Source organism: Primulina tabacum, chromosome 4 (assembly GCF_025594145.1).
Source record: "Primulina tabacum isolate GXHZ01 chromosome 4, ASM2559414v2, whole genome shotgun sequence".
NCBI lineage: Eukaryota > Viridiplantae > Streptophyta > Magnoliopsida > Lamiales > Gesneriaceae > Primulina > Primulina tabacum.
Window position 1 is genome coordinate 44,663,323 of NC_134553.1, and position 60,719 is coordinate 44,724,041.

The window sequence follows — 60,719 nt, forward strand, 5'->3', positions numbered from 1 at the left end:
TTGTGGACCAATTCATCCACCATGTGGACCATTCAGATACTTTATGGTATTGATTGATGCCTCCAGCAGATGGTCACATGTATGTTTATTGTCAACTCGAAATGTTGCATTTGCAAGATTACTTGCTCAAATAATAAAATTGAGGAATCAATTTCCCGATTATACAATCAAGAAAATTAAACTTGATAATGCTGGTGAATTTACTTCCCAGACTTTCAATGATTATTGTATGTCTATAGGAATCATTGTTGAGCATCATGTTGCTCATGTACATACACAAAATGGATTGGCCTGAATCATTGATTAAACGTCTGCAAATGATTGCTAGACCAATGATTATGAAAACAAAGCTTCCTATTTCTATATGGGGACATGCAATTTTACATACTGCTTCATTAATTTGCATCAGACCAAGTGCATATCATAAATACTCCCCATTGCAGCTTGCATTTGGTAAAGAACCAGACATTTCTCATCTGAGAATTTTTGGATGTATGGTGTATGTGCCTATTGCACCACCGCAACGAAAGAAAATGGGATCTCAAAGAAAGATTGGAATTTATATCGGTTATGATAGTCCATCAATCATTCGATATCTTGAACCTCAGACAGGCGACGTGTTCACAGCACGTTTTGCTGATTGTCATTTTAATGAGGAAATCTTCTCAATGTTAGGGGAGAACAGAAACATACCGAAAAGAAAATTACATGGTATGTATCATCATTGTTACATCTGGATCCAAGAACAAAACAATGTGAAAAAGATGTACATCAAATTGTGCACTTGCAAAGAATAGCAAATCAAATACCAGATGCATTTGCAGACACAAAAGGGGTGACTAAATCATATATACATGCTGCAAATGCCCCTGCTCGAATTGAAATTTCGAATAAACAAATTGAAGATACTCATGATGTCATAAAACGCCTGAAGCGTGGAAGGCCAGTCGGTTCCAAGGATAAAAATCCTCGAAAAAGAAAATTCATTGGGAAACACGATGATCACAAAATAGAGAATGATGTTCCTGAAGAAACACATGGTGATGAAAATGTTCTGTCAGAACCACAAACTAACGAGAATTGTGAAATCTCTATCAATTATATTAATACTGGAAAAATATGGAACCGAAAAGATATAGAAGAAATTGATGATATATTTTCTTATAATGTGGCAATCGACATCATAAATGATAATGAAGATCATGACGCAAAATCTTTTGGTGAATGTAAAAATCGGCATGATTGGATAAAATAGAAAGATGACATCCAGGTTGAATTGGATTCGCTAAATAAACGTAATGTTTTTGGACCTATAGTCCTTACACCTGAAGGTGTAAAACCTGTTGGATACAAATGGGTTTTTATTCGAAAGCGAAATGAGAAAAATGAAATTGTAAGATATAAAGCTCGACTTGTTGCACAAAGGTTTTTCTCAAAGACCTGAAATTGATTATGAAGAAATGTATTCTCCCGTGATGGATGCAATTACGTTTCGGTATTTGATTAACTTGGCGGTATCTGAAAATTTAGAAATACGTCTTATGGATATTGTTACAGCTTACTTATATGGATCACTTGATAGTAATATACATATGAAAATCCCTGAAGGATTTAAGATGCCTGAAGCACAAAGTTCAAAACCCAGAGAATGTTATTCTGTGAAATTACAAAGATCATTATATGGGTTAAAACAATCCAGTCGAATGTGGTATAATCGGCTAAGTGATCACTTGATGAAAAAGGGATATGTAAATAATTCAATATGCCCTTGTGTTTTCATTAAGGAAACAACATCCGGATGCGTAATTATTGCTGTATATGTTGATGATTTCAAACATCATTGGAACGAATAAGGAAATTCAAGAAGTTGTGTCATACTTGAAGGAAGAATTTGAAATGAAGGATCTTGGAAAAACCAAGTATTGTCTAGGTTTACAAATTGAACAAAAAGAATGTGGAATATTTGTTCACCAGACAAATTATACAGAAAAGATCCTTAAACGTTTTAATATGGATAAATCAAATCCTTTAAGTACTCCAATGGTTGTTAGATCATTAAACATAGAAAATGATCCATTTCGTCCATGTGAAGATGATGAAGATATTCTTGGTCCAGAAGTACCATATCTAAGCGCTATCGGTGCCCTTATGTATCTTACAAATTGTACAAGGCCTGATATATCTTTTGCCGTAAATTTATTGGCAAAATTTAGCACATATCCAACAAAGAGACACTGGAACGGAATTAAACATATATTCCGTTATCTACGAGGAACAACAGCTTTGGGACTTTTGTATTTAAAAGATGTTAATCCAAGTATAATTAGTTATGCTGATGCTGGATACTTATCTGATCCACACAATGCACGTTCTCAAACTGGATATGTATTTACTCGTGGAGGCACTGCAATTTCTTGACGTTCACAGAAACAAACGCTCGTAACAACTTCATCAAATCATGCCGAGATTATTGCACTACATGAAGCAAGCCGTGAATGTGTGTGGTTAAAATCCATGACCCAACATATCCAAATCTCATGCGGATTATCATTCGACGAGAAGCCTGTGATACTATATGAAGATAATGCTGCATGTGTTGCTCAAATGAAAGAATGATACATAAAAAGCGACAGAACTAAACATATTCCTCCTAAGTTCTTCGCATTCACCAAGGAGCTTGAGAAGAATAAATGTATTAATGTTCGTCACATTCAATCAAGTGAAAACTCATCAGATCTCTTCACAAAGGCACTTCCTACGACGATATTTAGAAAGCACATATATAATATTGGGATGCGCAATCTACGAAATTTGTGAAGAATTGTTCGTGTCAACATGAGGGAGAGTTTACGTGACTGCACTCTTTTTCTCTTACTATGGTTTTTATCCCAATGGGTTTTTCCTATTAAGGTTTTTAACGAGCCAGTATAAAAACACGTAATAAAGACAATCATTATGATCATCATCACAAGGGGGAGTGTTAAAAATTAATATTTAAAATGTGTGTATTGAATATTTGAATATTGAATATTTGAATGTTGAAAATTAGGTGTTGAATATTGAAAATTAGTGTGTGATGATGTATGTAATGATGAATTTATTTTTTTGATTATTTGTAAAGAAATTCTATAAATAGGCTCACCATTTGTGAAGAAATTCACAATTGAGTAGAGAGAAAAATATTATAAAGTGTGTTGTTTAGTAAATTTTGAGAGTTTGAGATTTTTTACTTTTTCATAACAGTATATAATATTATCCATTAATATTTTAAAACTTGAAAAATGTGTAATAAAAATTTAAATAATATAATAAAATAGTCAATATCATATATTAATAAATGGAGGCCTCTGTTCAACTGAAGTCAAATAGAGTGGGAAAGCTAATTATTATACAAAGCAATGAGACAGCTTATAGGGCAACACAGTCACCTGAGAGAATCATGTGTACTTTGAAGATTCATTGTGGAGATTTACAGAACCGCCCTTTTTCATGTGCCACTTTATGTATAAACAATAGCTTCCAGCAAGTAATCAGCAAAGTATGACAAATTTTACTCAACTGCAAAGGAGAACACCCTTTTTTTTCCTTTTGGCTTTGTGCAAACTTTTAAAAACCCAGCCTCCATCTTCACAACAATTTTACCACCTTGCTGAAATACTACTTACAATACACGAGAGTACAAAGGTTATTAAGTTTTAATATCAAGTAAGAAAGCAGAGAAAATCAAGAAATTCAAGCTGTCAATCTTGAACTCAATGTATTTCAACAAAACTTACTCCACATTGTAGCAATATCACTCACATGATTATATACTCTAAAAATGTATGCATAACACTATAAGATAAAATGGATGTTCAGAAAAATGATGTATTACTCATATCATGAAAATCAGAAATGATGCAAAAGCCAAGCAACTATAAAAATATTTAGCTACACTTTGAGACACCGAAGAAGAATCTTGCAATGGACTGGACAGCGCAAAGGCCGAACCGGGGACTTTGGAGCCTGTTGTATCTGGATTCAAACTTCGAGTGGAGAGAATTGTTGGCATGGATGATTTAGCCGGAGAATGGGCCGAGCCGCCAGGAGAAGGTAAAAGAGGGGTAATGTCTGGAGGCAATTCCGCATATGGAGAAACTGGTGGAGGATATGGCAGAACAGCTGGTGCAGATGAAATAGTCGGTGTCTCTAAGTTTACCAGACTAGAGTGTGCCAGTGTAGATGACGAGGACATGATGAACATTGTAATGGATGCTGCAAGAAAGTGAAAACAAGCCATTTTCTAATGATTGTGGAATAAGATGAATCACTATCCAAAACATACGAGTAAGTTATGGGAAATGTGCAATGTATTTGACGGATGTTTTTGCTAGGATTTTGGGGAAAGGAAAAGGGTGTGAAATCACTTTGGGATAAAATGCCACAAAAAGTTGTGATTATTGAATAGTGATGAATATTATATGTAATGGATTGTAAGTGGTGTGCATGTGGGGAGAGGTAAAGGTTGTTTGCTAGTGTCATGCTAATTATTGAGTATTCGAGTCACCGATGTTTTTTTACCTCCAATCATTTCTACCGAAACAAGGCTCTAAAACTAATATACTTCCTACTTTTATAAGAATGCCCCTATTCAAGCTTTTACTTCCCATTTGCGATTACCGAGAACAAAAGTGGTTTTAACAGCAAGGAATTTCGAGATAAAACATATTTTCATAAATTTATCAAAAGCAAACAAATCAGGACAATTCGGATTCGTTTTATTAGCACAAAGCAACACTTTTAATACAGGTTCAGTTCAGAAGTATCGACACTGAATAAATAACAAGTTGGATTGCAAATTTTGAGTCCATGAATGATGCATGGAACAGTTAAGGATTCCTCATTTGATACAAATATAGGTACAGTAACACAAAGAAAACATGGACAGACTTGAAGGCAGATGATTGATGCACATCCAGGGGCGTCATTCCTATTTATTTCCTTGTTTCAGTTCCTATAAAGAAAGGAAATCAGGTATATCAGCCACAAAATGTGCAATGGAAAGTTCCTTCTGATTTGGAGCCAAAGATGAAGATTTGTCAAAACAGCAACATGTGTGAACGTTACCGATGAGAACTCCTAGCTAGCGAGGTATCCTCTGCAACTCCAAGGCCACCTGAAAAGCGGCATCAACAATATTATGTATGCTCGAACTTCTTAACTGTGATACAAGAGCTTCGATCTTTGCTAACTCCGATGTACTGACAGAAAGTATCATTGAATGTGTCAGATGCAGTCGAATGGCAAAACCAAGACTGTGTAAAGTTCGTTCTACCACCAAATGGGCAATGCCATTGCTCCTGGGGTCAAGGACCATGGAGACCTTGGAGAGATTCATCATCAAATTCATGGTAGCTTCTCTTGGTGCTGCCTGGAACAATAAAGTGACACATTCGGAAGCCAAATCTGAAATATTCGCTTCACTGGACTTGCTCAACTCTAGCAAGACTCCTACATTGCCACTAAAGTCCATTATATCTTTTACGCATTGCTGCTGGTCTATGGCACATTCACTGGAGTTACCAGATAAGAGTGTGGGATCCCTCGAATAGACAAAGACCTTCGAGCTTAAAGAACGTAAAAGTAATGCCCTACAAAGGCCAAGAGTCGGTTCAATGAAATCTTCCATTTCCTTGGCATGTACGAACTCTAAAAAGTTTCCAATCTTTCGTACCACTTTTAATTGAGAGAGGATCTTGATTTCTAGTTCTGGAGCAGATGCTAAAGCCAGACAGAGCATTACGTTGCTTACATGGATAGTTGAAAAGTCACCAAGCAGAAAATCAAAGCACTGTGAAACCGCTTTCATGTGAAGAATGTCTGAGATTTTAATGTGATTGGACTCAATAAGCATCACGAGAAGTTTCTGAGCGTACATTGGAATGGGATCTTCATCCACAATCAAAGATGGGTAGAGAGGGAGAAAATAACCATTCGATATTGACTTCACATCTTCTGGCCACTTCTTATCCTCTGATGCATCATTCAGTATAAGAACCATGACATCAAAGAAAATTTTCAAGCATAAAAATCTAGCATCTCCATCTTTGTTTCCTTTGTATATAGCAGTCAGACTGGGCAGAACCTGACAGAAGAAAATAACGGGGTAATTATCGAATGCTGATGGCTCTTCTGTGATTGATTCTAGAACTCGCAAAAGAATTATCTGAAAGTCGTCTCTGCCCTGAAATTATATAAGAAATTGGACATTATTTTGCAGAATATAACCTATTCATGTATCAGAAAGCAAAGACAGTCCCGGTCAACAAAAACACAATAAAGTCAACCCCTTTCAAAAATTGCAAATAATAATCACAACAAAAAGCTCATTATGCTTTTCAGAAGGGGTGATGATGCAGTTTAAGATTAACCCCCTCAACTGTCAATAGACAAACATATTAGCTTTTAAGTATCATCGTGTGATATTCTAGAAGAGATGTTCATAAACGCATATTGGCGAGGACAAGTCTGGACAAGAAAGTAGAAGAGTAAATTGAGTTAAACCTAAATGCAATGCAAGGGATTTCCCTTTGATGCAAATGTATTTTGTTGCTAATATCGTGGAAGAAAACATATGACAAAAAAGATATGGGCCGTAAGAATTGTGGACAAAAATATACATATACAAATCTAATGTATAATTAGGATAGACCTACAATTAGAGTTTTTTTATGTATATTTAACTTTATCAAGCTTTGAAATAAAGTTTTAAGCCTTTTCATTAGTTCATAATTGGAAAACATTCAATGATATTCAAAAAACATTATGCTGTGGTATATGGAAAGAAGAATTATGGATTCATAAAAGTTGACATGCATAATATTACAACAGACAACAGCTTCAGTTTGCACTCACGTACCTGGAAAGATGACTCTGTCAGTTTAAGAAGATTTGCCACCTGCTGCAAGACCTGCTGAGTGACCATTGAACGCTTGAATAAAGAACTCCCTAAAAGATGAAGAACCACAGGAAAGAAATGAATACTGTTCTTTGCAGAATTTCGGCTGTTTTGACCAATAACTTGTCCATGACGTCTGCCACCCATAAGTTGCTGAACATCTCCTGTTATTGTTTCTAGCAGACCTGGTACTATAGATGCCACAGCTTGCACAAAAGAATCTAGACAATGCTGCAAGTATTTATCTTTCTCTTTTGAAAGCCTATCTACAGCTGAAAGAATTCTTGCATTGCAAAAAAGATGTGGGAGCCATCTCTTTCCAATTTTACATAGTAAAGCCACAAAAACCAGTGTCTTTCCCTTCAGAACTTCACTTCCCTGCTCAATAAGAGATAACAGATTCGGAAGAAGATTCTTATCTTCCATCAAGGAAAGAAATTGACGTCCAACATTTGTCGCCAAATGATTACTGAGCATCGCCATGTTTAGAAGGTTCAGACCGATTTGCTGTTCTCGTTGATTTCCCTTGAAAAGGCTCGATATGATGTCCTTAATGGGGAGTTTCTCTAGAACTTGTTGTATGCTGGAAGGGCTAAAGCGAACCAAACGAACCAAACATGATCCTGCTGTGAGCTTCATGTTTTCTTGTTTCCCGGGAGCCCTAAATATGTAGCAGAGATTGTTAATTACATCCTGGCTGGTGAAACGAATCGCCCAGTAGCCACCGTGACTAGAGATGTTCTCTATTGTTCTTAAAGCATAAAGCTGGGTTAGATCATCCTCTCCTTTCCGTAAAACCGATGAAATCAGAGAGATCAAAGAACTTGGAACCTGCCAAAGATTGTGAAAACTACCATAAAAAAACATAATATACCCACATGCAAATAAGTAAACAAGAACATTATGGAAATTTGCATTCCTATGCATAAAGAACAGTAAATATCTTATTATCACAATTATATGACGGAAAAATAATAAAATATCCATATTTGATTGACAATTTCCAAGGTCATGGCTGCTTGAGAAAAGCTAACCTGCCATCCAGAAGAGGGCCGGTTGTCTCTAGATGGAGATTCCTGGGGCTTGTTATCCAGAGCATTATCATTAAGAGTAGATATGTAAAAAAGCAATTCACCCAAAGCTGCCATAGAGAATCCTTCTTACTTTTTCCTGACTGTCTCGAAGGCCATCAGTTAAAGCACCTAGAATTCCAGAATTTGACAAATCATCGCCAATAAAAGTTGAATGGCGGATTAAAAGACCTATAAGGGATGAGAGTTGTAAACGCAAAGCCGAAGCTTTGGACTGCCTAAGCATTTTGACAAGAACTAGCATTATCGGACCATTTGTCAAAACATTGGCAGCATCAACATTGCTGCTTAACCAATCGAGGTACCTGATAACACCTTGCTTCTCACCTAAAGCCGAATTACCATTCAATATGCTCACAATTCCATTACACAAAGAATCCAGTTTCTCTTTAGGCATTTTTGTAAAATCAGATGCTGGAAATACATCAAATGGAAGGGAAGGAATTGCATCTGATCCTTTATCAAGTTTTCTGCTTGGCATAACTGGTCTTACTGATAGATCAGATGGGTGCCAGAATGCCTCTGATAAATCTGTAGATGATTTTGTAGCATTAAAATCTAGAGCATTCCCTGAAACATCTTTGATACGTGAAGCCTTCCGCTGAGTATTAGCACTGGGTGGGGTAGCTGCCACATGACTCACTTCAATTTGCTCAGAAGACAATTCCCGTTCTTGTGTTTTTGAATCTTCTGAGAGAAAGGTGTCTACCACATTTGCCGTATCTGACTGACTAATTAGGTTATCCATCTCTTCTGGTTTCTCCTCATGCTTGCTTGGAGTCGACAAGTTATCATCAACAGTGCATGATGTGCTCTCAGATCCCTCTATTTCATCATGCCCCTCATATTCAACGTTCTCATTAAAATCGAGTTCCATGTCATTGTCTTCAATTTTGACTTCTGCGTCATTCTTACAGCTACTAGGTAATGGCCTCCTATAATTCTCCTTTTCATTTTCTCTCTGCATATTACATTTAGCAATTCTTGAAAGTCGCAGAAGATTCAAGCCTCCAGTATTATTTGAAAGGTTCTTGTGCTTGCCATCGGGAATCCTGCATGAAGGATTTGTATGAGTTTTACGACTGCTAGTTACGCCTTTGACTGGTGTTTCTTCTCCCTTTGCCCTAAGATTTAAATTTTCATCTTGTTTACTTGAGCCTCTTGAAATTTTCCTTTTAGGTGGAGTCTTGTTCTGAATTGGTCTATCACCATTGCGCTCTTTAAGATGTGGCTCAGAAGACACCTCAATCATATTAGCAAAAGCTGGTTGAGAAGGTAATGCCAATGGAGAAAATATTGTCCTCCAAAAAGCATGACTGCAAAGTTCGGGCCACTGCATCCTTTCAGCTGGATCTTTTGTCAACAAAGAATTTATCAAATTTTCAAATGCACGGGTTGGAGTTCCAGGAAGAGCAGGAGTTGCATCCAAAAGGATTGACTTTGCCAACTGTGTGAATTCTTTGACAACAAATGGAGGCCTTCCAGTATAGCATTCATACAGCACACAGCCAAGAGCCCAGAAATCAGAAGCATATGAGTGAACCCCTCCATCTTGGAATAATTCAGGAGCCATGTAACATGGGGTTCCACGTTTTGTTTGGGGTAACTACACGTGCAAAAACATGAACAAAAGATTAATTTACTGAGATAAACTAATGGCATTTTCAGTATACCTACACGGTTAGCCATATCAGTCGGTCATACTTCAAATATAGAGAAAATACTAACGAAAAATCCCACCTGAGAAGCCGGTGTCGATGATATATCACTCAGTTTTTTAGCCAATCCAAAATCACACAACTGCATCACAGAATATTTAAGTGATAACATTGTCAGATTATCAAAAGACTACCAAAATCCTCTGTGGAGGACGATGAAGATAATACCTTTGTGTGTCCATTTTCATCCAGAAGTATGTTTGATGGTTTTAAGTCGCAATAAATGATTCCCTTCGAATGTAAGTACCTTATGTATGAGGCCATTAGAAAAATATAAACATTTAGTACAAATTACTAAGCAGTAAGATTCGGTAAAGGGGACTCTTACTGTAGAGCTAGAACAAGGTCATGAGCCAGGTCACATATAGAATCTTCTGGAAGCTTACCATCCTGCTCGTCAGCAATTATATAATTGTTTAATAGACAAAAGATAGAAAGAAATTCAAATAAAATAGTTTCATATTGGCAATAAAAGTTATTAGGGTTCAACAGTCCAATTAATTTCAATAGGTAACCATAAAATTCAATTGTTACTAATGATATATTGAAAAATATAATTTTGATTTCGGGTTTGTATTCAAGCATATTAAAACATAATAGGCTTGAGGTCGTAAAAACCGACAAAGTGATATATGATCATGCCATGAATAAAACTACAAAATTAATGCTCAATAATGAAATTGTGCCATGAGAGAAGATACATGTAGTAAGCCATTATGTTTCTCAGATTTTACTATCAATTTGTACGCAGATAAACCAATCTGTACGCAGATAAACTTGATATACCTATTTCATCAAGTATTGCAAGCTTGTAAGCTTCATGACCAACTTTTTGAGTTTAGTCATTGAATATTTCAACCTGCTTTTTGCAAAATATACAAAAAAGCAGCTTGACTGGCACACATCACAATACCTCCTTAGGTTGTGAATAGGACAAAATTCAAGTCGTTTAAGAGAACAACTCAAAAAACAAATTCAGTAAACTAAGAGTAATAGAACCCATTTCCTATTTATAGGTTGTGTTAGAAACAAATTGCATGATTAAGATTCGTAACTAGAAACCACTGTCTAAGCATAGTGGTGTTCAATTAATGTCATCTATGAGTTGTTAAAACTAAATCACCTGTTGCAATAAAGTCATCAGATCTCCTCCCACACAATACTCCAGAACTAACCACAAATGAGCTGATGTTTCATACCTACATTATCATTTAGAGAGAAAATGATGTAAGAAAAATTGTTCTCATATAAGAATATAGGCTCTAACTGCATATTATAGTGGTGCATGAAAGTCAGCTTTGTGTTTGCTCTTGAAAATGAAAGACTATTGTATACCTTGATTGTCTTCAGATAACTGCAAAACTTACCATGAATAGAACTTCAGCACATTGGAGTGATCCAGTGTGTGTAGAATTCGAACCTGTCCCCAAGGAAAAAATGCGTGATCTGAAAATATATAAATCCAATAGTGGATAAAAACATAGGTGCAACTTTTGATCTTGAGTTCTTCTAATTAAATGTCTTCATACTGGATTCATTATCCTTGCTAAGAAGTGGGCAGAGTGATCCTAGTTAAAAAATGTGCATACATTCTGCCATTTAGGTTACAAGGTGCTCCGATAAGCAAGTAGGATGAGGTTCAGAAACTTCAAAAAGGAATATTTTGACAGTGGCATGCAGAAATTGGTAGCCGGTCACTTGCTCCGCACTGAAAACTTACAGCACTGGTAGAGATGTGGCACCCACTGAAGTCAATCTAAATTAAATTATCGAGGAATTTCACACTGCGTCCCATTTTCTTATTCGGGCTACACAAAACTGGAAATTAACATCAACATTTTGGGAGGAAATGCGTAGTTTGGATATAGTGGGGAAATTAATTATATTTTTTTCCATTGGCTGCTCCAATGCAGCAGCAAAATTACATCGAAATACTAAAAATCAACTCTTTCTCTGAAGTGTAGAAACAGTTTTCAAGTGTGCTTACTTCTTGAAGAACCTTCGTTCTGTGCGTTTTGTCCACGCTTTTAATTGCAAAATAGTCGATCGTCTTCTTCTTCCTCCCTTTATATACCGTCTGACACCACACACAGATAAATCAGACACGTGAAACGAACACCTGACAATTGGGGATATTTCAACGAGATCGAGCATAAATCGAACTGCGGTTACCGAAAATTTCCCACGGCCAATCGCCTCGTAAATGTGATAATGATTCATTCTACCACTTCTTTTCTCCAAATCCTGAAGAAAAAAAAATGTATTCTTGAGCTACCCTTGAGAGAGATGGAGACGGAGAAATGTGCGAGCGGGAAGAAGGAGGGCTAAATTGATATTCAAATATGCTTGAAATGAAAACGGATCGTGGCCAAAGGGTCATACGGCTGGGTAGATCTCTCATATCGGTAGTCTCGGTTTTCTGTCCATCTAATACATGACACACTTATTAAATGATGAATTATAATCATATATCTACAGACCATAGTTGAATTAATGGTCATGATTTATCAAATCAGCACAAGTATCATGTGTTGGATGAATAAGAATATTATACATATAGTAACATTAACAAAACTCGAGTCTTACTGTTTTGTTGGCGACGCTTGAAATAATCGGTTCAGTGAGATGATGAGATTTCGAGGTAATTATTATTAAATAATTAAGTTTTGATTGAAAAAATCAATAGGTGATAATTAGTATTATATTAATCGTGTATACTAGTGCACCGACGCACGCGTTGTATAATATTCATTTTGAAAAATAAAAGGAAAAAATTGACCTCGGTAAGAATTGAACATATAACTTAAACCCTAAGAAACAATGACTCTATTCACTGAACTACGTATAACTTTCATTAAAATTTGAACATTTTAATAATATATATAATTAATAAAACAGACCATGAGACCAAAGTTAGTTATTCTAAATGTCTCAAACTTAATAAAATAATATAGATGAGAAGTGATCACGATACGATTTGGACAATTTTTTTACTAAATTAAAATCATCTTACATTTTTGTAAGTTGTGGTTTTTTAATTCAAACTTAATGCACTGTTTTGGTTTTTAATTAAAACTTAAATTAATTTAATTTGATATCTATAAATATAAAAGTTGTGAATTGTGAATTTTTTGTTGTGACATTTTTTTCTGGGAGTTATTATTAGCAGTTAATATTTCATGAATGCATTATTTCTCACCAATTAATTGTCATTGGCTTGACACGTTGCTATCAATTTTCAGTGATTCAATGTCAAATTTTTCATGGTTGGTCCGATTGGGTTTCATTTTTTAGCATTATTCCTCCTTCGCTAGGCCCCTCCTTTGAGGCATTTGCGAAGTGTTAAAGCGCATCTTCTCCCTTGTTATTTGAGAATTTTTTTCGCAATTTTTAAGACGTAAACGTTTTTGTTCGATCGAGTTTTCTTTGTTATTATTTTTACTTATATTTTATTAATTAAGGTCGAACATTCCAATATATAGTATATCATGAAGGTCCTTCGGAGCCTAATACGTAGCAGTAGTACTAAAAGATCTATCGATGATTTCATTGATTAGTGTTCGGCGTTAATTGTTAAGTTCACGTTGGAACTGAGTCTTTTCTACTAATTTTATGGTTAGATGGTACCAAATTTCCATTTGGAGCTCACAAATACTATCAATATGGAAGTTTAACGTGATTAATGTGTTGTTTTTATCCGGTTGTCTTTCGGTGATTTGGCTTTCAGCATAAGCATGCAATAATAGTATCGGTTTGATATTTTAAAGCGTTATTTGATTCGTGAGATGAGATGACGAATGATACATAACATGAGGATGCTAAATTAAATATATATTAAAAACATGATAATTCATAAATTAAATAATTTGTAAAATTTGAGCTAACATTATATGGAATAAATATATATAATCAACTAATATATCATCTTCAGTACAAAATGGTGCCTAATAAATGCATGTGTGTGTGTGACAAAGGTTTATGTCCATAAACTGTACCTTGCATTCTTCTATTAGCAACAAACACAAGTATGTTAGCATTTAAGGTAGTGATTGTTAGAGTAAGTGTCCATCGAGCCAACTTGTGGTTTGTAATTTATTGACTCTAATGTAAAAATTAATAATATTTTACGGTTTTATCTTAGTGAGATTTACTTTATCTGTGTATATGTGCAAGCTGTATAGATAAAGCTAATGAATATACAATAGGTACCAGGAGGTCTGTCTCGTAATATAAGATCATGAAACTCATTAAGAAGTGTATTGTATATTCTAAATAGGTTCTAGTCGAACCAGCCGCCTAAAATAAAGATTAAAGTCGCTTGAGCTTGAGACTAACATATGTGATGTAAACGTCATGTTTCATTGGTAAGAGCATAACGATGTCTGTTCATACAGATGAGTGATCATTTGATGATGCACTGAACTGATCAACCCTCCATCGGACTTTCCAAATGATTATCACTTATCGAGTGTAAAAGTTTGTAGTTATGGTTGTACACCATTAGTCTTTTAATCCGGGACAACATGGAGTCTCTGCATACTAGGACCGCATTTTGACTCGTTTACCAACTCCATTGTGGGTCATCGGGTAGTGATGTTGAGTATAGTTGCGAGAATTTACTGTTTGTCTGTGGATGAAGATATCCTATATGATCTAATGAGTTAACAGTGAAAGAATTTTCTGGTCAGAGTAATGCATGTGCTTTAGATAAAGATGTTTTCCTAGGTACACATACCATGTCACTGTCATTAATCAAATATACATTACATCGTTATTGAATTCATTTACAATTATTGTTATACCAATGATTGCTGATTCGATCAGAATATATGAGATGAAAGAGCCGTACTGTACGCTAATCATAACGTAATGTTCTTTCACGCATTATCAGTGATACCTAGAGGATCATGCGACAATAATACTAGACACTCTTACCATGATCCGATGGTGCAATCAGACATGAGTTCTGATATTCTTGATCAAATGATTGATGAAAATAATGAGGCTAATGAGTATTAGCCCGAATAAGAATAAATTTTATTCAAAATCACAATGAAGTTGCGAACCCACGATTAATTGTATCTTTGAACCATCGAGGGTCGAACATTTATCCGATTTTGTGTTCCCGTCGAGATACTCAAGTTCAAGGAGTTGGATAGTTTGCTGAAAACCAAACAGATTGCTGATAAATGAGTTTATAAATGGATTCTATGTATTGAAAGTTGTGAAAATTAACTTAACTGCTAATTAAGTGATGAGAGTGAAACTGTCTATTTTGGTGAAGTATTTCACAAAACTGATAGCTGCAAAAAATAGATTGTTGGAAATTTTTTATGTTTGTAATTTCCAACTTTCATTATATGAACAATGTTTTTATCATCGAATTTGTCTGCGTGCACAATTATTTATTTAATAAATTTAGAATCTACTAATTAAATAATAATATTGATAATGGTGACTACTGTAAATGCAAGATTTCCATAGAATATGATAGATGAGTGTATAATTAATTAATTAACTATTAATTAATTAAGAAATTAAATAAGAGTTTAATTTTATATATGTTTATATATATGTATATACACGTGTGTGTTTATATATTATATATATATATATATATATATATATGTGTGTGTGTGTGTATGTGTGTGTATTATCAATAGTTGATTTGATATGATATTTTCAAGAAAAAATATTACATGATAATTTTAACTAATGAAAATAAAGAATCCTAATTCAAGTAAAACTTCAGATGTGATCATGAATTAATATATAAATATTCAATTAAGAGTTATGAAATAAGACAACTTTTGCTCACTTCATTTTCTCTTCCCTCAAAGTAATTTTCGGTCACTTCAAGTTTTTCACAAGAAAATTATCTTCCACCTTCCACCACAGTGCCGCCGCCAGATTTTTGAAATTGCGGCGATCCAGTATTGACGCAAAATCGTTTAAATCTCTAGTGCGATCTAAACGATGATTGCACTCTCGGATCGTAGACTTGATTAGGCGATCAAAGTAGGAAAATCCGTCTGTAGGAAATTATCAAGAAGGTCCGGAATAGTTTATTATCCAGTGTTTATAACACAAAGTAAATATTCTAAATATCTTATGAATTTTTTGATTCAATACGACGTCAAAGAACGTTATGAACGTCAAAACAATTTTTTTAACTAATGTTGCGTTTTTATAGTTGTTTTTTATAAGAGAGAAAATTACTATTTTCATATTAATTTATTTTTTTAATCAATCATTCAACAAAATACGTTGATAAAAAAACATTATCGTCAATACATAATTAAAAATCAAGCTCAATCGATATTCTTTAAGCTTGCTGAGAACCATATTAAACTACTTGAAAACCATCAGAGTCGGCTTTAGAAAATGAACGGGAAATTAAAGGCTTAAATAAACAACTTAAAATTGTATATATTATCATAGTTAAAAATTTCTTTTTGAGAAAAAAAGTAAAGACAAAAACTTGTGTTAGACGATCTCACGTGTCGTATTTTGTGAGACAGATATCTTATTTGGATAATAATGATAAAATATTACTTTTTATTATGAATATTAGTATGATTGACCCGTCTCACAGATAAAGATTCGTGAGACCGTCTCACAAGAGAACTACTCAAAAGTAAAAGCTTTTTAAAAATAATAAAAAAAAGTTGATTGTAGTTTTCTGAGACGGTCTAACATATTTATATTTATGACATCTCGATTTAATCCATACACAGAGTAAAATTAACCGTGAAATGATGTCATAATAATTTTTCTTTAAAAAAATGTTTACATATGCCAAATGGACTCGATGAACCTTCTAGAAAGCTGGCGGGCTGGACTCGATGAGGTCGCGACACGCACCTCATGCGGTCAACCAAAAAATAATGTTCCATAAAAGACCGCTACCGGTTTTTTATTTTTCAAATTTAAGGGAAAAATAAACAATAAATAAATAAAGTTGAATTTCCTATAAATCGCCACCTACCAGTACAGCTTATTCATTCCATCAATTTGGGGGAATTTGAGCTACAATCTTCAACCTACTCTGCGATCTATCTACTCTCTGTTGCAGAAGGGGTGTTCTGAGGTAAAATTTATTAAGAGTGAAGAAGTGCAATTCACTTGTTTAACGTTCACTTTTCTCGATTTGATTTCCACTATCGTTTCTGAGATAAATCTGTTTCTGTTGTTTTTTGTTCCTTTTATCGCGATTTGCTTATTTTCCCCCCTTTAATTTTAGGTTCGATGGATTATGTTTCCGGTCCTGGTTGTCTTAGTTTGACTCTCGGATTCACACGAGCTTGATCTCCAAGCTCGTCGATCTGTTGTGTCTGATTGTGTTATTTATGATTTGTGTTGTTTGACATTTCATTTGGGTAGGATCAGTTTCGGGGGATAGTTTTCTGAGCAAGAGTTTCTCATTTCCTGTTATTTTGACCTAATTAGTTTTTGTATGGTTTTTGGTTAATTAACCTTAGTTTGAGCTCATCATCAGCTTTATTGTTATTGATCTGATGGTACGTTTGTTTCGCTTAGTCGTGTTAATCGGGTTTGGCTTGTTTGAATTAAGATTAAGTGTTGCCCATGTTATTTTGAGAATTGTATTTCTCTTGAAAAGAGAATCGAGTTTTATGGTAGAATTCAATAAGGGATCACGGCCTGAAGGATGCACTTAACTTTCTGGAACTGTTGTTTCATGGGAAATATGGTTTGTTATTGTAATACTCGCAAATTATAGCCAGATAACGAACTCAAGATTTCATGTGCAGTGTGAATGGCTATAAAACGATTGTAATTTTTCTACTTTTTAGAAGTTGATCACTATTTTCTTCCTCATTTTAGTGTAAAATTTTCAGCTGGCATGGTTTTCATTTGACAGTGGTTACACAACTTACACTATCAAAGTCTTCCTGTGAAGTTTTTATGCAATAACCGAGCTTGAGAAATCATGTTCTAATGGATCCTTGAAAGTTCACTTGTCGCATAGTCTCTGTTGGTTTTCCACATATGACAATCTAGGAAAACTTATTTTGATTGTTTCAGATCACATACAACCATGGTGAAGGCAGTCGTAGTTCTCAACAGCAGCGAGGGTGTTAGTGGCACCGTCCATTTTTTGCAGGAAGGAGATGGTAGCTTTCATTTTTTGCAAATAACTGTCTGTTCCATTATGTATTTATCTTCAATAGTACGAAACTTATAGTGTTTGTGTCTCGTACTTTAGGTCCTACTACTGTGACTGGACACCTTTCTGGCCTTAAACCTGGACATCACGGCTTTCACGTGCACGCCCTTGGTGACACCACAAATGGCTGTATGTCGACTGGTAATTACTCTTGCAGTCTTCATAGTTACTGTATTTATGTGATACGAATTTGTCGGCTTCACTTTATATTATTCTTGTTTTACATATTCCTTTTGTTGGAATATTCATATTTTGTTAATTTAAATTGTAGGACCTCATTTCAATCCAGCTGGCAAAGAGCATGGTGCTCCTGGGGATGAAGTTCGTCATGCTGGTGACCTTGGGAATGTTACAGTTGGAGAAGATGGTGAGTACCTTCACATTCATGATAAATAATTCAATGTTTGCGCATTCATTGTCTTAAAGTGTTGTGGTATGTAATTACTCATAAAGGGAAGATCAGTTGAGATTTTACTAGAAAAAAGGGAAAAATTGTTTTTTACTTTTCCCCTTTAGATTTTTTTCATATTTTCTCCCTGCAATAAATAGTATTTTGATCCATTTGGAACATTCATCGTGACGGTGTGATATCTGAACATCTTACTTATCATGGCATTCTTGCTTGCATTCAGGACTCTGATAGTCTGATTGTATGCTAATCCTCTTTTTTCTTTCTAAAATGTTTCAGGAACTGCTGCTTTCACCATTGTCGACAAGCAGGTCTGTTTTATTTGCTACCAGTTTACACGAATAATTTAATTTATTTTTCTGCATTAAATGTCTCAAGTAGTCTTTTTTTTCATGTTTCAGATTCCACTATCAGGACCACATTCCATAATTGGAAGAGCTGTGGTTGTCCATGCTGATCCTGATGATCTTGGAAAAGGTGGTGTTTTGATTTCATTAATTAAAAAAAGTGAGAGGCAAGGAAAAGAGAAAACGGAATGCTATTCTCAAGTTCTCTGTTGTTATGTTGATCAATAATGAGACAACCCACCATTTCCCTGAAAGAACTAATTCAACAATCTGTTTGAATTAGTTGAATTTTTGCAAATGCAATTTCTATTTGGAAGTCTCCATGAAACTTCAGGAATCTCATATTTTTCCCTTTGTCCTTGATTTGAATGGTTTTTGTTTATGTTCCTGACTATATGTTATTATCTCACGAATCCCCCATTGTTGAGTCAGGTGGTCACGAACTTAGCAAAAGCACTGGAAATGCTGGTGGAAGGATTGCTTGCGGTGAGAAAATTTATCCTCGCCTCCATTTGAAATATACATAATCTACCAAATTGTCAGCATAAACAATCAGAAAAGAGGAATTTGAAATTGCTTATCATGTGATGTTATGTACTTATGCTCCAAACAAGTTAGTGGCATTAGTTTGATGTCTACCATAATGTGAGCTAAACCGAAGATGGATACCTAACGTGGTTGATCCTAATTAATTTGAAACTAATTCTTGTTTGTTGGTATATCCTTAATAACACACGAGGTTGTCTCGCAGGTATCATTGGACTTCAGGGCTGAAAGCAGCTGGTGATGCTTTATGCTTTCGTTTTAGCTTACCTATAATTGTACCCTTGAGAACCCGCGAGAATCGTCTGTTATCATTTGCTACCTACTCGGTAATTAATAAAGAGTTGTTTTCATGGACAAGTTTCAGTGTGTTATGTAAACTTTGGATCTATTATTTCAATCTAGTTTTCGAACTGAGTATTTTGTTATTTCCGATGTTCTTGTAATGGCATGCCTTGTCTGAAATTAAACCTTTGCGTTGGTGTTCAACCCTGCGTTTTGTTGTTCACTCTACGTATGCATACGAGTTGAGAAGATTTTTGATACCCGAGCTTTACTGTTGGAACCCGAGGTTTTAAAATTTAGTTGTGAATTTGCAATATTGTTTTTATTGGAGAGGATGTAGCCGAAACACAATGAAGATGAAGCACCAACTACGCATGTGATTAACGCAGACAAGCTCGTTCCATAAGTTAATTTTATATTCGATTCGATGTATAAAAAATTATTAGTTTTTATATGAAAATATTTCTTTTGAGTTTTGTATATATAAATATGTAAAATCGATTTAAAAAAAAGAATCCCATTAACGTTTTAATGATAATCTATAACGATATAAAGCGTCACATGATAATGGTTAATGATATCTTTTTTGTTATTTGTCAAAAGAGTATGTCTCTTGTGTGAGACGATTTCACGAATCTTTATCTGTGAGACGTGTCAACTCTACCGATATTCACAATAAAAAGTAATACTCTTAGCGTTAAAAGTAATATTATTTCTTGAATGACTTAAATAAGAGATTCGTCTTACAAAATACGATCCGTGAAATTATCTCACATAAATTTTTGCCTTGTCTCAGAGTTATGTCTGTTGTTTTTTATGTTCACAATTTTCCTTTCACAATTTTTATAATTATCATTTACTATTTGACAATTTTTATAATTACTATATTGCGTTAATATTTTATAGCAGTGTGTTGGTTTATATATAAAAATTGAATAAATCAAATGTAATATTCTCATAAAAAAAACAATGCACAGAGTGTATGCATGATATTTACGGTTGTTAAAATATTTTAAGACGTTGGATCAAGATCGTCTTGTCAAATGCTAGATTGTGAAGGATTGTTGTTCAACTCGTTCCACTCGGCCACTCCGAATAGTATAACTAAAATTGACAGGGTTGACTCGTCTATTCCACCAAATAAGTATGTTGAATCGATAATTTCTCGACTCATCTAAATGACGGTCCAAATAATCGATTTGACACTTATATCAAACATTAGTTATTGATAATATATATCTATGGCGCTCAACGAGAGATTTGACCCGTTTGCATCCTTGGATTTCGGTTGGTCATGGGTTGACCCGTTTGCATCCTTGGATTTCGGTTGGTCATGGGTTGACCCGTTTGAATCCCCTAACATGTGTTGATGGGTTGGGTTTAACCCATTATCTTGTTACCGCCGCAAAGCATGGGTTTTACACCTGTAAACCCTAAAATTACTCTTGTTTTTTCCCTATCGAATACTATAAACAGGATGAATGATTTGACCGAGTGGTCGGCCATGGGTGGAATACTGAATCCCCGATTCTTTTCCGGATAACTTATTTATATTCCATTATTCAGGAAGAGTAATTAAATTATAGCTCGGGTTCTTGGTAAAAAAATCTTGAATAATATTTAATTATTTATTCCAGTTTCTAGTAATTGTGGACTGACGATTGACCTAGTCCCACCACCGCTTACTGTTCATGCTTTGTCCTTTAGCCCTTTTTTAAAACTCTCAGTAGGAAATGCATTCTGCGGTTTGCTGGGTACTGTGCAGTTCTTGTTATAGGATTTTGAGAGGATTTTTCATTTGAGTTGTTTATGAACTGTGCTTTTTGATGGATTGTAACAAGGGAGAGGCTATCAGGGCGAAGGATGTTGCCTTGAGGAAGATGGAAAGTGGGGACTTTCGGGGTGGCATGAAATTTGCAGTTAAAGCACAGAAGCTTTATTCTGATGTGGAAGATGTTGAACAGATGATATTGGTATGTGAAGTGCATTGTTCTGCTGAGAAAACTGGATATAGGAATGAGAGTGATTGGTTCAAGATTCTGAAGTGTGAGTGGACTGCTGATGATGATTTGATCAAGAAACGGTACCGTAGCATGGCTTTGATGCTGCATCCTGATAAAAACAAGTTTCCTGGAGCAGTGGATGCTTTCCAGCTTATCGGGGAGGCTAAAACTGTTCTTCTAAGTCACTGGAGTCGGAGATCTAATGGGAGTAAATTGAACACTAAGTTGTATGATCATGGGGGGTTAGAAGAGTGGGAAAGCTGGATTTCGCAAGAATTTCCGAACAGTACTACTTGGGCTAATGCTGGAAGTTCTTCTAACTGTGTATGGAATGACGTGAAAAGGTCACGCCCAGTTGAGGAAATGACGAATACTAGCAAGAAAAGGATGGGATCTTCAAACGCTAAAGTAGTTGGTGATGATGCAGGTGGAAATGGTTTTTATGATGGTAGAGCTAAGTTGGTCCTAATGTGAAAAGATCAAAGAATGGTGGATCTTTCATTGCTTCTGCTCAGAAGGTTGACACACGAGGCAAAATGAGAGATAATTATGCGTCTAACTTTAAACAGGAGTTGAATGAGGTGAAAAAGAGTAAGAGTTTTGATGAGGTGAGAGTGCTTAATGAAAAAAAGAACAATGGAAAAGGTAAGGAGAAATTTGGTGGATCAGGGAGTAAAGGAGGGAATTCTGCCAAATGTTATGAGTTTTCAGCTAAATCAAGTCCTGGGATTGCACCAGAACAAATAATTCTTGAACATACAAGCCCAGAATTCAGTGATTTCGAAAAGGAAAGGATGAAAAACTGTTTTAGGATTGGACAAGTATGGGCTTCTTATGATACACTGGATGCTATGCCTAGATTCTATGCTCTGGTAAACAAAATCATCTCAGAAGATTTCAAGATACAGATTACTTGGTTGGAACCGTACTCAGATAACGAAAAAGAACTCCAGTGGCTCTATCAAGGCTTGCCGGTTTCTTGTGGGAAATTCCTACTCGGAGAAACTGAGACCATTCAAGATCATGCAGTGTTCTCACATTTAGTAAACTTTCAAACAGGAAGCTTTTACGAGATATTTCCGAGAAAGGGTGAGACTTGGGCAGTTTTCAAGAACTGGGATATCAGCTGGCACTGTGATCCGAACAGACTTGAGAACTTAGAGTTCGAGCTAGTCGAGATCTTATCAGATTATGATGGTGATACTGGCATAAAAGTTGCATTATTGAGCCAGATCAAAGGCTTTATTTCACTTTTTAAACGTGTTACATGGAAGCAAACAGATATAAACTCGATACTGGTGAAGGATATGTTCAGATTTTCTCACAAGGTTCCCTCCATCCAAATGACTGGAAATGAAAGGCCAGATGTTCCCCAAAGATGCTTTGAACTTGATCCAGCCTCATTGCCTCCCAATTACACCAGTACCTCTGTCTTTTCGTCCGATCCAGAAGCAATCACTGTTCTTGACTCGGTATTTCATGACTTCAACGCTGAGAAGTCACCAGAAAACATCAAAATTGGGCAGTTATGGGCAGTATACAGTGATGAAGATTGCCTACCTAAGTATTATGGTCTGGTTAAAAAGGTGAATACATTGCCTGAGCTCACTTTACATGTAATCTGGCTTATCCCCTCACAACCACATGGAAGCATAGGATTTCTTGATAAAAACATGCCCATTTCTTGTGGGAAATTCAGGCTTAATAAATATAGAAAAGGACACAAAATCGATGCTGCTGCCATTTCGCATCAAGTTAAAATAGAACCTAAGAGAAATGAATATTCTATTTTCCCGCGGAAAGGTGAGGTTTGGGCTCTTTACAAGCCATGGACTCCAAAAATCTCACGTTCTGAGCTGCCGGAATGCAAATACGACATTCTCGAAATCTCGGAGGTAAACGAGAAATGGGTAGAGACAGTAGCTCTTGAGGCGGTTGAGGGATACAAATTGGTTTACAAGCCTCAAAATGAAGGGCAAGAAATGACAAGAAGGCAGATAGAATTGCATGAGCTGATCAAATTCTCACATCAGATTCCTGCTTTCCGGTTAACGGGCGAATGGGGTGGCATCTTTCGAGGTTTTTGGGAGCTCGATCCGGCTGCCTTGCCAGCCTACTTGTTGTCTTGATATTCAGTAGGCCTAATGCTTTTTCTTTTGCTGCACAGGACTTGTTTTCTGCGACCGTTTAGGCTACTGACATTTAATTTAGTCAAAATTTTGGTTTGCATTAGCATTACTTCTCATCGATCATTGTATTGATATGCTACGTAACCAGCACACACAATGCACTCGAAACTGCACATGGTATGACAATTGTTAGAAGTTTCACGCATAGCCTGTGATTTCAGTATTCGAGTTCAAGCTCGAATACGTAGATGAATATTTACAAAAATATGCTTCAGATTTCATAAATCACTTGAAAGTATTCTGTTGTGAAAAAACAACAAATTTAGTTAAATAATGTTACTAAATTGTTGAAAATAATACCAAACCTATTAATGAAATGCAGTTTAATGGTGTGCTTAGTTAGTAAAATGGATCACCAATTTGAAGGTGCCAAAATTTTTTTTAAAAAAAGTAATAAATCTCTTTGAGGGAAAAAGTTACAATACTGAAAAATTATTGAATATTACATATATACATATATATACACATATTTGATATACTATTCACCCACCCTACATATTTATATATATATATATATATATACACACTTTTGATATGTTGCACGCTCATCGTACACACTTATGTGAACGCTAATAAGGTGACACTCGTATATTGATATTTAATTTTTATTTGTTTTATCACATCTGATAGGTGAATGTCACTCATGTTTACTTAAATGTATATGGTTGGTGTATATAAATAAAAAATGTATATATATATATATTATCAAAAGAAAGAAACTAAAGAAAATTGTTGAAAAATTTAGAAACAATTTCCAATATAATCCCGACCGTATTTATAGGGATTGCCTTTCCCTCCTAATTCACACGTTTCGCCCTAAAATTTCCCTCCATATCTTATTCCGCCCCACGTACATCGTGGAATCTTCTTTATTCGGAGAATCCCAGTAGTTAAATCAGTAGATCTTCTGTCTTCCCCGCAAGCTCAGTGCACTAAGCCCTCGTAAATTAACAGATTTTTCAATAGTTTTTGGTTAGAAAGATCGGGTCTGCTCTTGTTTTCGCGTGAAATGGGTACTTTAGGGGGTGCAGAAAATGAAAACCATATAAATTCGAGAAAGGATGGTTTGGATAAATATTTGAGCGACGAGGAGACGCAGCAAGTTGAAAGTCAGTTTTCTCCAGGTAATTTTTCAATTCCTCTTGTTTGTAATTTCCATCAGTTTCAATTGATGCATGACTGTCTTGCTATTGTAGATTTAGGTTTATGTTTTCTTTTTAATTGTGAACAGGGTTTATATACCAAATTATTCCAATTTAATCCTTGCACTCCCATCCCAGCCGCGTGAGCTGTGAACCACATTTATATTATTTGTGATTTTGTATAAGAGAAGACTGTGTATACGTGCTTAGGAAAGGATTTTGTCTAATTTCCGGCGCTTACCGAGGGTTGATTGCAAGGGACATACGATGTCCAAATTAGGGTTTATGTTGTCTATAATATATACATACATATATATGTACATGTTTATGCATAAGTTGGATCTACCAACGAGTGCCTACCATTATAACAAAAACTACAGCTCATAGTAGCAATGCAACTCGGATTTTTAAAATTATGTTTTCTGGAAAACTATTTTGGAGTAACTTTTTATCTTAGTGCTATTATTGTGAGTTGAAGGGAGGGACAATGAGTAAATTCATTTTGTTTTCATTCAAGTAAGAGATCCAACTTTGAGGAATTTGGAAAAACTTCCTGCTGTTGCATCGCTTTGAGTTAACCTTTCTTTGTTCCATGTACATTAGGTGGTGATTTAAGAGTTGATGGAGATGATGATTTTCACTATCCCTCTGGGACAATGCCTGTCGATGATAGTTTTTTATTGGAAGATGCATTAGAGACTCGGTTAGTGGATCTTGTTGGGGAAACTCAGTTGGTGGATCTTGCTGAAGAGACTCAGGCGAGTTATCTACCTGGGGAAACACAGTTGATGGATCTTGACTGGGACACTCAAGTTTTGAATGATTTTGGTTATGTTGATCATGCACCTACTCAGTTGCTCGATCAATCTGGTGAAACTCAAGTGTTGGATGATTTTTATTGTGTTGATGATATCCATACCGAGTTGTTTAATGCAAAGAATAATGAAGATTCTGATGTTAATTACAATGACAAAGCAGATAAAATCGAGGTCAGATGTGATACTAAGCAGTTATCTCCAGATGATTCCTTGAAGGGACATGGCAGGGATCTGGCCACACAGGTGAATACGGTGGATGCTACAGGTGACAGTGTTTGTGGAACACCATCTGATTGCTTCACCGCTGAAGAACATCATTCAGGTAATTTCTACTTTGATTGCCGGTCCATTTATTTATATATTTTGGTCTCAGTCCGTAAGTATTTAATGTATTATTTAATTTTTTTCATGTCGTTTTATCATCTCGTTTTACCTGTACTTTTTATTTTGTCAGGACTGTGTCGAACCCCTTTCTGCCCCTTGTATTAAAACCAACTTTATGCTATGGAATTTTCCTGTCCAGAAATCACAAGTTATTTTTCCCTCTTCATTGCTTGATGTATTTCTTACTCTTTTTCTTCAGTTCATTTTTAAGCTAACCATGTTTTGTCTTCCAACTTCTTGTTGTATTATCACTTATTTATGTGTTACACATTCAAATAAACACAAAGGAGTCAATACAAACAGATATGCTCAATAATAGTGCAAGTTTTTTCTTGTAACTTAATCCATTATGTATTTTAACAAACACATGGAAAGTAGAAAAGCTGTGTTGCTCTATGTACTTGTACAGTGAGCTTTCCGCATTTACACAATATTTATCTTCATATTGTTTACGTGCATTTTTAATCCTTTATTCCTTTTCACAATATTTGCTTTGATATTTTAAATTTGTATTTCGGTCCTTCGTTCTTTCTTCATCTGGGAAACAGCCGAATGAAATATGGGCAAGATCTTGTCTGCCTTGTCCCCACTGCTTTGTTCTTTGCATTCAGTTAATTTTTCTAATTGTTATAAACCTAAAGTGTGCTTTTCTCTGGGGGGTGGTGATCTGAAAGGCATGTCACAAATTTTCACTTTCTCTGATATGTGCAGATAAGAAGCTGTTGTTTTTTTTCTCTTGGTTACAATAACATGTTGTTTCAGGATCTTTTCGCAGAGATTTTACCTCAATTCGTGCTGCATCAGTTAGAGCCTCAGGTTTGGCCGCTCTTGCTCGAAGAGGGAGTGGTAATTTGTGTTCCTTTAGTAGTGAAAAATCTTCTTTGGAACAACGGAGGTGTGAGCAAGAAGGTACATTTCTTAGTGGAGATTTGTTTAAGTTTGGCAGGAAGAACAATGAGGAATGTCTTTGGAATGGGAATGATGAAAGCAATGAAAAACTAAGAGATCGAGTTAAACACAAGGTTAGTAATACTATGAGGAAACTTTTTGCTGAGGATAGGGTTGTTGAAGTTGGTCAGTCAGAGCTTAACAACAACCAGACATATCACAATCTTAACGCATCTGAGTTAGATGCATCTGAAAATCACTTGGCTGGGTTAAGCTATGTCAACTCTGAGGAACCTGGAGATTTATCACAAGCTAATGCACTTGACGTTGTGGACAGGTTTCTTGAACTTAATGTCATGGAGCATGATCATAGCAAATGCTACAGAATTCAGATTGCAGAAAAACCAAAGGTAATCAATGGAGTAAAAGGTTCTCTGGATTTGACAAAAAACTCTATTCTCAAAAGCACTGGTGTAGAATACAGAGCTTATGATTGGGATGATACCCGCGAAGATGAAGGTGGGGGAGATTTTTTCCAGAAGAAAAAGGAACTCTTCTTTGACAAGGGGAGTCCACAGGAGAGAAGCTATTTGGAAACTAGGAAGTCTGGTTGTGCGGACCTTATAAAATTCAAGACCGGTGGAGATCATGGAATGGAAAAGAAGCAAGCTTACAATAAGAATAAGTTAGGAGACCCAACCTACCCAGATTCAGGGGTGATGTTGCATAGGAGGAGAAGAGCAAAAAGAAAATCAATCCATTGCAGAGATGAGGTGTTGCCCAAGAATCTTAAGGATTTGGATAATCAGTCAAAAAGGGGATCTGGGCACAAGTCGACCGAAAATGATAGAAGCAGGGATATTTTAGACCTGAAAAATATAGGTCCTGATACTCAAATGGCTGCGGAAGCATTAGGAACTTTTTGTATTGAGTTGCATTCAGTGAACACTGATAACGATGTTCCTGATGAAGGTGTTGGCACAATTAAAAAGGCATCTGCAGAAAATCAGTGTGTTGGAGTTGTCACTAGACAAGCCAAACATGCGATGAGGACCAGAAAGGAGTGCCCGAGCATCATACCTCCTAGAATGAAAGAGCAGAAGGTAGGAAGAGCTAGGAAAAGGAGCACCATTCAAGAGAGTGATCAATATCAGAATGTGGAGTTAATGGGTCAAAAACCTGAAACCAAGCGTTGTTTGGTGGAGCAACTAAATTCTTCTGTGCCTGAGGCTCATCGAACTAGGAGAGGAAAAAAATTGGATGGCTCAACGGCTCCAGGAAATGCATTGCATACGAGGGAGGAGATAAATGATTTGATAAGTGCTCGTGTACTCAGAAAAAGTAGAACTGCCAATGATGAAAATGCTGAAATGGGTACCATGAATAGTGTTAGAAAGGCGAGATCAATTATGGTTAAGAAGTCAAATACAAAATGTGTTGGTATGTCCAGTTCGTCAGAACCAAAAGGATCCGTACTAGAGCTTCGAGATTCAAAAAGAACTCGACAAAAGACATTCTTAGATAAGGAAGAAGATGATGCACAATGTAATGCAAGTTTAAAACGATCAAGAGACAATGGAAGTACAAGGAATAATGTTGATCATAGAGGTTCTCATCATGGGAAGGTGACGACAAGTTTAAATGATGCAGTTGATTCCAGCACATCTATGCAATGTGATGGGATGAGTGGTGGGAAGATCTCAAAGTCTTCTAAAGGTGCAGAAACTGTTGACAGGCTAGATGCATCTCCAAGTGAAAGATTGGAAACATCCATTTCAACTTGTTCTACACCTGCTACTTGTGAGACACCAATAAGCAATGTATCTCCTATCTGTATGGGGGATGAGTATCACAAGCAGTCTTGTAGGAAGAACCTGTCTAGACTGTCTCTTATAAAAGAAATTAATAGCTTAATGACCGACACATCAGTACCATTTATTGAAATGAAAGACTTGAGAAAGAGGAAAGATTCTGCAAATATTAGAGTCTTGTTTAGTCAGCACCTAGATGTGGATGTTGTCAAACAACAGAAAAAGGTATTTAGTAATTTGCAATTTGATTCCTCGATTCGTTCAAGTTGGTGGAAAATTTTTAGTTATTTGGTTACATTTTTCTGTCACAGGTTTTGGCTAGGCTGGGAGCTTCAGACACTTTTTCTATGTCAGATGCTACACATTTTGTAGCTGATGAATTTGTCCGCACTAGAAATATGCTTGAAGCAATTGCTTTTGCAAAACCTGTAGTCACACACTTATGGCTTGAAAGCTGTGGACAAGCCAGCTGTTTTGTTAATGAGAAAAGTTACATTCTCAGAGATGCAAGAAGAGAAAAAGAATTTGGCTTCAGTATGCCTGTTTCTCTGTCAAGAGCTAGTCAACGTTCCCTTCTACAGGTATATATCTGATTGTCGCACGAAATGATATACACTAATTAACGATACGTACTAAATGATTTTGGTGGCAGGGTCAAAAAGTTTTTGTCACCCCAAATACAAAGCCTGGTAAAGACATTATAACAAACTTGGTCAAGGCAGTTCATGGTTTGGTATGCGATCATTCTTGTGATTTTTCTTTTCCGATAATTTTCTGCTTAGTTGTTTCATTACGAGTGTTTTATATTCTCACTTCCTGTGCGTAGTTACCCTTAGTTAACTTACCCCTGTATACTTCTTAGCAATTCTGGGAGTGGGTGTATCACTCCAAGGTGCTAGAAACCGAGCAATCAATTTCCATGACTCATGGTGGGTGGTTATAGTATACATGTACCTTCTGACTAGATCTTAAAACTATTGCCAAGTACATGATTTTAAGCCTCTGGATTTATGTTACAAGCTCCTCTTTGCCTTCTTGATTTTTAGATCTCATAATTTAGCATGTCTCCTGTATTATTAATGGACTATCATTGATTATCGCATGAATGTGTTAGGGTTTAATTTCAGTCGCATTCATGTCATGACAACACATTAAGAAATATGTGCTCTGTGTATTTTCATTCAGTGTATAAGGTTTCATGCACCTTCTTTGACTTGTTACTTTTCTGCTAAGTGCAATGTCAAATGATGAGAGAATGCTCTGCATGGAACCGTTTTAGAACGGATTATGATACTTGGTGCATTTCTTACCAGGCGGTGGAGAGACTTGGAAGATCGGCATTGAAAGATGAAAAACTTCCAGGCGATCTTTTGATTATATCTTGTGAAGAAGACTATGACATCTGTATAGCTTTTCTCGAGAAAGGTTGAATTACGTACCTTCAATAACTATCGCTACTCAATGTAATGTAAAGATGACCACTTAATAACCATTTATATGCAGGTGGCCCTGTTTACAGTTCGGAGTTACTACTGAATGGAATAGTTAAACAGAAGCTGGAATATGAAAGGTTTGTTTCTGTCTTGTTATTGCTGAATGTGCTATTATAATCTTGCTCTTGTAGTAAACCACTTGGATTGGAACTGACCAGAGAATCCGACTTGTCACTTTACTAATGATTCATTTTTTTCCGTTCAAATTTTCTGCTGCATTTAGTGGTATTCTTCTGATGATGGATGTTTGTGACGTGTTCTATCATGAGACGTGGTGACTGGCAAATGTTAATGTGTGAGACATGTGCTAAGTATTTAGTATACGTGTGTAGCAGAGGTTATAACCAAGTATAGCAGAAATTTTAAGTTGCAGTTCTTGTTACTACTCTGCCAGAGATCTGTTTGTGTCTTAATTTTTGTTTATTTCTGTTGCAGGCATCGTCTTTTTGTAGATCAAGTAAAAAAGACTCGCTCCTCAATATGGGTGGGTAAGAGCAAACACAATCTTGTAACAAAACGCAGATGAGACCCCTTTGTTTCATGCAACATAGCATCTTGCACATAGTTTTGGAAATGTGGTAGTGTGTACTAGTCAAGTATTTTTCCTTTCTTAATACTAGTGGTTTCCGTACGTGTTGTGTGCGCACAACATAATACAGTGTATTTCATATGTGCAATAAATATTTATTTGTGAGATACATGGTTTAGCTATAACATTTTGTGAACATGTGTAAACAATTAACTTAAAAAATGAAACACAAGATTAGATAGTATGATATTTATACTTGTAGAATAAATATAGTATTCTAATCTTGTCAAATAAATAGAGGGAAAATAAGTTTTTTGGGCCAGTGATTTGTCTATTTTTTTGTTTTTATCTACCATTTTTTGGTTTTTGGACAATGATTACTGAAAATCGATTATTTTGTTCCATCTATCACATGGATGTTCAATTTTTGCCCAAAAATGTTAATTAGGCGGTGGATAAAGTTGATGTGGCGAAAAAAATTTGAAGTTCTCTTGATTTCCTAGGGAAATTAAAATCAATAGTAACTTAAATTATGTCATTTTCAAAAAAAATTCAATGTCATATTTTTAATACCACAAAATCCAAGTCAAAAAAATCCCCAAATTTTGGTCACATCAACTTCAAACCATCGTTTAATCAGTGTGTTCCAAATAAAATGGAACATCCTTGTCAAAATTGAACATCATGATCACGGTGGTATATGGATCAAAATAGAATAGGTTTCTTGTGAAACGGTCACACAAATATTTATCTGTGAGACGGGTCAATCCTACCGATATTCACAATAAAATATAATACTCTTAGCATAAAAAATAATATTTTTTCATGGATGACCCAAATAAGAGATCTATCTCACAAAATACGACCCGTGACACCGTCTCACACAAATTTTTGTCATCAAAATAATGGATTTTCAGAAGCTATATGTAACAAGATAAAAATGTTAACAAATTACTGAACCCAGATTTATTTTCTAAATTGATTTAATTACGGAGAAATCTATTTCAACAACAATGTTTCTATTAAAAGGATTGGCGATTTCAAAATCTCATAGCCTCGAATTTAATCCAAACTCCAAAACTGAGATACTAGTCAACATAACAAACACTGGAGCAACGAAACAAAAAGTGTTCTTTGAGGCCGAAGACAGGACCTGATCGAGAATCCACATGTCGACTCGCCACCTTCGAGCTCACTTCATCTTCGCCTCAGTGAACAGAACATGGCGGTTCACGCGAGGATCATACTTTCGAAACTCAAGTTTGATGTTACTGGTGTGGAGCCTCTTGGTCTTTTTCACCACATAGAAGAATCCAGTCCCGGCAGCCGAAACCAGCCTCACCAACATGGTGGCCTTCTTCTTCTTGTCACCCATTATCACTTTACTATTTGGCCAAAAACAGATTCATCTTTCGATTCGATATCCAAAATACTCCAAAAAATGAACTTTAAAACGGAGCCAAATGATTAACCAGAAACATAGTTAAGAAGCAGAAAAACTTGAACTGACAGAAACACCTGAGAACTCAAAGGTAACAAATAATATCTTCCCACATGGAGTTCACGTAGCCAGTGTCCGATTGAAGAAAAAACTAATAAAAAATTTTCATCAAATTTCAGCTCAGGTTTTAGCAAGTGGCATCAAAATTCCATGCATCAAATAAAGAGCTCTTGCAGGAATAACATCAAACACGTAATGCACATCATACACAGACACGACTCTAGCACATCATTTCGAATCGGCACATCGTGGGTGCAAGAGTGTGTGTGTGTGAACGCGCGCGCGAATTGAGAGAATTACCCGCTTCAAAGAGATCGCGAGAGAGGAGAGGAGTTGGCGTCAGTCAGCTGGCCAAATACTGGCAGGATCGAAGGATAAGGGGGGATTTAACGCTACAAATTGGGCCGGGAAATATATACTTACTTAAGCCCATTGGATTTGAATTGGGCTATGTAGAAATGAGTTCATAAAATATGGGCTTTCCCCTTAAGTACTTGGGCCTTAGTATGGTTCAACAGCCCACACCCTTCGCCTTCCATGGTAAATAACGGTGACACCCAACCGTTCGCATACTACGTACACAATCTCCCAAATATATTTTATATATATATATATATATATTGTATTTATCTTCCCCTCTAATTTGGTCCAAGAAAATCTGATTTATTCCCCAGAAAGCCGATTTCTTTTATTTTTTGTTTTTGGATCAAACTACGGTAAACTGACGCGGCCTATTTCAAGGTAAGAAATTTATAGGTATGCAAAAATTTATAATTCTTCGAATGCTTGGGTCACTGATTACGTGGTCTGACCAGTTTGTTTGTTTGTGATTGAGAAATCTTTAGCTCATTAATACAAGTTGAAAACTTTGGTTGAAGGTGTAAAAAGGCAGAAATTTGAAGTTTTGGTGGAAGGCATACATACAAGAGAATTGGAGTCAATTTACCTGTTTTATTATTCCGTTTCATTGGATTTTAGTTTATTTTATCACGCTGATGACCTTTTACTGCACAAGGAGTCGATAAATTTGCAATTGGAGACCGAGGAGATGTCTGAAGAATTTAAGTGATCAAGCTCTCACTAGCTGGAACTTGTGTTTTGCAGGAAATATTTGGTGAATTTTCGACGGCTTGTTGGTTCATTTATTTAACAAAGTGCTGATTTTGTAACTCTTCGGTGAAGGAACTGAAAGGGCATTAATTGAGGTTACTGTAGTTGTAGTTCTCTTTATATTTGAAGTGTATATATTTATTTATTTATTTATTTATTATTTGGTCATTGGTTCAGATAGTGGAAGAAAAGATTTAGAAGAGAATGAGTAGGTTTGGGAGGTATTTTGATGGTTCTGAATGTGCGAATGAGGCCGGAGGACCAATTGGAAATCCGTCACGTGGTTGTTGTGATGATGAATTTTTGCAACTCACGAAAATTAAGTCCGCTCCACATGAGCATCTGAGCAGGACATCTCCTGGCAAGGCAAGATTACCCATTTCACCGGTGAAAATGTTGCTGGGCAGGGAATGTAATTACAATGGAAGAGGGAGGTTCTCAACGTCAGATGCATGTCATGTGTTGAGCCGATATTTGCCCGTTAACGGCCCTTCCGTTATTGATAAGATGAGAAGTCGTACATATGTGTCTCAGTTTTCTGCAGATGGGTCCCTTTTCATTGCTGGATTTCAGGTATTCTCAGTGCTTGGGTTGAGCTTTAGAACTTATATATGAAATCCCTCGGTTTGATTATGACCCTTACTTACTGGTCTGAACAGGATAGCCACATTAGAATCTACGATGTTGATTTGGGATGGAAAATTCACAAGGATATTCAGGCTAGGAGTTTGCGATGGACAATTACTGATGCATCTCTTTCCCCGGATCGGAGATTCCTTGTAAGCTTATTAAATTTTAACCAAGAATGTGTGTAGTTGATCTTTGTCTGTGTCTCGTTACTATGATATTATTATGGAAGTTCTTAAAAAGTTTTTTTCTCATGTCAGAAAGGAAAAGGATAATTGTATAGAACAAAAACGATGTGAATTCGTAAATATGCTATTAATGAATTAGTTTTAGATGAACGCATTTAGCCTGCATTGCACCATCATCTATAGGCTCCACTCTACTCTTCTTTTTGTTTTAAGTTCCATATGAAACCAGTTTACTGCTTTTGAGGCCATAATGCCATATGTATCGGATTGATAACTAACACATGATATTGTTTCTGTCGATTAAACCTTTTTACTCAACTTATCAGTTATGAACTGCAATCAGATTACTTTTGGTGAAACTTGTTCCATTTCCAGCCAGAGGTTTCCTATATAAATTATCCGATGCCACTTTCCACAGGTTTATTCCAGTGTTTCACCAATAGCGCATATTGTCAACGTGGAATCTGCTGTAAAAGAGTCCCTCGCAAATGTGACGGTTTGTATTTCTAGCTCTTTTGCTCCTTTCGTCGTATAGAAACCGTTAGCAACTATTCTTGGCCTGCTAAGAGTTAGTATTCCTATATTGCACGTTTTGAACATTCTAGGCCTTTGGTATTGGTGTTTTTAATTAAATTTATTGACCTATGGTATGTATATTTTCTTGGATTCAATGAGACAGAGTTCATCGTTTTTTAGCTGACTAACAGAAAAACGAACATGTTTAACTCCAACCAAGAAACTGGCGTTAATCGACATTTTCGTTTAGATGTACGCTAATGAAATGAATTATGTTACACCATTTGACCTTTACATATGAATAGGATGCACATACCAATTACAAATATTCTAATTCTAGGTCTGTTGCAATTAAATGATGTAACTCTTTGATTATTGTCTAATTCTATGTAGCATTGTCTATATAACATTGCATGGTCTACATATATGTGCCTTGATTGCTGGCTAACACATTGTTTTTACTTTTTCTATCCAGGAAATTCATGAAGGTTTGGAGTTTTCAGCTGACACTGATAATTACGATGAGTATAGTTTAGGCATCTTCTCTGTGAAATTTTCAAATGACGGACGAGAGCTTGTGGCAGCTAGCAGTGATGAGTCAATATATGTTTATGATCTTGCAGCAAAAAGGGTCAACCTTAGAATCCCAGCTCATATGGTAACAACTGCTTTCTTTGATTATGATGTGACGTCTTTCCTTGTTCCAATCCCATCAAATTGATCTTTTACACCTTAACAATGGAATAGATAAGCACTTGACACATTAATTAAGTTGAATATGAGAGATTTTATTGGTGATAGCAGAGATGTAGCTAATATTTTTATTCAAGTTCTATCCTATGAAATATGATCTTTTCTGTTGGTAATGGATTGTGGCAAGCAACGCCGGATGTCGTAAAAGATAGAGATTACGAGATACTATTGAAAATGATGGGTGCTTAAACAGCATAAAAAAATGGGGAAGGATGAAAGAAGATCCCATCCAGTTTGGCTGACCGTCCCCTTTTTATCAGAATAATGAGCCATACATCTGTGTATTCAGTTTTTGTCAAATATTCTTATTCCTTAATGTAGTATCCCACTTTCTAATTTCTAAATTATTTACTTATTGGCTAGTCGTTTAAGGAGAGTGAGGATGCTATGTTTTAGGAGAGGAACCATCATCTTGTTAGGCTAAGGATGTCCCCGTTGTCTTGTTGTTTGTCTATGCGATGGAGTGATATAATGATTGTGTTAAGATTATGGATTTAGTCTTAACTCTACCTCAAAAGCTAGCTCCAGGGAGGAGGATTGTCCGAGTCCATATATAAAATTTCCAAGAACTTAATCCAGCCGTTGTGAGATATCTAACACACCTTATATCTATGAATGAACATCCGGAACGTGATGTTTACAATGGATTGAAACATGACGCTTAGATTATTATACTGTTTAAAAGTTTCCAGTTGAATAGTTATCAATGACTATAGTTTTGGTGCAGTGATGAGCATTTGGCTTTTAAATTGGTATTAATACCAAAATCACATGTTCGATTCCTGTAACTCGTAAATTGAAACGATTATTGGGGAGCAAAAGTTGTCCATGCCTTCTGTGGCTGCGTATGTGGCAAAGTGATTGAAACGTGAGACTTTAAGTTGTTATATGTTCTAAAAAATATGACTTGTGCTTCACCATTACTTATAGTTAATTAGTTATTTAAATGGTGGGTGTCATGTTCTACTATTGTGAACAAGTTTTTTGTGTAATGTTTAAAACTGTCCAGAGTTCAGGTGTTTAGTTTTTCTTTTATCTTTGATCCTTTTTTACCAAAAAAAATAAATAATATTATTACTATTTTTACACATTAAATAGTTGGTCAAGGATAGTGGGATAAAGTAGAATAATTCACTCTGAAAATGAAAATAATTCCAATTTCTAAGTATTCGGACTCGCTGGTTACTTAACTGATCTATATAATTTACCGACATGTCTGAAGTTAATTAAAAACTATAAATCTCTTCTCATATGTATATATTACCACCGTTCTTCATTTTCTGTTCCCCATCACTCTGGCTTTCTCTATCAAATGCTTAAATCTTTTCTCAAAGGTTTGTACTTGGTAGGGTGGAATTATGAAAAGAAATTTAGTTGTCATTCATATGTGATGTAGCTCAATATCCACCCTTCCCCGATGAGAAAAAGGTAAAGTGGATAATAGGAAAAGAAAATGAATTGCTTGAAGTCTTACTTGATCACAACAATTCCATCAACTCGTCATTACTGAGGTTGATACTATTTGGACTAGTTGTTCTATGATTGCTCACTATTTTTACTTTTATAGAGTTAATCCGTGCTGCAATATGTACACTTGTCTGCAATGTGTACACTTGTCTGCAATGTGTACACTTGTCAGTTCCTGTGATGAATATGAGGAGTATTAATTTGACATGCAAATTTTTTTCAGTCGGATGTCAATGCAGTGTGTTTTGCAGATGAAAGTGGTCATATAATCTACTCTGGCAGTGACGATCACCTCTGTAAGGTAATGTTTGTATGGTTATCGAATTTGAAGTTGACTTTCATTTGCCCGTTTCCTCTGTGGTTGAGGAAATTAGTTTCAAATTTTCATCCCCAGCTTAAAAGCATTTTTTATTGACTAGTCGTGTTCTTTGTGTACTACACATCATCATATTTAGAGCAGTATATATATATACCTAAACTCGGGAGAGAAGAAACATGCCTGATTTCATTCTGAATAATTTGTTTCCAATGCAATGTCTTTAAATATTTGTTCCGGGGAAGCTGAATGCTTTTTAAGTCACAATAAAAGGTTACATTAGAGAGCCACACAAGCAATCCACCTCCTATCCCAACTTACTATCATTGGAACCCAATAGATGATATCGAATTAGATACCCAAGACCAAGGGCTTGTTGTTGTATACTCAAATCTTTTGATTCTTACCGTGGCTTCAATGTCACATTGCGATCTGTGTAGTGCAAAACAATATGACATTTATTTTTACCAGACAACATTCACATCCAATGTCAACACCTGTCTGACCAAATATCTACTCACATGTCTGAAACTAAAAAATAAGTCCGTATGTGGCCATTGTGCTGGCCCTAGTAAGGCTGAAACGTGCACGCAGATATTAATGATGAAATTTATATCTGCACAATCAGAATCGTAAGTGTTTCTTACTGAATCCTTGCATTGTAACTCAACTATCAAAGTGTTGATTTTCTAATATATTGATCGTTCAGGTTTGGGACAGACGTTGCTTTATAAACAGAGGACAAGCAGCTGGAGTCCTTATTGGACATTTAGAAGGCATTACGTTTATTGATACCCGTGGAGATGGCCGTTACCTTATCTCAAATGGAAAGGATCAATCCATCAAACTTTGGGATATAAGAAAAATGTCGTCCGATGTCAATTAGTACGCCTAAACTACATATTTTTGCTCGTACTTTTGTTTCTTTTTTAATAATGCTACGGAGAAAGCATTCATTAATATCTCGACTCCTCCATGCTGATACAATATATTTTTTCAGATTATGATATGACTCGGTAATAAGTATTAATTTTTTGTAATATAGCACTTCAAGACGTCACTATGCTGACTGGGATTACCGATGGATGGAATATCCAGAACAGGCAAAAAATCTTAGACATCCAGATGACCTTTCATTGGCAACATACAGAGGTCATTCGGTCTTGTGCACCCTCATACGCTGTTATTTTTCACCAGCATATAGGTAATTAATTTTGCTATGGTCGCTGTTACGAGTTCTTGAAGCAAGATATGAACTTCAGACGTCTGATTTCAGTTGGAAAATTTTGTTAATTAGCTTTTTCAGTGAGTCTTGATAATGTGTTCTGCGCATTGTGTTCAAATCTCAAACTCACCTTCCATATTTCTGTGACTCTGGCAGCACCGGCCAAAAGTATATTTACACAGGATCGACTGATGGTTCGGTGTATATATACGACGTGGTAAGCAGCACCTACTTAATCACAGCTCTTAAAATGTATCGATATTTTTGTGGATGTAATATCATATCTCTCTTTCCTCTGCTACTCTCTGTTTCTTCTTCTTTCAACACCGACTTCTTTTTCCATAGGTAAGTGGGGATCAAGTTGCAAAGCTCGATTTTCACGGTGAACCCGTGAGAGACTGCAACTGGCATCCTTGCTATCCTATGATCGTTAGCTCTTCATGGGATGGGATCATCGCCGGTTGGGAATTTCCTGGTAAAGGCGAAGACTCGATGCTCGTGAAACGAACGAGAAGAAGGCGACGTGTTTTCTACTGAATGTGCACTCTGTGAGGTGTATCTAAGGTTCATAGCCACCATACATATTTGATCAAAGTTGTGTATGGATATGGCATTTTTCAAATATAATAAATGATTTTATAATGTGTGTTTGTTTACTAAATTCGTTGGACAATGCAAACTTGTAGAGTTCAAGACATTTATTTTTATCGCAATTTACAATATTATTTAACTTATCATTTTCGTTTAATTTTTATAGTTACCGGAGATGATAAATTTGAGTTTTGATTTCATATTAGCAACTTACATTTAGATCAAAGCTCGTTGGATTGCAACTGAACCGAACGTTTGGGAGTTATTAGATTTATTTATTTGTTTTAATAAATATATATTTTAATAAGAATAAAGAAAAATTTCCATGTTTGTGTAATAATTTTGTTTTACTTTTATAATTTTAATAATTTTTTTCGAGAAAAACACGTTACCCATATGAGGGGACGTCGCCCCACCATGCTTTGGCCCGTCAACAAACAAGGCGGAGCGAACCAGCCTGCCAACTACTTTCGGTTGTAGTTAGGTGGACTAATCCGTTAAAAATAAAAAACAATATTTGTTAAAAGAATAGTCTCTTGTAAGACGGTCTCGAGAATTTTTATCTGTGAGACGGGTCAATCATACCGATATTCATAATAAAAAACAATATTTTTAACATAAAAAGTAATATTTTTTTATGAATGACTCAAATAAGAGATCTATCCCACAAAATACGACTCGTGAGACCGTCTCACACAAGTTTTCAAAAGCAAGATTCTAGGCAGGCTTAAGTAGGGTCTTCTATGATTGGATATAAAGACTCAACGGACATAACCCGCTTTCACGGCTATAGCCCAAGAAGACTGATGAAGAAAGTATTAATTTTTTAAAAAATATAAGAAAGTTAAATTATTGGAGTAAGAATGAAATTTACTTAAGCAGTAGTTCGATCGAAATTATGCAAAATTAAGGATTAATTTTTTTTTTCCCCAATTTGAAATCTTTGGATGGTTAAAGTCGTTGATCATTATAAAATCCCGATGCCCCTCGCACGTTTTTATTTCTCACTGTTCGATAAAAAGAACCGCTCTAAAGATCTGTCGCACGATCCTACTGTACGCTCATCGGAATTCCAAAAATTGGAAGTGAAGTCCCGGAGCAATGGCTTCTCGATCGGTGAAGCTCACATTCCGGCTTATACTGACGGTGGTGGGGGTAATGGTACTGTATTACGTCGGACGGCCGCTGTACTGGAAAATATCAGCCACCATTTACGATGTTCGTGACAACAAACAAACTGTTTCTGGAGGTTTTACGAGCTCTCTTTCTCTGTGACTTATGAGTATCGAGCACATACGTAATCGAATTTTTGTTTAAAATTACGTTTGGTTGAGTCTTGAATCAAAGATTTGACGTTTCGTAAACATTTTAGTCATTCTTATGTTGGCATCATGTGTATTTGTTTGACCTAAATACTTTCAATTGATTGTGATTCTGGTTGACGAGTTGACTGGAATTTTTCTTTTGGATCAGTTTGATCATAGTGCATGCTAAATTGATCTTGGAACGCGGAAAAAGAGATTTATTTCAGTCGGGTCTCTTTGTAATTTTTACCATTCTTTGTTTTTCGTATTCTTTTCATCTTCTTCACGTTTTATTATATGCAGGGATTTCACAAATTGTGCAAGAAGCTAAAAAATCCGTTGGGTGGTTTCACGATGAGTCAGATTCCGGATTACAGGAGGATAAGAAATCTCTCTCTGCCAGGAGGTTTCTTTTGGGGAAGGTCCTGTGACATGTTCGTTTCTGTTCTTTTTACAATTTTGTCCGAAATGATAATGCAGAATGGTTTGTATCATTATAGTCGTCTTTTTATGTTGCTGAAAAAATCTTTGGTGTTACATTCTAAACAATGTATATCTCGAAAGATTGGTTTGTATAATGATATGGACTTTTATGTTGTACGAGTAGCTAGTGATATTAGTGGTGAAATTATTTCTGTGTTTTTCGTGGTAAAATTACATTTCTTCGCAAGAAAATGTGAAGCTCTTATCGAGCACTCTCAAAGTAGTTGAGCATGTCTGCTAGTAAAAACCGAAACTTAAATTGGATGGTGATGGGAATTAAATGAATTTTTTTGTAGAACTATGAATAGATAATGTTGTTTTCAAGCTAGAAAAAATCCCAAGATTTTGCAAATTTACACAATCCACTTACATCGAGACAAGAAGCTATAAGACATAGGAACACAAGTGACGATGTATATTATTGGATTAGGCACTGTTCTTGGTCTATGTTGTGCACGTTAGCAATATTCTCCTTTGAATACTTATGCATCTTGACTGAATGTATATACATTGTTCTGCAATGACGTTGTTGAGTAACCGGTGGTGGGTGAAAATTTTGGTTTACAAACTATACACAAATGTGAATATTCTTTGAATGACCCGGCCCAAGAAAAAGTAAAAGATAGAGAATTATTGGAGCCTGAAGCCCAACAATTTATCGACTAATGTTCCAGTTACTTTATGCATTCTGAATTTCTTTTATCTCAACTGGTAATCCCAAAATCAGAATTTGACAAAGCTTTAGGGGGTTGGTCATTTTTATTTTTCTTGTGAGAATTAGTAGTTGCAACACTCTTTCATCATTCGCTTTATGAATTTTTTTAGATATAGTGGTTAGATAGGTTCATGGTTTCTGTGCTCCAAGGTCCAGGCTTAGACTTCTTTGATTTCTCTAAAAGCTTTTTTGGAATGCAGAAGGCATATAATAGAGCGTAAAATATGAAACCTAAGTGGTTAGTCTAGAGATCTAGTGGCTTTTAATAAAAGAACTGTAGTATTGTGCAGTTATAATTAAATTATTACGTGAATCTCATTCCTTCATTGGTAATTTGATGGACCAGAAGTTGATATTCCCTATTATTATGTTACTCACTCATTCCTTCATTGGTAATTTGATGGACCAGAAGTTGATATTCCCTATTATTATGTTACTCACTGCTTGTTTGTTATATGCCTTGTTCCTGCTCTGTTTTTTCACCTGGTGATGTTAGATTCTCTAATTAATTGCTAACTAAGGGATACTAGCCAGGTACCTAAGCGGTATCTTGTTGAATGTCCCCTGGTGCGTATATTTGATGGATACATATCATATATTTTTACTGGATTAGATAGAAGTACATGTTAACAAATGAAAAGTAGATCCGTTCCATCAGGGTTAACGATCATATTTCGACAGTATCTTATATGGTCATTGGTCAGTTGTCGTATATTTACTGTTCTGAATACCATGAGAACTTATTGTTTAATTCTTAAATATTTACTGGCTTGTTTTGTTTAAAACAGTAAATATCAATTTTATAAAAAATGAAAATTCTTAATTGATATTTTTGGTTTGCATTTGAATTCATTAATTGTATTATATTAATTTGTATTGCAAATCAAGGTCATATTTCATATATTTTTTATGATTAATATATCTACGTTCATATATAAAACAATCATATCTTTCTTATGTTTTACCATTGTTCTTTGAACATATTCTATCCCGTCTCTGTAGCGTGTTTGTTCTTGTGTCTGTTTCCTTGTAACACAGGCTGCAGATTACCTTTTGCGATAATGTTTTGAAGTTTTTTGGAATTGAATGTTGTATTTAGATTAGTTCTACTTTATAGGTAAAGTTCTTTTAAGCTGTTAGGATATTTCATTTCCTGAAATATAGTTGTGTTAGAAGCTCTGTTGTTTGTACTACCTTTTTAAACTCTCCCCTAATTTTCCATCATCAAATTCGTTTAGTTTCATTTTTCTTCGTTTTTTCCCCCTCTCAATCATCATTACTTCCCCTCCCTCGGTGAAATAATCTTCAGAAATTTAAAGGAATATAGGATTTTCATCGAAGTTATTATTGCACTTGACAGAAAAAGGTTACTCCATTCAATCTAACAGTTGGAGTTGTGGAGCTCTGAAGTGCTTTAGGTACCTAATTATGCTTAGAGTTCTTTCAAAATTCTCCTATTGAACCCACCCACTGCTTGAAATGCTTGTATTTTTTTCCCCCACTTTCCTCTTATTGCTTATGAATAGTGGATCCATGGCAGCTTGACTTAATATGATAGGATCTTCTGGTTAATTGGCTTTTTGACTTTCCTGATTTTTTATTTTATTTTATAACCAAATTGACTTTCATTTTGTCAAAGAATTGGAAAATTATTACCATGATGGATTTAATGCTATAACATTGTTGCATCATGTAGTGGAATATGTCAAAGGTAAGATTTCTCCATATCTCCATGGATGTAACATGAACTTTTATTTTTGTATTGCATAGTTGAGATTATATAAAGATTCTATACATACAAAGTAAGTGATACATGGCTCATGAGATGTTCCAGTTCGTGGAGTATTGTCTCGTAAGTATATTCGAGTTGGTGGAGCAGGTGAACACGTTGTCGATTATCACAATTTTGATTTCTCTTACCAATATTTTCTCGAAAAGTTTGCCTAGTGTAGTTTAGCCAGCCATCTTGATATGTATGTCACTGCATAGTCATAAGGTTTATTTGGGTCCCGTCACGAAAAAAATAAAAAGAGCAAGGTATACTTGTTGGTTCGGTTTAAATTTTTAATAACATACGTATGATCACCAATTGTGTGCACGAAACATTAGATGAAATATTATTTCCTTCCCAAGATCGAAAGTTAATTTTTTTATCAACTTTTTTTAATATAAATTTAACTTTTGCTCTTGTTCGCTCGTGTGTATGTCATTACTTCATTTAACAATTGAATGGACAAGATCAAGAATATATGTGGATAAATGGAGATGTGCATATTTTTCTGTTTGGTTTCTAAACGCGTTAATGGAGGAAAAAGTTAATCTTTGACCAAAACCAAATAATTACACTAGTGGTATAAAGGAAATCTCCTTTTATAGCACCTACCATTAACAAAATCTTTATATTTGGCTTTCCACATTCGCTTTATCCATTTGCTTAAAAATGTGTAAATCTTTGGTATTTTGGAACAAACTAATGGGACTTAATTCTATTCATAAAGTGAGTGCACAAACATTGGCTCTGAAGAAGATACTCTAAGCATGGAATCATTGAGTTTTGAACAATAATTAGACCTAATCCAAGTGTATAGGTAACAATATTTTTTAGTATTAATCATTTTATATTTAGATAGATGACAAATTAAATACATGGAATTTAATTCTGAGGAAAAATGTTGGTCATATTTTGCAGCGTAAAAAATGGAATTAGCATCGTGAATTCAAACGATGAAATTGTGCATAAATTTCTCGTGTTCAGACGAGGAAGAACACTTACAAATAGGTGCATAAATTCACCTCATTCCTCATCTTATTCTCAGTTCTTTTCTCTCATCTCATAGCATTTGAGTGCTTAGTTCTATATCATTCGTGAGGTGTTTGTTCTCTTGTACTAAGAGAATATGTGTTCTCTTTAAAAATACAGTGAGTGGTTGTTGATAAATGCATTTTATGCACTTAAATTATCCTTATACTTCATATAGATTGTTAGTCTTTTTGGGCGGAATTACGCGCTTTTGTTGTTTTTTGGTGTGATTGCAGGAAACTAGGTAAGACTGTCATTCGATCGCGAAGGAAAGTGAAAATGGCACCTAGAAGAGAAACATGCAAGACGCCCCGGTCTGAAGGCAGTGAGGCTCGCACATATGCGCGAGTAAGATCGCGCATATGCGCGAGCGATGCACCGAAGCGAGGTAAAATACAGTGAGCCTCGCGCACATGCGCCCATGCGCGAGAGACGTGAGGCGAGACCAGAGGGCAGCGTGCATATGCGCCAAACTTGGGCGCCCATATGTGCGCGAGAAGAATGCCAACATACAGAAGGACCCGCGCATATGCGCGAGTCTTGGGCGCGCATATGCGCGCGGCGCGATCTCTCAGATTTAAATAGGTTTCGGCGTGGATTTTGAGGGAGTTCGGAAAATATTCTAGAGCAGCCGACATATCATTGGAAAAAGTCAGAGCACGGAGCACGGGACGCGAAGAACAGAGATAGAAGACGCTGAATCCGGACACGGAGACGCACTTTCATCTCTCCTAAACACGTTCCTAATTCGGTTCTTTACTTTTACGTTTTTAATGATTACGAACAGGTTTTGTATTGATTTAAATTCGAGTATGAACTAATTCTATTTTCTAGAGATTGATGTAGTCTTGGGTTACCCTATGTTATTGACGTTTTGACTTTTCATCTAATTAATTTATCGTGTTTATTTGTGATTTCTTGTCATTAATGCTTTTGGATTACTGGCCATAATTCGACTGATCTAATAATTGAGATCTAACACTCGAGAGAGGTGATCGAAATTAGGATAGAGGAAATCGCATCGTCAGATGTTTATAACGTGCAAAAGGCGTATAACTTTGGCGAGTCAATAAGAGAACCTTGTTTGCATTTATTACGTGTTACATGATTTTGAATAGACATATTAAAATAGGTAATAGGTAATACAATTCTATTTATCACTTGAAAAAGATAATAGAAAATATTGTGAGTTCTTGGTTAATAAATATGGTGCAATTTAATTAAATGTTAGTCAATTTTAATTTAGCATAGGGAAAACCAGACGAAATCATATCTCTAGATTTTTTTTACTCGGTGAATTTCTACCGCGTGCTAGAATTACAGGATTTGTTATTTTATTTGAATTGATTATAAACCAACTATTTGATTTGTCTAAATAAAGTTGAGCTATGTCAATTATGGTAATTAATATACAATTTTAAATAATTACTCTTCGTGGGATCGATATCTGTACTCAAACCAGTACTAAAACTTGACACCGTACACTTGCGGTAGTGAAAATTCGCAACAAGTTTTTGGCGCCGTTGCCGGGGAGTAAACTGTTTAATTGCATATTAGTATCGTTAATAAGTAGTCTTGACTTTAATTTAGATTTTATTTTATTTATTTATTTTGTTACGTTAGAATCTTTTCTGTTTTGCAGTGCATGCTAAGATCGCACAGCCCTGATTTGCTTATCTTTGATCCGGAGATCGAAAGAACTGCGAGGAGAATAAGAAAAGCGAGAAGGGAAGAAATCCAAACAATGGCTGAAAACAGAGAGGACGCCAGATATAACCCGCCAGACGCCATACCTATCAGAGACCACTTCAGACCAGTGATCAACACGCATTATTCTGGTATTGCAAGAGGGACCATCAACGCCAATAATTTCGAGTTGAAGCCTGCTCTGATCAATATGGTTCAGCAAATTCAGTTTGCTGGAACTGCCACTTCTGATCCTCATGTTCATTTAAGGACATTCCTGGAGATCACGGATACGGTAAAAATTAATAATGTTTCTGATGATATTATTAGATTGCACTTGTTTCCATTTTCTCTCAGGGACCAGGCAAGAGGATGGCTCCAATCACTTCCCTTGGGAAGTATCAACATGGCAGGAGCTGGCGACGAAATTTCTTTCTAAATATTTTCCCCCAGCGAAGTCTGCGCAATTGAAGATTGAGATCAGTACTTTCAGGCAAACTGACTTTGAGCAGCTTTATGAGGCATGGGAGAGGTACAAGGAGTTGTTGCGGAGGTGCCCTAATCATGGTTTTGAAGACTGGGTACAGATTGAGCTTTTCTATAACGGGTTGAATGGCCAGACACGGACAACGGTGGATGCAGCGGCAAGTGGCACGATCTTTGCAAAATCTCCTGCTCAAGCCTACGACTTGCTTGAGCAGATGACTATTAATAGCTACCAATGGCCGTCTGAGAGGTCAGGAGTACAGAGGGCTGCTGGAGTTTATGCTGTGGATCCTATCACATCATTCACTGCACAAGTATCAGCATTGACTACATAGATAGCAACCATGAATAAAGTGAGTACATCAAATACTGAGGGACCATCGCTTGTCGTTGAAGAACCACATTTTCTTGAAGAAGCTCAGTATATCAACAACAGAAATGTTGAAGGATTTGGCGGATATCGAGGTAACCCTCCCCCTAATACTTATCATCCTGGGTTGAGAAACCATGAAAATTTTTCTTATGCAAACAATAAGAATGTGTTGAATCCTCCACCGGGGTCCAATACATCAAATGGGGAAGGGAAGCCATCATTTGAAGATTTAGTTGGAACATTTGTTGTTGAATCTGGTAAAAGGATGTCTAGAACTGAGTCTAGACTGGACAACCTTGAGACACACATGGCGAGTATTGGTGCGACCTTGAAAATCCTTGAATCGCAAATGGGGCAGATAACAAAGCAACTAACGTCTCAACCGTCAGGCGCAGTTCAAAAGACTGCAGACCCAAACCTAAGAGAAGTGAATGCCATTTTTATACATCATGAAGAGATTTGTGTGGTAGGCAGAGAAGAGAAGGAGGTTGAACTCACACCTGTTCGCGATGAAAAGCTAAGTCCAACCAAAAGAGCCCGAGATAAGAAATCTGAGAGGTATGATTTAAATCAATGCATTGATATTTCTTTACTTCCCTACCCCCAGAGATTTTTACAATTACAAGCTGAATTTCAAAAGAAAAAAGGTCTTGAAGATCTCAAGAACCTGCACACTAATAATGAGTTCGCAGATCAGGTGGAAGGTGAATTTACTGAAGGAACACGAAGGAATCCTCCTCAAAAGTTGCTAGATCCCGGTGAATTTATTATGCCATGTGAAATAGGGGGTCATTTAGTGGAGAAAGCTATCTGTGACTCAGGAGCGAGCATAAATATAATGCCAAGTTCTCTCTACGAAAAACTTGGATTGAGCAGGATGAGGTCCACAGGACTAAGCTTACAAATGGCAGACAAATCGATCAGGACACCGTTGGGTATTGTGGAAGATGTTGAACTTCGGATCGACAAATTGAAGGTTCTGGCAGAGTTCGTGGTACTTGACATGGAGAATAGTCAGAACGTTCACGTCATTCTAGGACGACCATTATTGGCTGCTATTGGAGCTATCATTGACGTGAAACGAGGAAAAATGACCATGGAATTTGAAAGTCAGCTGGTGGAAATAAGGGCATCCAAGAAATCATACAACCCACCATGATCAGAATTTGTGACAGTCGGGTTGATGATAATAAACCAAGCGCTGTGTGGGAGGCAACCCACATTTATTTATTTTTGCAGTCGTTTTGTTTTTATTATTTTATTTCAATTTCTTAAGTTATTACTTTTAATTTTCTCTATTCGAGTATTAATTTGAATCACTTTATTTTTGCAGGTAATTTTAAAAAAAAATAAATAAATAATTCGAGAAGCTTATGGACAGTGTGCCCCGCGCACATGCGCGACGTATTTTCGCGCACATGCGCGAAGCAGGCAGAGGACACGGTGCATATGCGCCACTCAAGGCGCGCACATGCGCGACACTGACAGAGGGCACCGCGCATATGCGCCACTTAGGACGCGCATATGCGCGAGAGGACTGGGCGATAAACTCGAAAGGCAGTAACTTCGGCGCATATGCGCCACATCAGGTCGCACATATGCGCGCGACCAGATTTAAAAAAAAAAAGAGGATCTCGCGAAACATTCTTCAGAAATAACACCAGCAGCCTCCCCTTTCAAAAACTCTCTCCACCTACCTCCGCCGAAAAGCCGCCGCCGCCGCCGCCGCCTATACCACAGCTGTGAACTCCAACCACACTCCGATTTCTGGTAACTTTCTTGTGACATCAAGGGTTTTATTCAGAATAGTTGAAATTAGTGTCGATCTAGTTGAGGGACTTGTGATATTGTGAAGTGGGTGCTTCGATTTGTTCTATAGTAGTTTGTGATTGGGGCGTATATCGTATTGCTAGCCAGATTAAGTGGTATAGTGAGATTGTAATTGCTACGTACATTGGGGTGTGATTACCGGATTTTTGGCTCTTCAGTTGTTGAATTTAGTTGTTGTTGGTGTGAGTTTTGATACATTAATTGATATGGCGCCGAAAAAGAAGTCGAAAAAGGGTTCCTCATCCTCTTCAAGCTTTGATTCTCACAGATTTTGGAACGAGGAGGCCCAGCAAATATATGATAGTTCTATGACACAGCCCATCATACCGGAACGGGGGTTCAATTTGTCCATTCCATGTGGTGTGATCATAGAGGAACTGGAACGTAGGGGATGAGTTTAATTCGCTCAACACCCGTTGGACGCCGTTATCTCGATTGTGCGAGAATTCTACGCCAACCTCCGGATTCGGCATGGCGAGTCCAAAGTATTGGTCCGAGGTAAATTGGTGTCGTTCGACTCTCGAACGATCAACACGCTATATCAGATGCCCAGCTTCGACCAGGACGAATACAGTGAATTCCTCGAAGCTGGTGTTGATTACACAGAGGTCATCCGGACCATATGTCAAGCCGGGGCTGTCTGGAAAATGAGCTCGAGCGGGCCTACTTCTTTAAAAAAAATCGACATGGGCCCTAACGCAAGTGCTTGGGCATCTTTTGTACTGGCCCGAATTCTCCCATCCTCTCACTACTACGATGTCACCAAAGACAAAGCCGCATTGGTTTATGCCATCCTGATGGGAAAATCAATTGACGTGGGGAAAATCATTTATGGCTCGATTATGAGAGCCGGCGAAGGGTTAGCTACGATTGCTCTTCCTTGTCCCCACACTGTTACCGAGCTATGCCGCCAGGCCGGCGTATCATGGGCCCCTGATGAACCCCAGTGCTCAAGCCGAAGGCCCCCATTGTTGTTTTCTTTGGAGCCGCATCTTATGTTCCCCATGAGTTCCCGGATGAATAGGAACTTCCATAGGCACAGCTTCCACCACCACCTGCAGCAGCCAGAGAGCGCATGGGAGACAGATTGAGGCGACTAGAGAATGAGATGCAGGATCAGAGGCAGTTACTCGTCGAGCAGCGCCAGGTGCTAGATTCGCTTCAGTACCGCACCGACCATTTCATGGGATACATGATGGACTTCACCTCCGTGCTTGCTCAGCGGTTCCCACCTTTAGATCTAGAGGATCCCATGTTTCCCCAGCCACCTGTATGGCCACCACAGTATCCGGCACCGCCTCCACAGGCCCCACCCTAGCACATGGACGAAGATGTTGATGATGATGACAGCGGGCACTGACACTCGTCGTGGGAGGTATGATTGTCCCGTTCGTTCTTGTTTATACATTGAGGACAATGCATATTTTAAGTTTCGGGGGGTGATTTGATTTGAGTTGATGTTTTAGTGTTTTATTTTATTTGATGCTTTAGTATTTTAATTTAGTCTTTATGTCTATTTTTAGTCGTTAAGTTTTTTAGAGTTGTGGAATTAACGTGGTAACCAAACAATGATGTTAGTTGACCCGAAACACATGTTGTCCATGATTACGAATCCGAATGCATGCTATCTTTACTTAACCGTTTACACATTAATTCACGATTGCTATGATTGTTGATACATCCGATGTCAATAGAGTGTTCATGTGATTTGTGATTCGGAATGTATGAATGGACTCCAAAACCTGCATGCGATTGCTTGTTGTTGAGTTACATGTTCACTAACACAAAAATGATTCAGGCAGTCTTTGAATTATATTGGGCCTGTTTTTCCTTGAATAATTTGTCAATTGTTAGCCCTTTGAGCCTGAATGAGAATGAGATGTGTGATTGGTTCTGTTAAAATACCCGAAAACATGATCTGTCCGTGTTTGTTGATCGGTAAATTGAAAGTAGTCTAGAACTTGGTTTGGCACTCTTCAAGGCGAAATACGGGTATTGTGTGACTTAGGGATGATTTAGGCGATATTTGGAACGTTCAAGCCTTTCAAGCCTACCCATAACATCATATGATACCCTAGTGTCCCATGTTTGAGCTTAATGAAAATCGAATGGAGTGTGCCAAGGCACACAAAAGCCCCCATTCGTATCAATTCTAAATCCCTACGTCAACTACCAACTTTTGAGCATATACACTAGTACCTACCGAAAACTGAGAGAAAACGAACCTGTGTATCACTACAAAAGTTCTTCTCCCTTGTGCGTACATAAGAATATCATCAAAGAAAAAAAAAGAGATGTTGAGAAAAGGAAGAAAGAAAAAGTTGAATAAAGAATAAAAGAGTATGACGTATTGATGTGACAGAGATGACAAATTGGTGAATATGTTGTGGCAAAGCAAGTGGATATGAAACAAGAGGAAGAAGGAGAAGCGTGTGAAAAATAACTTGGTTTGTTTCTCTCACTTTTGATTCCCTATCTTCATTTATAGCCACTAGCCATAGCCTAACGTTATAAGCTTAAAAGACCTATTAACCGAGTCACACGTACCCAATATACTAGTGGAGAAGAGTTGCCAAAGTTAAGCCCATGGACACTTGAAAAATGCCGTCGATAGACATAGATTTCGATTGTGTACATGTGCGCATCTCATGATATTGGATTTTGTTTGGTTAATTATTGTCTTCATATTACCACTTTGTTTAGCCAAATGTTATCCTATAAGCCCTGTTGATTTGTGAAGGTAAATGTGTGTTTCAATGATTTTGCTAATTACATGTGTGTCGAGGAGTCTAGAATTTTATGATATGAAAAGTTATCAACTTATCTTGGCATTTGGAGTGGGTAAACGAGAATAGCAGAACACACACGCACGTGAACTTTGAGTAATGTGGCATGTGTTTGATTCAATATCATGGAAACTGTAATCTCTGAGGCTAGTGGTTATCCTTTTATTCCACAATTCTTGTTCGTTCAGTTATTTTCTTTAGGATGTGTTTAGTCTAGTCTAGTTAATGTTTTATTTATTTTATTTTGCTCGGGACTAGCAAAAGTTCAAGTTGGGGGGATTTGATAAGTGCATTTTATGCACTTAAATTATCCTTATACTTTATATAGATTGTTAGTCTTTTTGGGCGGAATTACGCGCTTTTGTTGTTTTTTGGTGTGATTGCAGGAACCTAGGTAAGACTGTCATTCGGGCGCGAAGGAAAGTGAAAATGGCACCTAGAAGAGAAACATGCAAGACGCCCCGGTCTGAAGGCAGTGAGGCTCGCGCATATGCGCGAGTAAGATCGCGCATACGGGCGAGCGATGCACCGAAGCGAGGTAAAATACAGTGAGCCTCGCGCATATGCGCCACTCATGGCACGCATATGCGCGAGAGACATGAGGCGAGACCAGAGGGCAGCGTGCATATGCGCCGAACTTGGGCGCGCATATGCGCGCGAGAAGATGCCAACATACAGAAGGACCCGTGCATATGCGCGAGTCTTGGGCGCGCATATGCGCGCGGCGCGATCTCTCAGATTTAAATAGGTTTCGGCGTGGATTTTGAGGGAGTTCGGAAAATATTCTAGAGCAGCCGACATATCATTGGAAAAAGTCAGAGCACGGAGCACGGGACGCGAAGAATAGAGATAGAAGACGCTGAATCCGGACACGGAGACGCACTTTCATCTCTCCTAAACACGTTCCTAATTCGGTTCTTTACTTTTACGTTTTTAATGATTACAAACAGGTTTTGTATTGATTTAAATTCGAGTATGAAACTAATTCTATTTTCTAGAGATTGATGTGGTCTTGGGTTACCCTATGTTATTGACGTTTTGACTTTTCATCTAATTAATTTATCGTGTTTATTTGTGCTTTCTTGTCATTAATGATTTTGGATTACTGGCCATAATTCGACTGATCTAATAATTGAGATCTAACACTCGAGAGAGGTGATCGAAATTAGGACAGGGGAAATTGCATCGTCAGATGTTTATAACGTGCAAAAGACGTATAACTTTGGCGAGTCCATAAGAGAACCTTGTTTGCATTTATTACGTGTTACATGATTTTGAATAGACATATTAAAATTGGTAATAGGTAATACAGTTCTATTTATCACTTGAAAAAGTGAATAGAAAATATTGTGAGTTCTTGGTTAATAAATATGGTGCAATTTAATTAAATGTTAGTCAATTTTAATCTAGCATAGGGAAACCAGACGAAATCATATCTCTAGATTTTTTTTACTCAGTGAATTTCTACTGCGTGCTAAAATTACAGGATTTGTTATTTTATTTGAATTGATTATAAACCAACCATTTGATTTGTCTAAATAAAGTTGAGCTATGTCAATTATGGTAATCAATATACAATTTTAAATAATTACTCTTCGTGGGATCGATATTTGTACTCAAACCAGTACTAAAACTTGACACCGTACACTTGCGGTAGTGAAAATTTGCAACAAGTTTTTGATCGCGCATATGCGCGAGCCTCACTGCCTTCAGACCGGGGCGTCTTGCATGTTTCTCTTCTAGGTGCCATTTTCACTTTCCTTCGCGCCCGAATGATAGTCTTACCTAGGTTCCTGCAATCACACCAAAAAACAACAAAAGCGCGTAATTCTGCCCAAAAAGACTAACAATCTATATGAAGTATAAGGATAATTTAAGTGCATAAAATGCACTTATCAGTTGTATATTATAAAATATTATAATGGAAAAATCTTTCCATCTTGCCCGTTTTTCTAACCATAATAATTTTTAAGGTTTTTTCATGTAAATCTCGGTGTCCAGTTTTATACTTTATTTTCATAATATTATCTCAAGATTCCGCACCTGAGATCAACAAGTGATATCAGAGCTTTGGTTTAATTTTTTTTAAAATTTTGAGTATGCTCTGTGGTTGCAGCCTAGACTGATCTTCCATATCAGAATTTTTTTTATAGGTTTTTTATTAAGTCATGATTATTTCGTCCAGTCTACTAAATTGCATAATGACTAGTAGGTTCAATATATCAAAGTTCAACGTGATCAATTTTATACTGTGAAAATTAAAGATACAAGCAGTTTTAAGAAAAGAAAATTGCTTGGCAGCATTTAGAGAGATCCAGGGAAATGACGGACGATAGAAAGTGGAATGAGATGAATGATAACGATGTTGTAATTAACACTTGACTATAGCAGACGAAGTATTGTCAAGTATATCTGAGATAAAGATGACAAAAAGTATCTGGGATATTCTGACAAAGATGTACGAAATCAAGTCACTACACAATAAGATTTTCCTAAAAAGAAGGTTTTATACTCTTCGGATGACGAAATCCTCATAAATGACTGATCATATCAACAATATAAATATTCTATTTTCTCAACTCACCTCTATGAGTTATAAAATAGAAGAAAAGAAACGTGTAGAGCTTCTATTTCAAATTCTACCAAATTCATATGATCAACTTATCATCAATTTGACCAACAATATCCTCACAGACTTTTTAAACTTTGACGGTGTCTTAACTGCGGTTCTCGGAGAGGAAAGTCAACACAAGAATAAGGAAGATAGGTTGGTAACTCGAAGTAGGCGGAGGCTTTACCAATGATAAGAGGAGGATTTATGGACCACGATTCTAGTGGGAGCCAAAGACAAGGTAGATCAAAGTCAAGAAGTAAGAAAAAAATGTTTACTGCTTTAAATGTGACGATAAAAAGCACTTCAAGAAAGAGTGTACGAGTATCGAGAAAGGTTCTCAAGGAAATGTGGCCAATACTTCAGGCGATGTTGAAATATTATTTAGTGAAGCAACAATAATTGCAAAAGACAAACACAAATTTTGTGACACATGGATTATGAATTCAGGAGCGATGTGACAAATGATGTCTCAGAGAGAATAGTCCAATCAATATGAACCAGTCTCTGGAGGATTTGTATTATGGGAAATGATCATGCCTTGAAAATAGTTGGGTCGATATTATCAAAATAAAAATATTTGATGACATCATTCGCACCATACAAGGAGGTGCAATATCGAGTTCAAAAACCCCTATGGAAATGAGATCATGAAAATTGTAAAGGGAGAACTTGTGGCTATGAGTGATGAAAAAATTGTTGCAAATATGTATGTAATTTTGGGTAAAATACACAAAAAAAATAGAACTTGTGGTTACATCAATTGATACAGGAGAAGAATTAACAGTGTGTGTATGAACGAGGGTTGAAAAATCTTTTAGAACAGAAGTTGCTGTCGGGACTTACAAAAGTATCACTACCCTTTTGCGAGTATTGTATTACTAGTAAACAACACAAATTAAAATTTGACACTTCTACTACCAAAAGCAAAAGCATATTGGAGTTGATTCATTCGGATGTTTAGCAAGCACCGGTTGTATCCCTAGGTGGAGTGAGATACTTTGTCTCGTTCATTGATGATTTCTCTAAGAGAAGTTGAGTGTATCCATTCAAGAAGAAATCATATATTTTTTAAGTCTTCAAAGATTTCAAAGCGAGGGTTGAACTTGATTTGGAAAAGAAAATAAAGTATCTGAGGACTAACAATAGAGAATAATATACATTGACGAATTTGATACATTTTGTCAACATGAGAACACCAAAAGACAGTTTACGACGGCTTACACATCTCAATAGAATGAATTAATAGAGCGGGTGAATATAATCTTGTTGGACAAAACAAGATCTATGTTTAGGACCATGGGTCTAGACAAGTCATTTTGGACAAAAGCAGTCAAAACCGCTTGTTATAGTATTAACAGTTCTCCTTCAGTAGCGATTGATCTGAAGACTCCGATGGAGATGTTGACTGGGAAGTCGATTGATTATTCTCATCTGCGTACATTTATAAGTCATGTATACGTTCTGTACAATAAGTAAGAAAGATCAAAATTGGATTCAAAATCCAGAAAATGTATCTTCTTGGGTATGCTGATGGATTAAAGAGGTTTCGCTTGTGGGATTCTACAGTGTACAAGCTTGTCGTCACCAAGGATGTTATCTTCGAGGAAGATAAATTAAAAAAAGATAAGGGACATTGAATTCAGAAAATACTATATTTCAAGTGGAAAATAAGACGGAAGAAGATCAAATTTCTTGTGAAGCAATACCCGAGCACAAAGAACAAGAACATATTGAGTCTGAGGTTTCCGAGGTGAGGCAGTCAACTCAAGACAGAGGACCACCAGGTTGGCTTTCAGATTATGTTACTGAAAGCAATGTTGCATATTATCTATTAACAGAGGATGCTGAGCCATCAACTTTTCATGAGGCTACTCAAAGCTCGGATGTATCTCTGTGGGTGACAACAATGCATGAAGAGTTGGAGGTCTTAGACAACTAAAGACAAGAATAAAACTCGGGAACTTATTACACTAGCACGAGGAAGAAAATCTATTGGTGACAAATTAGTCTATAAGATCAAGCGTGATGACAATAACCAAGTGGAGAAGTATCATGCTAGATTGGTGGTAAAAAGGTACGCTTAGAAAGAAGGCATTGATTCGATGAGATATTTTCTCCCGTGGTTCGACTTACAACGGTCAGAATAATGTTGATATTGTGTGCAATGTTTGACCTACATCTAGAACAGCTAGATGTGAAAACTGAATTCTTCATGGAGATCTTGAAGAATAAATATATATGCTCCAACCAGTAGGTTTTGTGAAAAAAGACATAGAGAACTTGGTTTGCAGGTTGAACAAATCTCTATACGATCTCTAAAAAGCTCCGAGACATTGGTACACGAGATTTGATTCCTATATCATCAGATTGGATACAAGAGACTGAGTAGTAGACCCTTGTACATATTTTTAGAGGTTTGGTGATGATTATATTATTTTGTTGTTGTATGTGGACGACATGTTGGTAGTAGACTCCAATAAAGATCAGGTCCAAGAATTGAAGGCACATTTGGCTAGGGAATTTGAAATGAAGGACTTGAGACCGGTAAACAAGATTCTAGGATGCAAGTTCATCGCAACATACAAGATAGTAAGCCAATTTCGATCCCTCTTCTTGTTAACTTCAAGTTATCCTCTGAGATGTGTTCTAGCAGTGAAGCGGAGAGGATGGAGATGTCTCGAGTACTATATGCATCAGCAGTTGGAAGTTTGATGTTCATCATGTATAAGACTGGACATTGCGCAAGCAGTGGGAGCAGCTAGTCGGTATATGGAGAATCATGGATGAGAGCATTGATATACGGTTAAGAGGATTCTTAGATATATTAAGGGTACCTCAAACAGTGCATTATGTTTTGAAGGATTTTACACTCAAGGGCTATGTCGATTCCGATTATACAAGTGATCATGATAAGAGAAAATCTACTACTGTTTATGTTATTATACTTGCAGAGGAGCGTTAAGTTGGGTTTCAAAACTTCAAACAGTTGTGACATTATCTATAATAGAGACAAAATACATGACATCTATTCAAGCTTGCAAGGAGACAATATGAATTAAAAATGTTATTGAAGGAGATCTTGCACAAACAAGAGAATGTTAATTTGTTTTGTGACAGTCAGAATGCATTGCACATCGCAAAAAATTCAGTTTTCATTCCAGGATGAAACACATTAGCGTTCAATTTCACTTTGTGCGAGAAGTAGTAGATGAATGAAGTGTGGATATGCAGAAAATTCGTACAAATGACAATGTATCTTATTTTCTGACCAAGCCAGTGAATATGGATAAGTTTAAGTGGCGTAGATCCTCAAGTGACATTGCAGAAACGTAAGTAGCAAAAAATGACAAGATTGAAAAGATGTGTGGAGATATGTTTGATTCTCAATCAAATCTTCAAGTTGGAGAAACATCATGAAATGTGGATGATGGAATGATGAACGGTAGGTATGCATTAATTGTGAGGAAAAAGGTTGGTCATATTTTGCATCAGAAAAAACGAAATGGCATCGTGAATTCAGACGATGAAATTGTGTATAAATTTCTCTCGTTCAGATGAGGAAGAACACCTATAAACAGGTGCATAAATTCACCTCATTACTAATATCATTCTCAGTTCTTTTCTCTCATCTCATAGCATTTGAGTGCTTAGTTCTGTAATAATTATGAGGTGTTTGTTCTCTTATATTAAGAGAGTATGCGTTTTTTTTTAAAACACAGTGAGTGGTTGTACATCATGAAAATATTATAGTGAAATTATTTTCATCTTTATCGTAGTTTTTATGCTAATAAATTTTAGGTTTTTTTCCACATAAATATCAATATATAGTTTTATAATTTATTTTTATATTATTATATCAATATATCGTAAGCAAGACCAAAATATTGGAGTGCCTAATAGTGAAACACTCGTTGGATTATGGTGTCTTTTTTGCTTTTTTCGAAATAGATTATGGTGTCTTTTGCTGACCCCTAGTATATTTTTTCTGCACACGTCACCAAGAAAACACTTAATTACTTTTTGAAAATAAAAAAAAGTAGTGTTTATTCCTCACTAAAAGAAATAATTGTATTATGCTTTCAAAAATATCAAATTCTACGCTAAATTTTACTGGAGAAAATTACGTTTCATCCCCAAATTAATTCTACTTCCCTGTTGACCAAACATGTAAATATTGGTGATGGTACCAAAATTTAGCGAAGTACCATGAACGAAATGACTAATAGCACAATAATGGCGTGAATACCAAACATTCTCAGAGTTAAATTATCGAACATCTCAACACACGCATGCACTTGTTCATTAATTAATTAATTAATTTTTATCACGTAATTTTGATTTAAAGAACGATCAGTTCAATGTTACCTCTGGGTTATTGGTAAAAACTTGTGTGAGACGGTCTCACAAGTCGTATTTTGTGAGATTGATCTCTGATGATATTACTTCTTATGATATACTTTTTATTGTGAATATCGGTAGGATTGACCCGTCTCACAGATAAATATTCGTGAGATCCGTCTCACAAAAGACCTTCTCAAGATTATTACCCCAAATATTAATCTAAGATTCATTTTTTATGTGATGCACACATTGAAAAAACACGTGGCTCTTACAACTATTAAATAAACCCTTGAAAACGTGTAAGAACTCTATTATTCATGTTCCAAATTCTTGACATTTACATGGATAGTGCCCATATAGGTAGAATCTCATTAACCAAATATTCATGCGATTCTTGTCGCGTAACTAGAAACCACGCCCACTATATTTCGTTTTCCTCACATTTTTTTTCTTCTTCTTCATATTATTCTTCTTTTGTCAATTTGATGTATGTCCAGTTGTCCACACACACAAATATATATATATATATGCATACGATGACTTTTACTAACTTCTAGAAATAAACATGTGTACTTATATTTTGGGTTAATGAGATCCTATCTATATGGGCACTACCCTTACTTCATTTCAACGGGTAAGATCTTGCCACACATACAATTTCAAAAAAAAAGTGGGTCATATATATGCATGGGCAAATCTTGGTCATCCATCCTATCATGGAGACAATACCCACATGGGTAGGATGAAATAAACCTAAATGTTTCATTATTGGATCGCGCTAAGATTTTGTTTTCTTTCGAAAAAGGAGAATCGAGTTAAAGATTCTAGTGACCAAAGCTATTAAATAAAAATGAGAAATTTGTGTTTTAGTTTGTAACGTTTGTTTACGATTTAAATTATATTTATATTTTTTGGGGGGTATTTTTGGTTCGATTTTGGCCCTAAAACACATTCTTCTTTCTTGGAGACAACGAGAATGGAACAAAAATTTTTGGGGCGGTTATAAAAAAACACTTAAAAAATCTTTTCTTAAAAGTTAGAATATATGGTTTCTGGAGTTCTACTTTTATTTTTATTTTTTTAATTTTTTTTCAATATTTATTCAAAAGTCAAAATTGTTTTTTTTAAAAGATAAAAATATTTAAAAAACTGAACTTATTTAAGTTTTCTTTAAGCTACAAACTTATATATCCAAACTCACATGTTTTGCTTTGCTTTAGTTTTTTTTATATTTAGAGTATTTGATGATTTGAAAAATAGTAATTTATAAAAATAAATAGGTGGAAATAATTTTTGTGTCATGTAGGACAATTTTTCATCTATTTTGAAATATCCACAATTTTATGCGATGTAGGCAACCTCCAATGTCAAATCATCGCATTTTGACGATGGGGTTTTTTCTGCCAAAACTGGGCCAAAAATTCCAAACAATTAAAACTACATAATTAAGACTGCAATTTGACTAGATAACATATTAAAATCGCAACAGGGAAAACATACCAAGCTGAAAAACAATTTTCCCAATAAAAATAGGCAAATTTGTGTGAGACGATATCATGAGTCGTATTTTGTGAGACAGATATTTTGTTTTGGTCATCCATGAAACAATATTACTTTTTATGCTAAAAGCATTACTTTTTATTGTGAATATCGATAGGGTTGACCCGTCTCACATGTAAAGATTCGTGAGACCGCCTCACAAGAGAACTACTAATAAAAATATTTAAATCCAAGAATTGGCGCAAAGCTATTACTTCTAAAGGGGCAAATAGTGTGTATGTAATATCTTATAAAAATCTAAAAAAAATAAAATAAAACCTCACAATAAAATTAATGTTCTTATTAAACTATTGTGTTTTTAAAAGTTAGACATGAACCACACGTCTTATTTTTAAAAGCTGGTCATAGAAGAAGTTTAACCTTTTTTGATTTTTCACAGGGATTGACTTATCGAGCCTACAAATTCAACTATTGAAATTAATATTTTGAAAAATCCAAAATATTTGGTCCATTATTGAATATCAAATCTTCCTCTCACCATTTGGTTTGGCCCTAGGATAGCAACTTTCTCCACATATTTAGGATCCTGCAGAGAAAATTCGAACGAAGACGTATATTTTCGATTTTTTTCGAGTTTGGGTTCAGGGATTTTTTAAAATCCCCGAAATAATTCGGGGTGAGTATGATATTACTATCTCCATCTCCGAACCCACCCTTAGTATTAATAATATA

At 36.1% G+C, this 60,719-nt stretch overlaps 6 protein-coding genes and 1 long non-coding RNA gene across 12 annotated transcripts; 5 read left to right on the top strand and 2 right to left on the bottom strand.

Moving 5' to 3' along the window:
* Positions 1-4,742: 4,742 nt before the first annotated feature.
* LOC142543376 (serine/threonine-protein kinase RUNKEL-like) lies at positions 4,743-12,133 on the bottom strand. The gene is given in 11 exon segments (XM_075650596.1): positions 4,743-6,223; positions 6,899-7,768; positions 7,972-8,091; positions 8,093-9,634; positions 9,769-9,828; positions 9,915-9,993; positions 10,075-10,136; positions 10,870-10,945; positions 11,114-11,166; positions 11,734-11,823; positions 11,919-12,133. Coding segments are annotated over 11 exon segments (4,101 nt in total). The 5' UTR covers positions 11,967-12,133; the 3' UTR covers positions 4,743-5,122.
* Positions 12,134-16,668: 4,535 nt separating this feature from the next.
* LOC142543377 (superoxide dismutase [Cu-Zn] 2) lies at positions 16,669-19,661 on the top strand. Its single transcript, XM_075650597.1, has 8 exons — positions 16,669-16,836; positions 17,793-17,881; positions 17,974-18,075; positions 18,206-18,301; positions 18,623-18,654; positions 18,745-18,820; positions 19,123-19,176; positions 19,442-19,661. Exons 2-8 carry the CDS (start codon positions 17,806-17,808, stop codon positions 19,462-19,464), a joined length of 459 nt encoding a protein of 152 aa, XP_075506712.1. The 5' UTR covers positions 16,669-16,836; positions 17,793-17,805; the 3' UTR covers positions 19,465-19,661.
* A 1,334-nt stretch (positions 19,662-20,995) lies between these two features.
* LOC142543378 (uncharacterized) lies at positions 20,996-23,750 on the top strand. The gene is given in 2 exon segments (XM_075650598.1): positions 20,996-21,992; positions 21,995-23,750. Coding segments are annotated over 2 exon segments (2,304 nt in total). The 5' UTR covers positions 20,996-21,344; the 3' UTR covers positions 23,651-23,750.
* A 725-nt stretch (positions 23,751-24,475) lies between these two features.
* LOC142543379 (uncharacterized) lies at positions 24,476-30,971 on the top strand. The gene is made up of 8 exons (XM_075650599.1): positions 24,476-24,834; positions 25,456-25,992; positions 26,817-28,978; positions 29,065-29,334; positions 29,406-29,486; positions 30,067-30,178; positions 30,257-30,323; positions 30,682-30,971. Exons 1-8 carry the CDS (start codon positions 24,720-24,722, stop codon positions 30,770-30,772), a joined length of 3,435 nt encoding a protein of 1,144 aa, XP_075506714.1. The 5' UTR covers positions 24,476-24,719; the 3' UTR covers positions 30,773-30,971.
* Positions 30,972-31,775: 804 nt separating this feature from the next.
* Positions 31,776-32,689, bottom strand: LOC142541687 (uncharacterized). 3 transcript variants are annotated; one of them, XR_012819447.1, is made up of 2 exons: positions 32,577-32,689; positions 31,776-32,160 (listed from the first exon to the last, which is right to left on the bottom strand). XR_012819447.1 is itself a non-coding variant. In XM_075648159.1 (2 exons), exon 2 carries the CDS (start codon positions 32,148-32,150, stop codon positions 31,968-31,970), a length of 183 nt encoding a protein of 60 aa, XP_075504274.1. In that variant the 5' UTR covers positions 32,151-32,184; positions 32,577-32,627; the 3' UTR covers positions 31,776-31,967. The 3 variants fall into 3 exon arrangements, 2 of the variants coding, with proteins under 2 accessions (XP_075504274.1, XP_075504275.1); XM_075648159.1 differs by having other exon boundaries at positions 31,776-32,184; positions 32,577-32,627; XM_075648160.1 differs by lacking the exon at positions 32,577-32,689 and adding an exon at positions 32,286-32,563.
* Positions 32,690-32,862: 173 nt separating this feature from the next.
* Positions 32,863-39,212, top strand: LOC142543380 (LEC14B homolog). Of its 4 annotated transcripts, none has more exons than XM_075650603.1 (11): positions 32,863-33,017; positions 33,381-33,490; positions 33,574-33,959; positions 34,046-34,165; positions 34,620-34,697; positions 35,193-35,375; positions 37,161-37,238; positions 37,963-38,138; positions 38,299-38,457; positions 38,635-38,695; positions 38,824-39,212. In XM_075650603.1, the coding sequence occupies exons 3-11, from the start codon at positions 33,591-33,593 to the stop codon at positions 39,013-39,015; spliced, it is 1,416 nt and encodes a 471-aa protein (XP_075506718.1). In that variant the 5' UTR covers positions 32,863-33,017; positions 33,381-33,490; positions 33,574-33,590; the 3' UTR covers positions 39,016-39,212. The 4 variants fall into 4 exon arrangements, with proteins under 4 accessions (XP_075506718.1, XP_075506715.1, XP_075506716.1 ...); XM_075650600.1 differs by having other exon boundaries at positions 33,381-33,481; positions 33,564-33,959; XM_075650601.1 differs by having other exon boundaries at positions 32,884-33,017; positions 33,292-33,481; positions 33,564-33,959.
* A 747-nt stretch (positions 39,213-39,959) lies between these two features.
* On the top strand, positions 39,960-40,965 carry LOC142541688 (uncharacterized). Its single transcript, XR_012819448.1, has 2 exons — positions 39,960-40,318; positions 40,677-40,965. It is a non-coding gene; the product is annotated as an uncharacterized LOC142541688 (long non-coding RNA).
* The last annotated feature ends 19,754 nt before the right edge of the window (positions 40,966-60,719 follow it).

Bases quoted from the DNA above. Each gene is read 5' to 3' on its own strand.
- LOC142543377 (XM_075650597.1), top strand. From the start codon at position 17,806: ATGGTGAAGGCAGTCGTAGTTCTCAACAGCAGCGAGGGTGTTAGTGGC. The intron at 18,655-18,744 runs GTCTGTTTTATT...TTCATGTTTCAG, and splicing joins TCACCATTGTCGACAAGCAG to ATTCCACTATCAGGACCACA. The intron at 18,821-19,122 runs GTGGTGTTTTGA...TTGTTGAGTCAG, and splicing joins TCCTGATGATCTTGGAAAAG to GTGGTCACGAACTTAGCAAA.
- LOC142543379 (XM_075650599.1), top strand. From the start codon at position 24,720: ATGGGTACTTTAGGGGGTGCAGAAAATGAAAACCATATAAATTCGAGA. The intron at 28,979-29,064 runs GTATTTAGTAAT...TTTCTGTCACAG, and splicing joins TTGTCAAACAACAGAAAAAG to GTTTTGGCTAGGCTGGGAGC. The intron at 29,487-30,066 runs GTATGCGATCAT...ATTTCTTACCAG, and splicing joins TCAAGGCAGTTCATGGTTTG to GCGGTGGAGAGACTTGGAAG.
- LOC142541687 (XM_075648159.1), bottom strand. From the start codon at position 32,150: ATGGGTGACAAGAAGAAGAAGGCCACCATGTTGGTGAGGCTGGTTTCG.
- LOC142543380 (XM_075650603.1), top strand. From the start codon at position 33,591: ATGAGTAGGTTTGGGAGGTATTTTGATGGTTCTGAATGTGCGAATGAG. The intron at 37,239-37,962 runs GTAATGTTTGTA...TTGATCGTTCAG, and splicing joins GTGACGATCACCTCTGTAAG to GTTTGGGACAGACGTTGCTT. The intron at 38,139-38,298 runs GTACGCCTAAAC...TTTGTAATATAG, and splicing joins ATGTCGTCCGATGTCAATTA to CACTTCAAGACGTCACTATG.